At 47.9% G+C, this 69,730-nt stretch overlaps 3 protein-coding genes and 1 long non-coding RNA gene across 9 annotated transcripts; 2 read left to right on the top strand and 2 right to left on the bottom strand.

The window, feature by feature from the left end:
• Positions 1-13,109: 13,109 nt before the first annotated feature.
• RPL15 (ribosomal protein L15) lies at positions 13,110-16,883 on the bottom strand. Its single transcript, XM_031940351.1, has 4 exons — positions 16,643-16,883; positions 16,158-16,346; positions 15,690-15,826; positions 13,110-13,468 (listed from the first exon to the last, which is right to left on the bottom strand). Exons 2-4 carry the CDS (start codon positions 16,327-16,329, stop codon positions 13,163-13,165), a joined length of 615 nt encoding a protein of 204 aa, XP_031796211.1. The 5' UTR covers positions 16,330-16,346; positions 16,643-16,883; the 3' UTR covers positions 13,110-13,162.
• Positions 15,864-26,382, top strand: NKIRAS1 (NFKB inhibitor interacting Ras like 1). 6 transcript variants are annotated; one of them, XM_031940347.1, is made up of 4 exons: positions 15,864-16,016; positions 21,594-21,702; positions 23,432-23,673; positions 25,729-26,382. In XM_031940347.1, the coding sequence occupies exons 1-4, from the start codon at positions 15,939-15,941 to the stop codon at positions 25,969-25,971; spliced, it is 672 nt and encodes a 223-aa protein (XP_031796207.1). In that variant the 5' UTR covers positions 15,864-15,938; the 3' UTR covers positions 25,972-26,382. The 6 variants fall into 6 exon arrangements, with proteins under 6 accessions (XP_031796207.1, XP_031796206.1, XP_003772573.4 ...); XM_031940346.1 differs by having other exon boundaries at positions 15,950-16,125; XM_003772525.4 differs by lacking the exon at positions 15,864-16,016 and adding an exon at positions 16,640-17,066.
• A 1,751-nt stretch (positions 26,383-28,133) lies between these two features.
• Positions 28,134-66,501, bottom strand: LOC100919271 (ubiquitin-conjugating enzyme E2 E1). The gene is made up of 7 exons (XM_031940352.1): positions 66,420-66,501; positions 65,697-65,886; positions 64,737-64,744; positions 59,213-59,252; positions 37,433-37,565; positions 32,108-32,255; positions 28,134-28,981 (listed from the first exon to the last, which is right to left on the bottom strand). The coding sequence occupies exons 2-7, from the start codon at positions 65,849-65,851 to the stop codon at positions 28,884-28,886; spliced, it is 582 nt and encodes a 193-aa protein (XP_031796212.1). The 5' UTR covers positions 65,852-65,886; positions 66,420-66,501; the 3' UTR covers positions 28,134-28,883.
• Positions 61,917-65,572, top strand: LOC116419580. The gene is made up of 3 exons (XR_004229827.1): positions 61,917-62,560; positions 63,122-63,267; positions 65,450-65,572. It is a non-coding gene; the product is annotated as an uncharacterized LOC116419580 (long non-coding RNA).
• Positions 66,502-69,730: the final 3,229 nt, after the last annotated feature.

Below are 69,730 nucleotides of genomic sequence, written 5' to 3'. Positions count from 1 at the left end.
TAATAGTAGTAAGGTAAGACTTTAGACATTCTTAAGACAAGAAACCAAAGGAGAGGAAGAAGGGAATTTAATATAAAAATTTCCAGAAAGCATAAGATATCTTACTAGACCTGGGTGACCTTTATAATTTGAAGCCATAAAGAATGTTGGGGTTTTTTAAATTCTATCCGTCACTCTCAAAATCTTTTTATATGAAGCCTATATCAGAAATTTCAGTCTTGATTTAAGGTTATTTTTTGACTTTTTAAACTTATGCTTAAGCATAATAAAACTTAGGTTTTGACCTCTATAATTTCTGTGTTATGATAGGTTTATTCTGTAGTAGAAACCTGCCTATCACATTAACTTAAGAGAGGAGATATTTTCCCATAGCAGTGAACTGGGCTAAGAGAAGCTTAACTTCCTGTAATCAGAATATGCCAGTCAATCTTACTGTACCCTGCCCTGGTCAGATCAAATCTCCAGTAGCATATTCAGTATGGGATGTCAAGATTAAGGAAGAACATTGATAAATTGAAGAATGTTAAGGAAGAGCAACCAGGATAGAAAAAGGCTTCAAATTTGTGTTGAATTAGGATTAATTAAAAATCATAATGGTATTTATTTAGTTCTTTAAGGTTTGCAAAGCTCAGTCTGTATATATATATATATATATGTATGTAATATTTGTATATGTATATTATAATGTATATTATATATGTATATAATATATGTATATATATATATATATATATATATACATATACATATATTATCTCAATAACCCTGAGAAGGAGGTGATATTATTATCCCTATTTTAAAGATGATGAAACTGAGGCTACCTAAAGTCACATAGTTACTAAGTATGTGAGGGCAGATTCGACCTCAAATCCACCTGGTTCCAAGTACTTCACTCTTATACACTGTGTCATTTATATGTCATTCCAGAATTGGGGAATGTTCGGTCTAAAGAAGAAAATAATTAGGAGGGACCTGCTGACTGTCTTTAAGGATTTGAAAGGCTCTCCTGTGTAAAGGGATTTAGATTGTTTGGCCTGGCTTTAAAGGACAGAACTAGGCAATAATGGGACCTCCAAGAGAATAATGTTGGTATATTGTCAGTAAACATTTTTTAACCTTAAGAGTAGTCCCAAACGGAAATGGGTTGTAAAGGTCTTCAAGCAGGAACTGAATGAGTAATTGTGAGTTGGTTGAGCTGTAGAAACACTCTTTCATATATAGGCTAGACTAGACAGATGATAAGGTCTCTTGGAACTGTATAATTATTGGACTCTAAACACTCCATATGAGACTATGGGCATGATAGACACAGATCGGACGTTTCAACATGCTGGCCAACAACTGCACTAACCCCGCAGCAGATTCTCTAACTATTGAGACACCAGGCTGAGCAGCTGTTCATATAAATAGCTTCCATTTTCAGTTTATTTTTCCTCTATAAAAAACATGCTGTGATGGTCTTTGGAGTAATATTTATTAGTAGCCCAGGGAATTTCAATTTAAATATCCAATCTCTTTTAAAATGTATTGATGTGACAAATGATAAGAATCTAATTCTGGTACCCCAACTCAATAGTATCCAAATGATTCCCCATCTTTGTTTGACTTCCTAAATTCTCTATTTCTATTGAGGATATGACAGTTATGACAATTACTGTAACTTAAAAACTTAATATCATCTGGGACTCTTCCCTCTCTGGTAATTGATCTATCTTAATGATTCTCCCTCCACCCTCTGGATCCCAACCCCTTCATTCCACTAACACTGCCACTCCCATAGTTCTGGCCCTTATCTTTTCTTGCTTATACTATTTTAAAAGTTGAATTTAGTTTCCTCTGATTCCAGTCATGACTTTCTTCAATCTATTTTTCACATTTCTGCCTTAAGAATCTTTCTTTTTGTTTTAAAATTTATTATTTATTTATTTCATTAAATATTTTATAATTACATGTAAAAATTAATAATCATTTTTTTTTTAAAATTTAAGTTCCACTGATCTTTTAACCATTCTGGAGAGCAATTTGGAACTAGGCCCAAAGGAAATATCTTTGATCCAAAAGTGTCCCTATTGGGTCTGTATCCCAAAGAGATCATAAAATAAAGAAAAATGGACCCACATGTACAAAACTGTTTGTAGCAGCCCTTTTTGTATGGATGGATACCCATCAATTGGAGAATGGCTGAATAAGTTATGGCATATGAATGCTATGGAATATTATTGTTCTATAAGAAACAATCAGCAGGATCATTCCAGAAAGAGAGACTTACATGAATTGATGTTAAATGAAGTGAGTAGAACCAAGAGAACATTATACCCAGTGGCAACAAAATAATGTGAAAATTATAAGTTCCAAATTCTTTCCCTTCCTTTTCCCCTACATTCTTGAGAAGGCAAGCAATTTGATTTTAATTATAGATCTCAAATACTGTAAAATATATTTCCACATTAGGCATGTCGCAAAAGAAAACACAAACAAAATAAAACAGTAAAGGAAAAGAAAAAATTTAAAGAATGCTTCAATCTGTATTCAGAGTTCATCAGTACCCTCTTAAAACATAGATTGCATTTTTTCATCGAGTCCTTTGAAATTGTTTTGAATCTGGCAATTGTTAATGCTGTAAAGTTACCCATGTATATATATATCCTGTAAATTAAAGGCTATTAAATAAAAAAAAAAAAAAAAAAAAAAAAAAGAAATTGTTTTGAATCGTCATCTTTATAATATTGCTATTATTGTGCACAAAGTTCTTCTGCTTCTGCTTACTTTACTTTTCTGTCAGTTCATAAAATGTTTCCCAGGTTTTTCTGAAACCATGCTGCTCTCATATCTTATAGAACAATAACATTCCATCATCGTATACTACAACTTGTTCGGCCATTGCCCAAATGATGGACGTTCTCTTGATTTCTCATTCCTTGCTACCACAAAAAAAAAAAAAAAAAAGCTGCTATAAATAATATTGTACATGTGGGTCCTTTTTCTTTTTTCCTTTGATCTCTTTTGGATACAGATCTAGTAGAATATTGCTGGGTCAAAGGATATGCACAGTTTTATAGCCCTTTATAATTCCAAATTGTTTTCCAGAATGGTTGAACTAGTTCACAGCTCTAACAAGAGTACATTAGTGTTCCAATTTTTCCATATTCCTTTAGCATGCCATTTTCTTTTCCTGTCATTTTAACCAATGATATATATAATATAATATCTAGAAGTTGTTTCTCTAGTTAGAAGTGATTTAGATTATTTTTTCATATGACACTATTTCTTCTAGTTCATATCCTTTCACCATTGATAAACTGGGGAATAGGTCTTATTTATATAATAAGAATGAGATTTTTATTGCAGAAACTGGCTGCAAAATGTTCTCCACTCCAAGTTTCCTGTTTTCTTTTTAATTTTGGTAACATTAGTTTTGTTTGTGCCAAAGCTTTTTAATTTCATGAAATCAAAATTATATATTTTGCTTCCTGAGATCCTCTCTATCTTGTTTAACCATAAACATTTAGATTATTATAATCAATCACTGTTGTGTATTGTATACCAAATATATTTCATTGTTCCACTACTCTATTTCTTAGCTAGTATCAGATTATTTTGATGATTGCCACTTTCTAGTACAATTTCAAATCCAGAACTGCTAGTCTGCCTTAACATCTTTTTTTTACTGTTCATTCTCTTGATGTTACTATTGATCTTTTATTTTTTCAAATGAATTTTGTTAATATTTTTTCTAGTTCTATAAAATAATTTTTTGATAGTTTGGTATGACACTATGTAAATTAATTTAGATCGAATTGTCATTTTTATTATATTGTCTCAGTTTACCAATGAACAATTAATATTTCTCCAGTTGTTTACATGTATCTTTATTTGGATGAAAGGCATTGTTCATATAAGCCCTGAGTTTGTCTTGACAGGTAAAATCCCAAATATTTTATATTGTCTGAAGTTATTTTAAATTTCTCTTTCTGTCTCCTGCTGAGTTTTGTTAGTAGTATATAGAAATGCTGATGATTCATATGGATTAATTTTATATTCTGCAAGTTTGTTAAAATTGTTAATTATTTGCAACTAAAATTTTATTTATTCAGGATTTTCTAAGCATATTATTATATCATCTGAGAATAATGATAGTTTTGTTTCATCGTTGCCCATTTTTATTCCTTCGACTTATTTTTCTTGTCTTATTGTTATTACTAGCATTTCTAGTACAATACAAATGATAGTGGTGATAATGGACATCCTTTCTTCACTCCTGAACTTGTTAGAAAGGCTTTAAGTTTATCTCCATTACAGATAATGCTTGTTCTTGGTTTTATATAGATCTTATAAGTTTAAGAAAGTCCCCATTGATTCCTATGTTTTCCAATGTTTTTAATAAGAATAACTATTATATTTTGTCAAAGATTTTTTCTGTATCTATTGATATAATTATAAGACCTTTCTTATTATTATTATGATAAATTATGTTGAGAGTTTTCCTAATATTGAACTAGCCCTACATGTCTAGTATAAATCCCATCATAGTATATGATCTTTGTGATTTATTGCAGTAATCTCCTTGTATTTTATTTAAAATTTTTGCATTTATGATATTCATCGAGGAATTTGGACTATAGATTTCTTTAGTCCAATCTTGCTCTCCCTGGTTTAGATGTCAAAACCACATTTGTATCATAAAAACAATTGGATAGGATTTCTTCTTTACTTAGTTTTCAAATAGTTATTATAATATTGGGATTAATTATTTTTTAAATGTTTTGGTAGAATTCACTTGTGAATTCATCTGATTCTGGGGATTTTTTTATTTTTTATTTTTTGCTGAGGCAATTTGGGTTAAGTGACTTACTTGCCCAGGGTCACACAGCTAGGAAGTGTTAACTGTCTGAGGTCAAATTTGAACTCAGGTCCTCCTGACTTCAGGTTGTGCTCTTTTCATTGGGCTACCTAGCTGCCCTCTGGGAATTTTTTTAAGGGAGCTCAATTGCTTGTTCAATATTTTTTTTTTCTAAAATAGGATTATTTAAATATTCTATTTCCTCTTCTGTTAATTTGGGCAGTTTATTCATCAATTTCACTGAGATCAATTTTACTGACATGTAATTGGGCAGAGTAACTCCTAAAATTACTTTACTTTTCACTTCATTGATGGTATAGTCACCTTTTAAAAAAAAAATCTTATACTAGTAACTTAGTTCTTCTTTCTTTTGATCAAAGTAACCAGCAGTTCATCTATTTTATTGCTTTAAAAAAAATAAAACCAGTTTCTAATTTTATTTACCATTTCAATATTTGGGTTTTTTTCCTTTCACCTTTATTAATATCTCCTTTAATTTTCAAGATTTCCATTTTAGTGTTTAATTGGGGATTTTAAATTTTGTTCTTTTGAAAGGGTTTTTTTTTTTTAAGCTGCATGCCCAATTCATTGATTTGCTCATTCTCTTTTATCCTAAATACTGCTTTAGCTGAATTCTACAAATTTTGTAATGTTGTCTCAATGTTGTCATTTTATTTATTGAATTTATTAGTGGTTTCCATGATTTATTCTTTGAACTACTCATTCTTTACTAGATTATTTAATTTCAATAAGCTTTTAATCTGTATTTCCATAGCCCTTTCTTAAATGTAATTTTTAACTGTTTTTGTAAAGGTACCATATACCTTGAGAAAAGAAATATTCCTTTCTATTTCCATTCGATTTTTTTCCCAGAGATTTCTCATATCTAACTTTTCTCAGATTCTTTTCATGTATTTGACTTCTTTCTTATTTATGCTGTAGTATAAAGTTAATGTTCCCTCACTAGTATAGTTTTACTGTCTATTTCCTCCTTAATTTATTTAGCTTTTTATTTAAGAATTGGATGCTATACCATTTGGCAAATATATTTTAAATATTGATATTCATTACCCAGGGTTTCTTTTAGCAGGATGTAATTTCCCTGCTTATCTCTCTCTTTTAATTTTTTTTGCTTTTGCTTTTGCTTTTGCTTTTGCTTTGTCTGAGATCATGATTGCTACCTCTCTTTTTTTTAAATTCAGTCGAAGCAAAATAGATTCTGCCCCAGCCCCTTAACTCTGTGTATCTCTCTGTTTCAAGTATGTTTCCTGTAAACAACATATTGCTGGATTGTGCTTTCTAATCCACTCTGCTATGTATTTCTATTTTATCGGGGAGTTCAACCTATTCATGTTCATAGTTATGATTACAAAATGTATAGTTCTTTTCATTCTATTCCCTTCTTTTTTATCCATTTCTCTTTTTTATTCTGTTCCCTCTTCTAAAGTTTGTTTTGCTTTTGACCATTCCTTTTATTCTACCTTACTTTTTATTACTTCCTCTTTTCCCCCTTTCTCTTATCCCCTTTCCTTCCTACTTTTCTGTTGGTTAAGATAGATTTCTAGTAGCAGTTTACACACACACACACACACACACACACACTCTCTCTCTCTCTCTCTCTCTCTCTCTCTCTCTCTCTCTCTCTCTCTTTCTCTCTCCCTTTTTAAATGAGTTTCAACATGTATTGCTCTATCTGCCATCTGGGGGAAGGGTAGGGGAAAGGATGGGAAAAATTGTAACAAAAGGTTTGGCAATTGTCAATGCTAAAAAAAATTACCCATGCATATATATTGTAAATAAAGTTATATAAATTTTAAAAAATTAAATGAGTTTCAAGCATTATCTCCCTCCCCCCATTTTTCTCTCCTTTGCTAAAGGTCTTCTTGCATCTCTTTATTATAAGAGAATTTTCCCCATTTTTCCTTTCCCTTCTCCCAGGGTATTCTTCTTTCTCACCTATCCATCTCTTTATATCATTGCAACATAATCCACTCACTACTGCACCCTCTTTCTATGTAAACTCCTTGCAACTGTTCTAACAATAAAGCAACGTATCATCTTTCTGTATAGAAAGGTACACAATTTAACCTTATTAAATCCCTTATGATTTCTCTTTCATGTTTACCTTTTTATGTTGCTTTTGAGTCTTTTATTTGAAAATCAGATTTTCTATTCAGCTCTGGCCTTTTCATCAGGAATGCATGAAAGCTCTCTGTTTAATCAAATATTTCAATTTTTCATTAAAGGATTAGTTTTACTGGGTATATTATTCTTGATTGCAGAATATCATATTCTGAGCACGCCACTCCTTTAACTTGGTAGCTGTTAGATTTTGTATAATCCTGGCTATGATTCTACAATATTTGACTGGTTGCTTTCTCACTGCTTGAAGTATTTCTCTTTTATCTGGGAGCTCTGAAATTTGTCTATTATATTTCTTGCAGTTTTCCTTTTGAGATTTCTTTTAAGTGGTGAATGGATCCTTTCAATTTCTATTTTACCTTCTGTTTCTAGTATGTTGGGTCAGTTTTCCTTGATAATTTCTTGAAATATGATGGCTAGGCTCTTTCTTTGATCATGGGTTTCAAGTTATCCAATAATTTTTTAATATCTCTCCTTGATTTATTTTCTAGGCCAATTGTTTTTGCAATATATTATTTCACATTTAAGACTTTTTTTTCTTCATTTTGTTTTATAGTTTCTTGATGTTACATGAAGTTGTTAGCTTCCATTAACCCGATTCTAATTTTTAAGAAATTATTTTCTTCAGTAAGCTTTTATAATTTTTTTGCCATTTATTTAAATTCTGCTTTTTAAAGAGATATTTTCATTAGTGAATTAGCCAATTCCATTTTTTTAGGTCTTATTTTTTTTCTAGGATTTTGAGTTGCTTTTATTTTTTGTTTTTTTGATGTATCTTGTACGTTGTTATTTTTTTTGTACGTTTTTTGATGTATTTTGTACGTATCTCTTTTTCCAAACTGTTAATTTTCTTTTCATAATTTTCTGTCTTTATTTTCATTCTTTTAACTAATTTTTTCTTTACCAGCATTGATTTTAAAAATCATTTTTGGGGCAGCCAAATGGTGCAGTGAATAGAATACTGGCCCAGAAGTCAGAAGCATCTGAGTTCAAATTGGGCCTCAGCCACAACACTTCCTAGCTGTGTAATCCTGGGCAAATCACTTAATCCCAATTACCTCTTAAAAAAAAAAGAAGAAGAAGAAGGAAAAACAAAAATCAAAAATCATTCTTTAAGATCTTCCAGGAAAGAGGTTTGGCAATTGTTAACGCTGTAAAGTTACTCATGCATATAACCTGTAAATAAAAGGCTATTAAATAAATAAATAAATAAAAAGAAGGAAAAAAAAAAAAGGATCTTCCAGGAATTCTCTTTGGACTTGTGTCCAATTCACATTTTTCTCTGAAGCTTTGCTTGTAGATTTTTAGAATTCATTGTCTTCTGAATTTTGGCCTTGGTCTTCCTGGTTACCATAGTATTTTTTTTAATGGTCATTTTCCTTTTTTATTTGCTCATTTCTGCACCTTTTTTCTTAATTTGGAACTTTATGTTAATGTTGGGCTCTGTTCCCAGGGTTTTTCACACAGCTCTTTTTAGAGCTAGTTCTCGGGGGTTTGGAAGTTTTCACTCCTTTCAAGATGGTATGAGCTAGGGAGAGGTGGTCTTAATCTGATCCTTACTAAGGAAGGGCCTCTGATTTATTAAAATTGTATTCAATACTGCTCCTTGGGGCCACTCTTCCCTTGGAACCAGAAATAATACTATTCCAGGGTTTCTGATCTGAGGAAGTAATACAGACCCTCAGGGCTTCCATTGTCTCTTGATGGAAAGTATTCCTCTCTGTCCTTAAACTATGATCCAGAAGTGGACATAGGGAATGGAGCTATCAAACATCGTCTGGTCCTACGTCCGTGGCTAGCATTGGGTCACCTGTAATTTCTGACAAGTTGTCTGATTTCTTTAAGAGCACCTGAAGAAGCTCCTACTTCTGTCATCTCCATCCATTCCCACCACTGTATTTCATCTGTGTCGGCTCCAGGTCAGTTTCCTCCTTTGTGTCATAGATTTCTCTGATTTTCTGTTGTCTTGAACTGGAACAAGGTCTCACTCTGATCTTTTGTTGGCTCTGACACTCCAGAATTTGACTTGAGATATTATTTTAAAGTTGTTTGAAGGGAAATTTTGGTAAAGTTCAACTTTCTTTACTCTGTCATCTCAGCTGCACTTCTGAGAATCCCTTAAGAATATTTTTTTTATGCACAAAACTGAGCATGGGATAAATATAAGGTTCCCCAAAGTCTCAGGGCAATTAATACTTACTAAGTTATTAAAGCTTAATAGTCCATTAGGATTTGGATACATCCTGTACTAATGAAATGTAAGCCCCTTGAGAGCAGAAACTTTGTTTTTGGACAAAGGTACCCCCAGCAACCAGTGCCTGGCACATAGATGGCAGAGGCTTACTTAATAAATGTTAAATGACTGAATGTATGTCATTTTCCTGCTCCAAAGACCTTCAGGGTTTGTGTTGCCTAGAAAATAAATGCAGATTCCTTAGCCTAGTCATAAAGGACTTCCAGAATTGCATTTTGCTTTAGCTTTACCATCTGATTTGACATTCATCCCCTTTCTAGTCTGTTCCAAATCAGAGGTGTGGCCCAAGGTATTACTGGGTTCATTCAAAGATGGATTAAAATGTAATTGGGAAATATTTTATAAAATAAATGAAAATACAATAAAACACAACATTACATTTTAAGGCCATTAATATGTAGCCAGCAGAGAACCTCATGTATAGCTTTATGGTCCCCTTTTTCTTTTTCTGCTGAGGCAATTGGGGTTAAGTGACTTGCCTAGGGTCTCACAGCAAGGAAGTGTTGTGTCTGAGACCAGATTTGAACTCTGGTCCTCCTGACTTCAGGGCTGGTGCTCTATCCACTGCCCCACCTAACTGCCCCTGTGGTTCCCTATTTCAATTTGAATATGATACCACTATTAGACCAGAAGTTATCAAACTTTTTAGTTTCAGGACCCCTTCGAGAACCTCCTCTCCCAAAGTTCTTTTTTTATAAATTAAAATATCTTAGTGTTGTTGTGAAAATAATTTCTATTCAGAGTCTTGGGGACCACGTGTGAGAACCATTGTCCTTGACACAATGAATTACTATAAATTCAATATGGTTTGATCAAGGTGTTCCTCCATGCTGTGAACTTTCTTAATTCTGTAAAAAGAGATCCCACCTTCCTTCACAATGCAGCTCAGGTGTAATGAGAAAAATAGCTGACACATATATATAGCACTTTAAAATTTGCAAATCACTGTCTACATCAGCTTATTTGATCTTTATTCATTAGCTTGTGAAATAGCTACTATTGAAGGTATTTTCATTCACACTTTAAATGTTTTCCTTTGCTATAGAGACAGCCAATGAAAGCTGGAGCCAGAATTTCTTCCTATTTCAATCCCCAGATTTTTTGTTGTACTGCAAGGGCTCTTCACCAAATACTTTTCCTGACTGAATTTCAGCTTTAAGTATCTTGAGTTTTCCTAGGACAATTTGTCTCATTTTAGCCCTTCTTACTTTGTACTATGTATCTAAACAAGTAGAAAGCTGCTGAATATAGAGCATCAAAAGTTTGGAGTTAGGAGGATCGTGGTTCAAATTCAAGCGGAGACCCTTACCAGCCTTATATATAGTATGTTCCTTATACTTAGTAATAGCATCTCCTTCACATGGCTGTTGTCAGAATGAGACAAATATACATAGTCTCTACTTGTGCACTGGTGATATCTCCACTTAAAAAGCATAGGCTTTTGCTATTTATCTTTGTATTCCCAGAACCTAGCTATTCTGCCCACTTAAGTACCTAATGTTTGTTGCATTGAGTTGAAGGTCCACTTGTTTAATTGCTTTTTCATTTGTCTCTTTTACTGAATCATTTAATAAGATATAATACCCCATTAAGAAAAAGACAGTTGGGGTGGTAGTGGAAGATGCCTATCAAATTTAATTGGTAAATTTAGATCAAATTCACTAAAAAACCAACCCACTGCATAATGGAATTAGAGTTTGAGGCTGAGAATATTCTTTCACAAAAACTGACTTGTAAAAGAGATCCTGGGCTGTACATCCCAAGAAAACTGACCATTTGGCTTATTTTTGTTAGGGTCAGTTGATTACTGATAAATCCTTATATTTGCAGTCAAGGGATATTTATGGACAGTGAAAGCAACATTATGAATACATTAAGAACAGGGCTGGCTGCACTGAATCCAGAAATCTGCCATCTCTGCAATCCTCAAGGCAGCAGCCAAACACAGCTAATCAATACCCAAGCAGCAAAGGTTGCCAACCCAATGGCCTGTAATTCTGTGAAGGTCGTTGCTGTGATTAACAAGCCCAGGGACTGCAACATGAAGAGGAGCCCCACAAAACTCTTTGAAAAGCCAATTGCTATACAGATTTAATGTTTGTATATATAGCCCAAAGCCTTGGTGGAAATAGGGAGGGGGAGAGTTCATGACCAGTCATACATGATTCCAATCTCCCTTTCTCATCCCAGCCAGAAGGACCAACCTGATGGCCAATTGACATTTGCCTCAGCTAGTTTTTAACAGGTCAAGAGCTTGAAACTGAAACCTTTCTAATTTGGAAGAACCTTGTGTTTTGGTGCATTAGCTTTGGAGGACACAGGGTCATATCCATGACAAGATGACATAGTGGAATAGGATTTTCATAAAGCTCTCAAAAGAATGCCCTTAAAAGGAACTATCCAAACATTAGGTTAAAATATCCAAAATATCTCAACAGATGTTAATTTAAGTTGTATATAGTTTTACTTTTCATTTAGTACAGGGCCACACTTGTTAGCTTTGAAAGTATTAGTGAAAACCTATAGCTTTAGGTTTGTTTTTTAAAGTTGAGCCATTTTATTATTCATATTATTTAGTCATATATTATTAACTAAAGTTTAGTTGACCAAAAAGACAAATGCCAAATATTGAATAGGTTGGGAGAAAATGGGTACATGACTAAGCTATTGATTGTACTACAAATGTCTTAGCCATTTAAGAAAATAATGGGACTATTGCTGTTACTAAATTGTGCCTCTTTTGACCTAGGAATACTATTAGGACATATCCCAATGACATCAGAGACTCATGTACAAAAATGTTAAAGATTTTTGGTGGTCACAAATAACTGGAAAACTGGAGTACCTACAAACTGGGCAATAGTGGACAAATTATAAGCACAATATAATATTGTGCCACAAGATGAAAAGGATGGTTTAAAAGAAACCTAGGAAGGGTTTTATGACCCTATACACTTCACATTTATAAACAACTTTGAAAATACTGTTCATCTCAAGACGGAGGATTTAAGATTTTTGGTCATGCACATCATAGGGATATTCTTTTCCATCTCCAGAAAATAAAGCTTTGAAAAACAATTGAGATTCCAGAAGCACACTTGAACTAAATCCTTATTCTCCTTGCAGGTTCCTTTTCCCTCAAAGTATAATGAAAATATTGATAAAGTGTTTCAAAAACTTAGGTAATACCCAAGAAAGAAGTTATTCTATAGAAGCCCATAGTTAAGTCATTCTAGGGAAGGGTTTGCAACACCCCTATAGAACATGTGACCATTTACCTATTAAACTTTTAAATAACTGCAGTTATTTAAAAGTTAGCTACCCTCACCCTGGGCAAGTCACTTGACCCCAATTGCCTCAGGGAAAAAAAAAATCAATTACTACAAACTACAATTTAGACAAACTGGCCCCAGGTATTCTGGAATTACATCTAATCTCTTGGACCCTGTCATTTCAGCATAGCCTTCTCTCAGCCCAGGTAGAATTCCTACCAAGGCTCTACACCTTCCGAGGACTTGAATCCAGCCAGACCCTTTACTCCAAGCTCTCTTCCTATAGTTGCAAAAAATGTAACTTCCAGTACCAATTCTGATATCTATTCTACTGGGGAAAAAATTATTCAATGAAAATCAGAAGAGAAACTTATTCCCTCCAATAATAAATTTCTGATGTTTTGACTTTATTTAAAAGCATAAATTAGCATGGCAGTATGGTTGCCACATCAAGAAGTTTTCACATGCACCTATCAGTTAAATCTATGAAAAATAAAAATTTGAGTGTTAATAGTACCCAAGTTTTTCACTATTGTATTTTGTTAACCCTTATTATCTGGCAATTCCTAAAACCTGTACTTTAGAAACTGCAGACAACAAATTTCTTGAATTTTGTTTATTAAACATTTAAGTTTACAAATTAGTGCACACCAATTAGCGGTATCGGTGTAGCTGGAGAGTGTTGCGCCTTCTCCAAGCAGCACGACGAGATCCTCCAATGGTATGATGGAATTTGTGACCCTTTCCAAGACCCCTGCTCTTCCTGCCAGCTGAGGTAAGCCCACGCATCTCTCTGTGTTTGTGCACTGGCTTGGTGATCCATTGAGTATCGGGATTTCGTCTGATAGCTTTGTGGAATGGGTCAATAAGAATAACTTCAAAGAATTTGTAGGTTGAGTCTTCACCCACCCAGTAGGAGTTCAAGACTCTCAGGGCTCCACAGTGGCGGCCAGCACGCTCCTAAAAAAGAAGTATTGGTTAAATTCCAATTCCTGCATTTTCTCCTGGAGATGTTTACAAATATAACCCACAGTATTACAATAGTATATTCTAATGCCTGTAAAAAAAAAAAAAAAAATTGCCACCAGCAGGCAGACAGGCCACAACAGACTTCATGCAATACTGGCATGTTAGGTTCACATAAGCAGTCAAAATATAAGTTCCTTGAAAAGAGGCCCCAATTGTTGTTCTAGCATAGTGCTTGGTAGCAATAACTGCTTAGCCAAAATGTACTAAAGTAACCAGAATAATACTCAGGGAGGTGGTGCATTTGTTAAATATCACATCTTTCACATGTGTACTTCTTATATAAAACGAAAAAAATCTACTCTGATTAGACCCAGTGCACACCTAGGGCATGGTCATGCTTTCTCCTCAGTTTAAGATTCTTGACTCCCAGTCTAACTAAGCTTAAAAATGCTTGTTGCTTGTTGAATTCCGGGTCACTGGAATCATCTCCGGTGTTCTTTTCACTTCCAATTTTGTGAAAAAGTGAATATTCATAGTGAAAATGACACTAAGCCTTAAGGAAGAAGCAGCCTATCATCCAATGTGCTTTCCTATATATGTCACATCTTTTTTGAGCCTCCCAAACAATCCTGAGAATTAGGTGCTACTATGATTCCCAAACTGAGGTATGGAAAATGCCCAGGGGTCACACACAGGCTGCTCAGAGTGCTATCCCAGACCTGTCTCTAAGTCCCCAAATGGTTAGAAATCCTAGCTTCAGGTCATAAAATGCTTCTAGGATTGTGTAGAGTACCAATGAAACTTATCTAAAGCCTAAGTCTGATCTACTGATGAGCTTAATTTACTGATGAATTGGTTTCAACTTGCCTCCTATTACTAGGCTTGAGATACTGGTCACTTAAATCTAACTTTGTCATCAGCCTTCCCACTCCTGTCGTCTGGGGGGAAAATTAAATCAAAACCACCCCAGCTTGGGGAAAGGGTGTGTTATTGGATGATTCTGGCTTTTCTTCCAAAATCAAACATTTTCAAGTTAAGTTCCTTGAGGGTAGGGCTGGGCACAAAGCTTGGTTCAATTGAGTTAGCATGCAACCAGATCCATGGAAAAAACTAGTGTCCGGTGATGGTGATGTTATACTAACAGGGGAACAAAAAAAACCAATGGTCTTCTAGCTTTACAATCCCTAAATAAAACAAAACTGTAGATTTATATCTACAGCAAAAGCCTGTTATTACAGTCAATTCCTGCCAATCTAAAACAAAACAATTTGGAGGGGTTACAATCTAACTCTCAGCAGTCAACAAACTATAATCAATAAATATTTGCTAAATGAAGGAACTGTGCTAAAAGTTGGAGACATGAAAAAGTCAGTCCCTGCCCTCAAGGAGTTTACCATCTGAGGGGATGGTCATAATTAAGTTCTTTGGGTCATTACAGCTTTCCCCAAGTACCATCAAAATGCTTTCTTGAGAGATTTCTGGATTAGTTTTGTTTTTGCAAGGTTCTAGTCAATTCTCAAATAAAGAACATATATTTAATGAGTCCATCACTTCTGGACTGAAGAATTAAAAGTGTCAACTTTTCAGTTCCACCAGCCCCTGTTGTGCATTAGTAATCTTTCCATAGCAACATTTATGAAGTTAATCAGACTGACATCAAATTTATTTTCATATGAGTAACAGTTCTTCGTCTTTTTTCAACAGTCAATAAAGACTATTAAGCATCTTCTATTTGCTTGCCAAATGCTAAGCATTACGGGTGCAAAGGCAAAAAACCCAAGTTCTTGCTCTCAAGCTCAGTCTCCTGAGGTCAAGCTACACACAAGATAAAACTTTATAATCAGTAGAGGACACTGGGCACTTTTAAATCAGGGTTTCTCGACCTTTTTTTGGGGACATATTACCCCTTGGTGTAAAACTCACCCTGGGGAAGGCCAAGGATCTCTTCTCAGGAAGAGATTTTTGTTCCCTACATCTCTAACAGACAAAAATGCCAAGTCAGAGGTTACTGAAAACAAATTGAATCGTCCCCTTCATCCAATTCAATGGCTCCAGTCAAAGGACTGTGAGTAGCCTCTCTTTCGAAAGACGTTTTAATGAGTGTTGAAAATGTCTTACGAGAACCTCACAGGACCCCGGGACTCTGCCTCAGCTGAACAGGATTTCCGCACCACACCACTTTCAGTTTAACAAGAAAAAAGCCCAATCTTACTTCTGCCACAGACTGCAGGCTCCTGGCAAACTTCAGCTGGTTGACACCGTGATGCACGGGTTTCCCGTAGGTCGCGCCCTTGGGAACCGGACGCTTTCGCCCTCCGCGGCGAACTCGGATCCGGTAGATGACATAGCCTAGAAGGAACAAGTTGCTCGGTCCGCGAGCCTCCCGACCCCCCCCAATCTCCGGCGCATCTTGGGAGCTCGGCGCCGGCCGCGGCCGCGGCCCCGCGCCCGCGCCTCTATTATGACATCGCGTCAGTTCTGGTGCTTCCAGCCTCAAGCGCGCCCGGCTAAGACTACCAAGGAAATGAAATGTAGCCAAGTAAGTCCGGGGCCCCCCTCCCCCATGCATGGACTCCCTGGGCTCCAAGCTCAAAAGCTCCATGCTCCCGGCCCACGCGCTCTCGACGTTCGTGCAAAGGCAAGGCCAGGTGAGGCGCGCCCCCGGCTCCCCGGTCCTCACCCTGCTTGGCCTTGTAGCCCAGCCGCCGCGCCTTGTCGGGTCTCGTGGGCCGCGGGGCGCGGTGCAGAGCGGACAGTTGGCGGTACTGCCAGCAGCGCACGCGCAGCAGGAACCGCATCACGTCCGACTGCTTCTTCCTCCAGAGCTCCTGGATGTATTTGTAGGCCCCCATGCTGGCTCCCGCTTAGCCTGGAAGAGAGCGCACTCGCTTAAGGAACGCGCCCGGCCACCGGCTCGGGCCCACGCCGGGCCTCGGCGCTCGTTCGGGGGCCGCCCCCCCCAGAGTCGGCTGCCCGGCGGCGTCAGCTCCCCCGCGCCGGCCCAGCCTCCCTCCTATCCCCGCTCCCGCTGCCCCGGGCCCCAGCCAAGGCCGCATCGCACGGCACACACGCCGAGGCCCCTGGGCGCATGGGACCCGGGCTCGGATGGCCAAAGCAAAAGGTGGATTACGGGCGGATGGCTCGAACGAGACAGGGGTTCCCTACCTGCCTGATGGCTGCCACCAACCGGAAAGAAAGAGTCCGCTTTCCCACAATCCTTTATGGGCCCTTCCTCTCCCCACAGAATCCTCTTTCCGGCTCAGGCACTCGGCTACAGCACAGCCTCATGGGAATTGTAGTCCTTCCGCCCGGTATCGTGGCGGCCTCGGAGGGGGCGGGACGGAGGGCGCGGCCTCTCCAAAGGGGAGGAGCAAGGGATGGCACTGCCTGCTATAGACGCGCTGCTCATGCTCTCTTGTTTCCCCTCGGGCCGGAGAACGCTCGGGGCCTCTCCCGCTGGATCGCGGGGAGCCTAAGCTACGGATCCCGCCGGGGCGGGAGAGGGGCAGGAGAGCACGCATTGCGCTGGCGAGAGGGCGCGAGGGCGCGTGCGCGGCTCCCCCTGACAGCTGGGCCCCTCTCTCGGCAGGTAACCGGGGGAGCCGCGGGGCGCCGAGCTTGCTTCCCTCGGCTTGTAAACGGGGAGGGAAGAGGACGCTTTTCCGTTGCTGGGGAAGGCATCTGGCAGCGCTTTTTCTGCCTCGCCCCCTTAGTCAGGTGTCCCCCACCCTCACCTCGGAAGGACCGGGGCGGGGGGAGGGGAAGGGGAGCCTGCGAAGGACCTGACTGAATCTTGAGCCTGCCGAGCCACCGTCCCTTGGACCCTCTTCTCCCACCCGCCTCACCCCCCCCCCCCCCCCCCCCCGTGGTGCGCGAGAGAAGTCTGCCTGGCCCCTCCCCCCGAGGGCTTTTCTCTCCCACCCCGGCACCTGGCGGGGAGCTTGGGGCCAGGCATTCTCCGTTGCCTAGGAAACGCACTCGTCCTCAGAAGTGGACGCGGGAGGCCGGGGAGTGCAAGCCGGGCGGGCCTGCGTTCGAGCCCGGCTCGGGACTCTGACCCCCTGCGCTCTCTGGTCTCCTTTCTCCCTCCGACCCCAGGTAGCTCACATGGCAGCGCCGGGCTCGGTCGGTCGTGGATCCGCAGGCGGCCCCGTTGGCTTTTCCCCTCGGGGGTGGGGCGGGGACGAGTCGCTGCCCCGAGGCTCCTCCCGGAGCCGGCCTGTAGGAGGAAGGGGAGGAGAGCCCGGCTTTGGAGTCGGAGGTGGTGGGTTCGGATCCCGCTGCCGCTGGCGTGAGGGGAACCGAGGCCCGCGAAGGCGGTCGCAGAGCCAGATGTTCCCGCCTCTGGGCCCCTAACTGGCTAACGCATTGCCCAGCGTCTCAAGTTTGCGGGCCGGGTGCGGCAGCTGCGGACGGCTGTCCCCCTCCCCCAGGGCTCTGAAGCTTCTTGAAAGGCCCACGAAACAAAGCTTTTGTTTTTGCTCTAGTCCGGCCTCCGACTGTCTGAGGGACATTTCTGAAATTTCTAAATGGTGATGGTAGCTACCGAAGGCGTTGGGCGGGGGGCCGGGAAGAGAGCGCACAGATCCCTGCAAGCTGCGTATTGACCCGGAAAACTGCAAAGGAACATTCTGTCACATTTCTGAAAGTTGTCTTTGCAGTGCTTAAGCGTTCCCTGGAATTTGCTTGCTTTGCTTTTTTTTTTTTTAAACTTTTCTCATTTACAATTCTTACGGGATAGTATTTCAAGACATATGTCTTAACTTTATGATATAAAATTTTAAAATGTTTGAACAAAATTAAGATAAAATTAAAAGGGAAACAGGTCACTGAGGAAGAAAGTGTGCAGCTAATTTCTCTAAAGAATGATGGGAATGTTTGGGAATTGGAGTCTTTCCCTCATTGGTCAGATAATATCAAAGGAAGAAATCTGAGCTGTCAAAATACCACAAATCAGTATTTTTAAAAATGCAAATTAAAACAAGTCTGCGGTTTTACCTTATCCCCATTGTATTGGCCAAGATGACAAGAAAGGAAAAAGACATGCTAGAGGGATGTAGCTCAAGAGGAAAACTGATGCTGTTATTAGAACTTGGAATTGGTACAGCCAGTCTTGGAAGCAATTTGTCATTCCGCTTCAGTCAAACTTAGACGTACTTTGACCTAACCACAGTCCACTATACCTGTTGTCCAAAATCTTGCAGGAAAGAGAAGAGGACCCACAGGAACACAAATTACTCGCAGCCTTTTTGTAGTGGCCAAGAACTGGGGACTGGGACCTGGGGAGAGTCGGGGGTGAAACTCACTGCAGATCTGTCTCCATTCTGGGGAGACGTTAAGTGATGGCACTCCTGATGAGTCTTGGAGTCTTCAAAGCCAGCTCCAGCTTCTTGGCTAAAGTGCCTCTTCTCTGTTGTCATGAAACAATTATGTCATGGCCTTTCCTTTTGAGCATCTTTTGAGTAACTTAATTTCTTTTCAAATGCCATTGAAAACAATTGAAATACATTTGGACAGAAATTGGCTTTTTATAGGCTTTGCAGTTTTCACACTTTGTAAACTCTCATTTCTTAACCTCTGTCAGCTTTCCTGGATCTGCTGTTGTCTGGGAACCCAGAGAACCAAACTAATTGGAATTGTGTCTAAAACAAGAATCGATAAAACCTGGGCACCTCTGCTATGGAGTAAAAGTACATGTGGCCTATGATTGTTTGAACTGCTGTTTGGCATTTTCTTCTTTTTCCGATTCAAGCCCTGTTTTAGATATTAGGATTGCCCAATTGGATAAGTGTTTTTCAAACAAATGAGTGAGTTCAGAAAAATTTAAACTTGTGTCCTCTATGTCACATTTAATATTTTGAAAGCTTTCTTTTTACAGAGAGAACCAAGGAAGAAATTCATTTAACAATGAGCTAAACTTCACTTTAAATTATTTCATTGACAAAATTTTAACTTTAAAAAATATCTTACGGACTCAAAAGTTTTTTAAATGAATGTTAAAAATTGTCTTTACATGTAACTGGGAAAAAATAAAGTACTATTTTTAAAAAAAGAGGAAAATCAAATTGCCAGTATCAAAAATTTTAAAAAGGTTGATTTCACCAATAAAATGGAATCATTGATTAATAAAATAAAAAACCTCAAGAAACCTATCTTTTGTGGAAAGTAAGATTCATTAGCTGTTTCCCCTTCCTTCAACCTCCTCTTTTTATCTTATATGGCTCACTTTAGCTAGGGGAGATGAGGGTGGGATTAGTAGATGTGATTTATTTGATTAGTATTTCGTTTTTTTAAGGGAATTCATTTTTTATTGTCAATTGATTAAATTTTATCGGTGATGTACTTTGGGCCTTTTCTGCTTTCCTTTTTTTAGTAATGCCAAGCTTATTAAAGCTTTTTAAAACTGGGAATGTTTAAAATCATGGACCTGTGTATAAAATGAAAGTTTAAAAAAGTGTTTTCTCCAAATTGGCTATTTTCTTTTTAAGAGCTGAATTGTTAAATGACTCAGTTTTTGTATCAGGGAGAAACAGCCTTCTGTGAATATTTTACATTGGTCATTTCCCAGCTTCTAAGAGACTCTAGTATGTAGCAATCGGGTTGTTTGGATTTTTTTCCTTAATTCTAAGAATTCGAAGAAAGAAGGGTTAGTCCTTATATATGCTCATGGGGATGAAATTTAGTCAAAAGATATACACACTAGAAGGAGAGAAGAAATAACAGGAAATTTAAATGGTAAAATCTCTTAATAAGGGCTGGTGAAATGAGGCTGGTGACTTTTCGGAGACCACTCTTAAATTCAGTTCCCTAGTATGTCTTGTATCGCCTCACTGATGTCATACTCTAATAGAAGGAAGGACAACAATAAGGACTTTACTTCTGGTTGGCAACATTCTTCCTTTCCCTCTGAGTTTCTAAATAGTAATGCCTATTAAATTCAAGCAGCACAATGAAAAACCTTTATTAAAAAATAACGATTTGTGACATTTTAGCTTGCATCTTTTTTTTTTTTTTTTTTTTGTCTGTTACTTGCATTCATTAATCTACACTTTCTTACCATTTCCCCATATTGCCACCTCACTGATAAGCTAGATGATTGGGAAATACAGAAAAACTAATCAGCTCGACCGAACATCAGTCAGCTCCTAACCTTTCTTAGCACTGAGCTTTAGCCTATATGGAAAAACATCAAAAAAATTAGATGGAAAGCAACCCTAATGTTCTAACAGCTGGCGCTGGCAAAAAAAAAAAGGCATGTTAGTACTTTTGTATGTAAATGATAGGCACTTTAGGGAGCTTTGCTCCTTGTAATATTTATCTGTGCTCTTCCAGTGTTTTCGTTAGCAGGCCAGGAGTCAGTGAAGCCTCTGCTGTGTCAGGCACTGTGCTAAGTGCTGGGGATACAGGGGAAGGCAAAAGTCTCACGGGGAAGACAGCCACAAAACAGCTGGAGAGAATGTATGTGGGATAGCTTGGAGAAAATCAGCAGAGGGAAGGCACCAGCTTTTAATCGAAGGGCATCAGGAAAGGCTTCTTGCAGAAGGTGGGATTTTAGTCACGCTAAGGGGTAGGTAGGGGCTTTGTTGTTGCCTTCTACATATCTCTAAGGAAGAGAATTTTGAGTGGGCAGTGTCGAAAAGAAATGTGGAGATTGCTACATTTCCCCCCAACCTTATAAACAAAAGAACTTGTAGAGAAGGAAACCTCCAAGCCCCCCCCTTCCCCTTTCTAAGAGTTTTACCATCACCCTCCCCAGCCACTTCCTTTGAAGTTTAGCCCTGGCAGTTTTTAAGACCCATGTTTACGTGGCCCAGCTGAAGGTTAACTAGTACTAGTTATTAAGTCTTTGGTGCCAAACTGCTCTACAAATTTTTAGCTATGATTTTTATTCCCTTTGGAAAATTTTTCCAAGGATTTATGGTGAGTAAATAAGCTCTATTTTCTATCTTTAATAATGTTCAAAGTATAGAGGAATGGTTGCCACACTTAATCTGAAAAATTCCTGTTACAGTCAGATTATGCTAAATTTAGCTTCAATAAGATAACATTTTAACTATTAATTCTCTCTAAAGTTACCATAATGTTTTTTAATTAAAGCAAATGCATTTTTGTGCAGAATTTGTCAGACAAGATGGGAAAAGGCTGTAAGGTCGTGGTTTGTGGAGGAGTATCTGTGGGGAAAACTGCGATTTTGGAGCAGCTTCTTTATGGGAATCACATTATTGGTAAGGCTGGTTTCCTTTTAGCAGTTTTTTTTTTTTTTTTTTTTTTTTTTACATGACCTGGGAACTACTTGAAATAGTTGGGAATCCTTCATAAAACATGCTATTTGGGATAAAAAATAGAAGTTGTGCCACAAAGGCTTGAAATCTTTGAGAGAAAAGTAAGATATAACACTAGTAAACAGTTTATACAGATGACAGATATTGTCTAGAGCCCAGTGTCTAGTAATGTGACCTCCACATCACTAAATTATAATTCATTATCAGTAAATGTTTGATTTGTGTATCTATTTCGTATGCCAGGTTCACATAAAAATTTCTCAGGCAAAAAAAGGTTTCTTGATGGAAAGTTTAAGGAACCCTGGTTGAGAGCACATAATTTGGGAAAAGGAAGTACATTGGGATCAGTGAGGAAGGCTCATTAGTTAAGAGGATTTAAGTCTGAGATCAGAGATGTATCCCAGAAAGAGAAAAAAAAACACTTGTAAGCCGCCTTATATGCCACAAATCAAAGATACAGTGATTAAGGGCATTTGCATTGTTCTGGGGGAGATAAGTATATATATAAATGTAAAACATAAAAATGTATACAAAGTGATCTGGGGGGAAGGCACTAGGATTTGAGAGGGAGCAGTGATGACTATGCAGATGGTGGAACTTGAGAGGGGCTCTGAGGTGAATGGAAAGAGGAAATAGAGATGAGAGATTATGGGGGTGGATGTGGGGGGGGGGGGGCCAGGAGGAGGGAGGTTGGGACCAGCTCCAGTGCAGGGCTCCAAGAGATTGGCCATTGACTGGCCTGCAAGCAGTTAAGCAGAAGAGATTCCAGGTTATGGACCCAGACCCTGGACAGATGGAAATGGGGACCTTTGTGAGAAGAGCAAGTTCAGAGTGGGGGGACAGGTGATAAATTTGGCTTGCTTGGAGAAGGGGGCAGGCGATGAGTTTGGCTTGCTTGGAGAAGGGGGCAGGCGATGAGTTTGGCTTGGGACATGCTTTAATGAGGGACCCATCTGCAGAGCAAACCCTGCCTGCTGTGATGAGGCTGCCCAGCAAGAGTGTGGACGGGGGCCTGGCACTGACCTTGGAAAATGCCAGCCGAGGACTGAAGAAGGGGTCAGATGGGGGGACATGGTCTTGGAGAGGAGCAGCAGCAACAAGGGGAGTCACTGGGTGTTTGGGGGTCCTTGTTAGTGCAGGGCAGCGGAGGGGGACCAATGGGAGGCAGGTGGTAGCCAACAGGAGAGCAGGATTCAGGAAAGGGGATCTGTCCTTCCATCCCCTTCCGCTTTCTGTGGCTACAACTTCATTCCTTGGAACTTCAAAGACTTGGTTTGATTTGTTCAGTTCTTTGTATGATTAGCACATGTGTGCATGTGTGTGGGGGGGCTCTGACTGCTTCTCTCAGGGCTGGCATGGAAGCATTTCCAGAGGGCTTGTGCGCTCTTCAGCATCAGAAGGACTTGTGAGATCATGGGCGCGGGCCCAGACTGCAGTCTTCCATAGCACAGGGGCGGGTCCCAGGAATCTCTGAGGTCTTTGTGTCCTTGCAACCCTCTGCTTTTCAGGCGAACTTGAGGCTGTTGTCCTGGGGTTGGTCTGAGCCGGCAGCCGGTAGGATTTGTACTCTCAGCTTTGAGTCCCCTCCAGCCTATGGCTGGGAGAAGGACGTTGCACCAACAATGACAAAAGAGCAGAGAGCTGACCGTGTGCGTTTTCCATCCAACAACAGGTAAGGAAGACAGTGAGACGGTGGAAGATGTGTACGTGGCCTCGGTGGAAACTGATCGCGGGGTGAAGGAGCAGCTGCGCCTCTACGACACGCGGGGTCTGCAGGAAGGCGACGAGCTGCCCAAGCACTACTTCTCTTTTGCTGATGGGTTTGTGCTGGTCTATGCTATGAATGACCTTGAATCCTTTCGGAGGGTGGAGATTCTTAAGAAGGACATAGATAAGTTCAGAGACAAAAAAGAGGTAAGCTGCCCCATTTGAAATGTTGAAGGTTTTCCATCCAAATCTTAGACTGGATTTGTAAAACAAAATTGGACTTTAAAAGATATTTGTGATCTTGTCGCAAAAATAAAAATATTTTTCCCGTTTGATCATAAAAGCTGGTACAGGCTGCTTGGCTTCGGCACTTGCCGGCTAGCCGGATTTTCTGCCTTCATTTTTGAGATCAGAACTTTTATTTTCTCTTTTGTTCCACATAAACACGAATGAAATGATAAGCTACTTTTAACTCTTTTTAAGGTGTCAGCTCTCTATTCCATGCTTAGGAAGTTTATTGTTTTCATTAGAATAAATATCACTCATCTCAGAGGCCAGCTTGGCCAAAGCTTCTTGAACTGTGGGTCAAGACTCCGTGGGGCTGTGTAACTGAATGCGGAATTTAAAGTTTGGCAACAGTAAAAGGTGTCAAATACTCTGCCGAGCTTTAATTCTTTGTGTAAAAATAAGCACATCCATCTCATTAGCATGCAAAAATATCTGCTTTCAACCTTAACAAATGGTTAAAATTATATATCCACAGAGTTTAAAATAAATTTATGATTTATCATCAGTAAATGTTTGATTTGCATACCTGTTTTATAGTTCTATAAAAGTTTCTTGGGCAAAAAAGGGTTGCTGGTTGGACAAAACTTAAAAAGTCCTGATCTGGGCCAATCCCTCGGTGAAGGAATCCCTACCATAACTTACTCAGCACTTGTATTGTCCTTGTCCAGCTAAGAAGACACGGACATTGCCTAACTAGAAGCCCGACGCAGCATCATTGCAAAGCTGTGTGTGGCAGGGTTTGGGAATGGAGGAGAGAAGAGAGTTGTGGAACCGTCGTCCTCCATTCCCCAGAAAAATACATCCTGAGAAACAAGCAATATAGGGGATGAGCATTTAATGTGAAATGAAATCACCCACTCTAGAAAAAGAGCTAGAGTTACATTCTTCTGGCTCCATCTTTTCTGGAATTATGTGGATCCTTTGGCCGTTTTTGCTTTTTCTGAACCATGCTCTATTAAAATAACCAAGACTTCTCAACCTTTTGTCTTGCTTTGCTTTCTGGCATCCAAATAGCTTTAAATTCTTCAGAAAATCATACTTATTAGATCCCATGCTTAGCATTTTCTTCACTGCTGCCAGCATTGCGGAACCTAAATATATGAAGCCATAAATCCCTTTAATCAAATGATGCTTAGAGGAGAAGTTTGAAGTTGCGGCCTAAAGTGAGTGATGTTTGGGAAATTACAGCGAATGCAATTTTAAGGTGCACATAACAATGGCATATTGTATTAAAAAAAAATTTTTTTTAGTTTTACAATAATATTTGAATACATAAAAATTTGAATATTTAAAAAAAAAACTTTTCTTGTGGTCACCAGTTCTATTCACTTTTCTCTGTATAGCTCCCTATATACCAGGGAAGGAAGGAGGTGCCTTTTGGGGAGTGGGTTAAAGCAAAGGTTTGGGATATATCTCAGTGGCCTATTGAGCTGGCAAATTTTATTCCTTTTGTTTTGAATTCATCATTTTAATTCTCCAAATATTAGCCATAATAAAATTTGTTCTATTTCAGTTCAGATCTTAATATTTGGATTCCATCCCATCAATAGTTCACTCTGACCATGGATTTAAATCACTCTTAATTCTGATCTTCCATTAGTGCTTGTTTGTTAATCCTGTGTGGAAAAGAAAGCATGATAGATAGCATAATGATTTGGGGGCTATGAAGTTTCTTTTGCCCTTTTCCCCAAATATCTTTCCTCCCTTTTGTGTGGAGGTGCATGTTCTTGTCAGGAAGTAGGTACAACACAAATCCACCCCAAACAATTGCACCTGCAAAAAGATGAGGTGACAGCCTTGCCAAGAGTAGATTTTTGACCGTAGGAAGGCAGAAGGAGCCCGGGAGTCCATGTTTGTGTGTTCCCAGGTGCTTGATAAATGCCTATTGTTGCTTGCCTGACTAGACTCCAGTTTTGTGCTGATCATTTGTCATGGCACAAATTTTAAGTGTCTTTAACTTTTTCTTCCTTTCAGGTAGTAATTGTTGTCTTGGGAAACAAATCTGATTTATCCGAGCAAAGGAAAGTGGAAGCTGACATGGCCCAGCAATGGGCAAAGAGCGAGAGAATGAGGCTGTGGGAGGTGACCGTGACCGATCGGAAAACGTTGATTGAACCATTCATACTCTTAGCCAGTAAGCTCACTCAGCCTCAGAGCAAATCAACTTTCCCCCTGCCCGGAAGGAAGAACAAATCGAATGCCACTTCTGAGAATTAGATGTTGTCACAGTAAAATGGCATCTGAGAAAACAACTGGTCTCATTCTAGACTTTTGTGAAGAGTGAATGGATTAAAAATAATAAGCTATTGCCTAGAATGGCCACCTTTACCCTTAGGAAACAGGTCCAACCAGGTCTCTAAAAGCACTTTAGATCCTTAAAGTTAGTTATAGTTTATAAAGTGGGTCTGGAGGGGAGGAGAGGGTGGGAGGAAGAGGGACTGCCTGCCGTTCTCATATAAAATCATATTATGTTGTAAATATAATTCACATTCATTTCAAAGCAGTGTTTTTAAAAATGATAGTGCACTTGTGTTAAAAGACTGTGAAAATAAAATGTGGATGGCACAAATGCAGCCATGTAGACTTTGGATTTTCCCCTTTCACTTAAATAAAGGTGCCTTAAGGTGACCGATATACCTGTCCCCTTATTCTCACTGAAAACACTTCATAATACTGCAGTAAAACAATGAACCCAAGGGCTAAAAGTGGATCATTAGAGAAAGTGCCTTAATCCTCTGATTCAAAAAACTGAACCTTTCAGGTTTTTCTAATCTTAAGTAGTGGTGTAATAGGATCTGTGGCTCTACCCCATGTAGCTTTATGACCTCCTTAACGTTTTGTTTGAAGACATCTCTATAATCACAATCACAGTCAGTCTTGATCTTATCGATCATTGGCAGCAGTGGGTAATGACAAAACATTCCTTTTGGCTGCTTTGCTATTAGGGAAAGCTTGGATAAGATGTTTGAGCAGTTGCCAGCTTGAGCATAAGGGACAGTGTTCTGATATTATTTTACCTGTGGGCTCTCCACCCACCCACCCAATAGCTTTACAGGGGCTTCTGACTTGTACCAATCTAACTAGTGATGTTCCTGATCTAGGTCTTCCTTATGGCTTTATCATGAGAGGAAGCAACAGTAAGTATCTCTCCCAGCTTACATTGCTGATAAACATTCTTATTCCATTCTACTTGTATTGGTAACTAGTGATTTATATTTTTAAAAGTCTGACCACAGATATTCTAGTCTAGGTTTTGAGGGCTATCATTACATGGTATTAAAATGGGACTACCTTCTTGCTCTATGTTCATCCATGAACTGCCTCTCAGTCATCCTGTTCAGGAGAATGGGTGATGAGAGTGACTTCTCAAGAAATTAATAATGGGGATTTGTAGGGTGTAAAGGGCTGAAACTCTTGAGTTCATGCATTGAGGTGGGACAACTGAGCACTTAAGGCTAACTACCTATTGGACAATACTCTATTAGCTTATGCTTGGAAAATAGCCCACCCCATTATTCTATGCTGGCTCGTTCTATTGGTATATACACAGAATTGGAGGAGGGATTAGAGTAAGGGTCCTCAAACTTTTTAACTAGGGGGCCAGTTCACTGTCCCTCAGACTGTTGGAGGGCTGGACTATAGTAAAAACAAAAACTTTTGTTTTGTGGGCCTTTAAATAAACTTCATAGCCCTGGGGTTATTTGTTCTCAGCTGCCGAATCTGGCCCGCGGGCCATTATTTTAAGGACCCCCTGGATTAGAGGGTGGAGTAAAACAAGCCAGAGTGACTTCTGGCCAGGAGAAGAGGAGATTCCTGTGTCCATTCCTCTCATTTCAACCAAGAATAAAGACCCAAGGACTTTTGCTTATCCTGACTCCAGCTGATTCTAAAGTATCTAGTTAGTGAAGGCTAACTAGGCCTGCAGAGTAGGAAAATCTACTGTGAGTGAAGTAGTTTTCATTGAGTAAAATGTAATCAATATTTTCAATTCTTTCACCAAACTATATATTTTGTGACATACCAAATATAAAATATGGGGAGGGGAGGGGGGGACCAACAACAAAGATTCCTTTAGGATTTGAAGGCTAAACGACAATTCACTTAAGCATTCCAGTGGCAAAGTTAATTTTGTAAGCCAATCAATCAGTCTCACAGAACTCTGAATCTCCAAGCAGCAGAATATGTAAGAGTTACATCTGCAGTGGAGAAAAGCTGACCTAGGGTGATCACTTTTATTAATGAAGCCTCTATTGCAAATCCTGTCCTGCTATCAATTTAACTGACAAAGGCAACATTACTTTTTTGAGCATTTCAGCTTGTGATGTGAAAGGCTGACGGGACCTTAAAACCTCCACCAAGAGTAAAGAAAGGGCTGTAGCCTCGTTTTTAATAGCTTTTTATTAGCACAGTAACAAAGGCAGACTGAAGTAGCCCACAACATATAACCAATCCACTGAATGACTCCTATTCCACGCCTTACAGTTAAACAGCTTAAGGTATTTCACTACAGGTTTCTGTAAGTCCTGATTAAAACCTCTAATCTTTTCACACTAAAGTAGATTGGCATATAAAATAAAATACATTAACTACTCATTTCCTATATGGGTGCCATAGATCCACTTGTCCATATATATCATGAGATGACAGTCTCTAAAAAGTAATTGTTAAATATCAATGTTCCCTCTCATGGGGGAGAAAAACCAACATCTTTTTACAAAAAAAAAAAAAAAAAAAAAAAAGAAGAAAAGAAGAAAAAAAGGGTAATTGTGGAAGGACTTTACATAAATGCCATATGTACCTGTACAAAATTAAGCTGTTTTTTCATCTTTTACATATTGCAAGCAACAGAACCCAAAATGTCTATATGTACGTTCTTTTTTGTACTATATCTGAGCTAATATTGCAGAACTAATGACAGTCTCAAAAGATGCTATTACCAATTCTAACTGTCTACTGTAGCAAGATACCTTAAGTTACAACAACAAAATCTTAGGAAATAAAAGACTGAATAAAATCTGTTATAGAAATACCCTACTCTTTATCAGCTCCCACCCTCCCCCCACCCCTTCAAAATCATAAGCAGCTCTTTCCATCACAGACAAATAATGTAAATTTGGTGAAAACCCAATTTATGTCGCATATCTCTTGGTCCACTGCCTGGCCATTCTGTCGTGTTCTGCTCTGTTGGTCATGTACTGAGTGGCGATGCTTCCCACTAAGGGATCAGCTAAAAAGAAACAACAGGAAATTATTACTTATTAAGACTAGAAAAAGAACATCAAAAAATGTTTTTTTTGGGGAATTGTTATACCATGGGCAGAAAGTTCACATCTAGTGAATGAGGATGAAACAATCAGCGAACAATGTATCTTGAAGATCTCATTTTATACACTTTACTACCCTGTTTTCTATAGGACTTGAAGACATAATGATTGATAGTTAATAAACATTGGTTAAGTCTCTATCGCATGCCAGACACTGTGCCATGCACTGGGGATGTGAGGAAAAGCAAAAGTCCTTCTCCTGAGGGCTCACAGTCCGGGACAGAACATACAATAGTTCTATACAAACAAGCTACAGATGGGTTAAATGGACTATGTAGCCCGGAAGGCGGGCTGGCAAAGGCTTCTGGTCCAAGGAGGGGATTTGATGCAACTTTCATCAGCAAAGAAGTCAGCAAATGGAAGAAAAACCTTCAGTCATTATCCATCCCTCCTCCCCCCCACAAAAGTCTTGGATGCTCCTATCACGGGGATATCATTTTGGTTCTACGTGTGATGCCTTTGGACAGATCTGGAATATTTGTTATGTAAGTGGATAAAGTAATATCTGTTAGTTGGTATCTCCAGGAACTAAAAAAAAGTTTTCCAAATAACTGAAATGTATTCTGGGGCAACTAGATTGTGGAGTAGCACATGGAGCTTAAGACCCGAGTTTAAATGTGACCTCAGATACTTAACTAGCTGGGTGACTTTGGGCAAGTCACTTAACTTCTGTCTGCCTCAGTTTCCTCATCTTTAAAATGGGGATAATAATAGCATGGGTGGTTAAGAGAAGCAAAATGAGATAATTGTAAGATGCATATTCTAGGGGACTAATAATCGCTTGTTCCCTTCTACACCTCAACCTTTCTCTAGTGGCATAAAGTTTCATTTTAATGATTGCTGATGGAAATTTTTGTATTTTGAATGTACAAATGCTTCCTTACTTTTCTTAACACAGTGCTCTAGAGAGGTCTGTGATCCTTGCTCTTGGGGAGACTGAGGCTGGTGGATCAATCGAGCAACCCCCCCAATTCAGCCATTCTATTTCCAGCCTGGGCAAACCAGGGAGAACTCAGTCTCAAAGCAAGAAAAAAAACTAAACACTTGAAACACGAAAATAAAAAACAAAACTGACTCACTAAAAACATTAATTACAATATAATGTCATCTTAGACTAACAATTATATTAAATATCTCCAAGGTATCGTGATTCTACATTATTGTTTCCACTTTTAAAAATGTATCTTTTTCCTCTCTGCTATGAGTGTTCCTGTGTCTCGCATCCTCTTCTCATATTTTGACGTTTTAGGGGAAAACTAGATAATTTATAAACAATTTTGTTAAATCTGGTTGAATCAGAAGGCATGCAGATCAAAACTCTCAAGCCCTGCCTGATGCCCGGCCAAGGGGCAAAGATTAAAAAAAAACGGGGACTAGTGGACAATGTGGAAAATCTATGGGAAGACAAGCAACACAAATGCATGGCTGGTGGAGCTGTGCATTCTCTTCACCACTTAGGAGCCTCATTTTGAATTAGGACAAGAGAGTGACTAGCATGTCTCAAACCCTGGGACCTGGAGATCCAGGGACTTAGAACCGTCCCAGGGCCCTCCTCTCCAGCCCAACTTGTGGAGACCTCAATCCACATGCTCCAACAGGACGTCCTCCCTGGCCTCCTATGAGACTCAGGTCAGATTTCCTCTTCCTTACCCCTCGTCTCCCCACTGGGCACAGACACTCTCAGGTGTGTAAGTGTGCACCCTGATTTGAGCAATGAGGGGCGATGGGTCTGTCTTCCTCCTCCTCCCTGGTGCTCGGCACAGTGCCTGACATGGAACAAGCCCCCAAGAGGCTTGTGTCTGTCTGGCAAACGCCCCCCAAGGAGGGCCAACACAACCAAGGGTCCCTTCGTCACAACAATGTCCACGAGAGCCCTTTTGGGGTGGCATAGAGTTGGCACAGAGTAGGTATCTGCTCCGTAGCCCGATGGAGAAGTGCCGTGGGATGGCCCCGGGGCAGAAGCCGGAGACAGCTCCTGAACCACGGGAGGCGGCTCCAGGCAAACACTGAGCACACTAACAGGGGAAGCACAGAATGAAGCAAGTCCTCTCTAATCACGACCATTCTCCACAGGTGTCACGTGCTCATGTCTGCAGGTGCCCCCTCCCCTCCCAAGAATGGCTCACTGGCACAAACAAGGGCCTGGAGGGCAGAGATGAGCCCCTAAGGACGCCTGCGTCTGCTCAGGGAGCTGTTCTCTTCCATCTCCCTCTATGATTGCCCTTCCCTACTGAGGCTGCCTGGACTGGAACCCTCATTAAACGAAGGATCGCTATGGCACTCCAAGTTTACATAAAGCTGAAGCAATATGCTCTGCACACAGTAGGCACTTTGTAAAGGCTAATAAAATGAATGGCATCTAATTCTCAGGTGAACTTCCGATCCAAGAGTGCCGCCACGATACTTTCAGCTTAATTTCCCAACTTCCATTTAGTTCCTGCTGAAAAGATCACTTTGTTTGCTGCTTGAAATGCAGCAGAAAGCAGTGTTCCTGCAGCTCGGTGTCTCTTTGGCAAAGAAATACCTTGCTCACCGGCAGCCGATACCACAGCACACACAGCAGCCTTAGGTGGGAAGTGGGGAAACTAAGCCACCAGTACAGAGCTAAAGGCACTGCTCTATGGAGACAGACTGAAATAGCCAATGTTTGTGCAGTTATGTCTTCTGTATGAGTGGCTTGAGAAATGGGCCAGAAGGGAGGACACGAATGAGCGATCCCCAACTAATGAGCAGAGAAAGGCCCCCGAGCCCCCAGCGCCTGGCCATGGCAATTAGCTCAACAGTACTGCTCTAGGACTTCCTAATTCACACAGTGTAGTAAAGTTCTAGAGGCTTCTCCTGATTTTCTGGGTTCACAACTTCTTGGGTAAAAGTTATATTAAAAAAAAAATAGTTGGTAAAGTAAAATATGCAATCTGTTTTTTTTTTTTTTTTTTAAGAGAACTCTTGGCTAATCTGCCTAAAAATTGTTTTTGCGGGTTTGAGGTTGGGGCTGTTGCAGAGGGTCAGTCGAGGCAGGTCCATCTTACCAGGGTTGCAGTCAGTGAGCAGGGAGCAGATGGAAAGGAGCACTTTCGATATGGTGAGGGCCGGGCTCCAGTTGTCCTTCAGAATATCCAAACAGATCACCCCTTGACTATTGATGTTACAGTGATAAATTCTTGTCCGGAACGTAACCTAGGAGAGAAGTCATCCTGTGACAACGGCCGAGGTGAGACACCTGCACCTTCCCCTCCAAGCCTGCCCCAGTGGGGTCCCAACACTACAAACTCTCCCACGCTCAGGCCCCTCAGCCAGCTCCCAGAGCACCTATCCTCCTTCCCCAGTACATTTTATACGAGTCTTTTGTTTCCTCACAAATAACACCGGCTCCCAACTCCTCCCACTAACTGCTCCCAAAGGTCACACACTCAGCGTTCTCCAGTGCTTTTCATGTCCAATCACAAGACTGGTCCTTACTAGTTCCAGCCACCCAGCTGTTGGCTGCTGTGCTCTCTCCTCCCCAATCCCCAACAATGCTCCTGCCTCCATTTCCCCTTCTTCCATCACCAGGTCACGTCTCTCATCTCTTCAGGCTGCCCCCTGCGCCCTGGGGCATGTCCTTAGCCAAGTTCAAAGCCCTCCTTCCAACCTATCAGCAGCCCCCCTCCCCAGCCTTTCCTTATTATAACTCCCTTTCTTGCAGTCTATGTATCCATCAAACCAGATTCTCTCTCCTCTTCCTTCTTTTTTTGCTGAATTCCCCACTAGTCTTGAAAGCTGGACTCAGATGACCCCTTCCCTAATCCCCTAAGTCAATAAAGACCTCCTCTTTCCAGCATCACGTCCAGAGCACTGTATTTTGTCCCTCTCTAATGCAATTATTACTAAGTGACCGCTAGCCAACTTGCCCTCTTACTAGACTGTAAACTCTCTGAGAAGCAGGGACTCTAATCTAAAATATCTTTTTAAAAAGATATTTTTTAAATGTTCTGTTACCCACAGGACTTGGTTCAGTGATTCCTGTGTATGTAGTAGAAACTTAACATTGTTTTTGCTCAGTGGATCTGACTTTCTCATCTGTGAAATAAGAAATTGGGCTGGGCGATGTGCCAGGCCCTTTCTCGGCCACAAATCTCCCACACGTATTCCTGATACGAGGCCTGTAAGGGCCAGATAATCTCCCCCAAGCCCGGCCCAGTGGCAGCCGGGAGGGACGCTGAGAAAGCTCCTGGCTAAGATCAGCCTGCTGTTGATTTACGAGGCTAGTCGGCATAAATTTGAAGATGGGCCAATGTCAAGGCCCTGCTAGGTGAAGGCCAGCCAAAAGCAGAGTATGTTTGAGCACATCCCGTCTCCCCTCCGACACCTTGGTGGCCATAAAGGCCAGAACACTGTTTTCGGGCTCCTTTTGAGGACGGCTGGTTCTCTGCTGACCTCTTGTGTTGGCTGGTAATATGACATCACTTCCAAGTTGATCTAAAACTCACTCATTCCAAATGGGTCACTGCAGATTTAGGACGCAAAATGAGGGGATACTCTGTAAAATGCTCAATAAAGAGACAACCTGGTAACCAAAGGACACTTGAGTACGTGCAGGGAAATTTGTTAGCCGGCCTCCTACTTCCAGTCTTTCTGTAGGGCCCCTTTCAGGTGTAACATTCCATATCCAAGTCTATTCTAACACCTTCTTGTCCGAGAACCAGAACTACCCAGACCGCCATCAGTTCTGTGTGGTGCAAGGAACTAATTCATTAAGCAAACGGAGCCTGGCTCCTCCAACTCCTCCCACAAACTGCTGCCACAATTCAGGAGCTCCCTTCCAATTCTCCAGAGTTCTTCATCTCCAATCCCAACCAAAGGAATCAAAACCACTTTATTGTAGTAGTTCTATTGAAAGAAAATAGATTTCACTTGAAATAGAAATGTTTTCTCTTTAAGATTCCGGATCCCCAAATAATCATTTTCCACGAAAAGCTAATGAAACTCGTCAGGCTGCTATAATACACAAATTAATGTTTCTTTACAGATTTAATGAGAATGTACAAAGAATGCTAAGTTCTTAAAGTCTAGGCAGCCATGGGCACAGACTATGCCAGGATGGGCAAAAAGTTATGGAAAGGAGAGGAAGGACGTGGGCAGGAGGTCAGAAGTCTTCCTGTAGGAGCAGGCAGCCAGACACAGGGGCCGGAGCCCCAGAGAACCACAGAAGACTAAGGGCCAGGAAGAGACTGCACAGAGAAGGTTGAGACAGAGTCTGGGTGGGGGTGGGGGTGGGGGGGTGCCCAGTGGCCCTCAGAAGGACTGGGCGAATGGGCCAGGCCAGGTTCTGGCTCAACTGCCTGGAAGATCCACCAGTAAGAGGGGGGGGAAGGGGAAGCCCCCTTTCTGCCAACTCCTCGAAGAGAAAGCACCCCTTTTTATTCCCGGCTCCGTAAGAGCCATTCTGTTTAATGGTAGAACCCAGCTTCCAGGTGATGCTATGGAATGGGCACTATGTGCCAGCCTTCGACACCCTCCCTGTGGGAGCCCCGGGCCTCTCTGGGCCGGTTTCTTCCTCCTTAAGAATCCCTCCTAAGGTATTAGATGGAAGGAGCTCAGCTACTGAGGACAATGGGAAAGCCCAGGGTGGGATCTCCACAGAAGCCGGAGGGAGCATGGCAAGTGCCTCTGAGACCTGAGAGGAGATGGAAAGGTCTCCTTTTCTGTGTTTGAAAACTTGGACTGCATATTTGACGTCATCTAATTCATCATACATATTCAGAGATCTTAAAAAATCTTTCATTATGTTAGAGAATCCCCCCAGGTGTCTGTGCTGTTTATTTTGGATGGTTAATTGTAAAACAAAACCATTACGTTTTGGAAAGCTCGTGTGTGACAGGAAGAAAAAAAGACCATACTATTTTAAATTTAAGAGATGAATGCAGTCACAATGAGCAGTCCGGTAGGTTTGGCAGAGAGGGCACAGCTACAAGCCCTCTGCGTGCACGGACAAACCTGGATGCTGCTGACTTGGATTTGGTCTCCTGAGGGCAGAGGCCCATGCTGCTGGGTTCCAACTCCCAACTCTGCAGGCTAGTGAGACCTCCTGTCCATTTAATGTGAAAAAACTCTTCTCCAGTATTCTGAGAGGCAAATGTGGGATGGGATGAGGCACTGAACCTGGAAGCCTAAATGTGGTCCTGTCCCTGATGTTACTACCCTCAGGCTTCACTTAACTTCCTTAAACATCCTCTCAGTTTCACCGGATCCCTCGTCTGTTAAAATCTGTATTCTTTTTTTATTGAGGCAATCGGGGTTAAGTGACTTGCTCAGGGTTACACAGCTGGGAAGTGTTAAGTATCTGAGGCCAAATTTGAACTCAGGTCCTCCCGCTGCCCCTAAAATCTGTATTCTAATACTTCCAAGTTGCCTAGGTGGGCTAAAATACCTGTGGCTACCGAGGCTAGCCACACGTTCTGAGTAGCCAGCAATGTACTATAGCTCTTCTGTATGAGAGAACCGCTTGTTCCTCTTCACAGGCACAAACCCCAAGAAACTTTTTGGTAAATTATCTCTTTTCTTAAGAGAAATACAGCACTTATAGATCCAGGATGGAAAGATAAAATAATGTTGAATCTACAAACAATTCATATCTGGTATCAGAGTAATTTGTAATTTATCCTGTTTAGAGTAATACTAACATTAGTTTGCACTCCCTGAGCACCCGGAAGTAGCACAGATGTGTGTGAGGAGGCAGGAAAAAGCTGTTGTGAGAATTTTACTTGAAAAGGCACAAGTGACACGAATGCATCTGGGTCTCGCACGATAGATTTCAGTGGGCTCTACTAATTAAAAACACCCGGCCCCAGCATAGCACGGAAAAGAGGGAAGTCTGGAAGATGAGCCTGCTCAGCGAATCTGGGCTTCTAGAGTCCAGGAGGGCCGCAGAGCTAGGGAGCTCCGGTCCCACAGGAGCTGCCCAAGGAGGGCTTCTACTGCCATAATCGATGGGGGAAGAGCCAGGGGCCGAGGAGAAAAGACATGGCCTGGGACTGCACTGGTCAAATGACCAGAACAAAAGCCACGGGCATCTGAAGCCTGAATTCTGCACCGGGATCTCATGCTCACAGCTCTGGGAGACAGAGCATGCTGCAGATTCTGCTGAAGGCCGAGCTCCTGGGCCACATGACTGACTGCCGGTCAAATGCGCGGAGGAGGGACTGACAACGAGACGACATCTCTGAGTCGGCCGACGGACATTTCCAAAGGCTTTCTGTGACATCCGGAGCTGCCCTGGGCCACCGTGGCGGCCCTAGGAGATCCCAAGTAGCCAGTGCACTAAGCTCTGTACTTCTAAAAGTACAGAGCCTGCCTGCTGTGTCCTCCCGCTCCACTGCTCCCCCGCCCCAGCTGCCTGGGCTTTCGGACCCCGTATTCTAGCCACCCAGGGCTATGCTACTTGGGGCTCCGGGCTCCTTCCCCAAACGCCAGGGAACCAGGTTAGTGCTAGGGGCATCAGCCGTCCCTCCAAAACAAAAGCCTTGGCCCTTAGACTTTCACAGAGTGGTGAGCTCTGCTAAAGCTCAGTATTGGTTGGGGGGGGGGGGGAGGAGAAATACATAATTTTCATGTCCATTATCCCATTATCCAGTCTGGACATTGATTCCACCAAGGCTGTCAGACTGATGAATCCCAGGGAAATGAAACAACTTAAAGCATTATGGGGATGGAAAATATAAAGAGACACACTGACTAACTTCTTGGCTCTTTAGGTATATTAAGAAATCAAAAATTATGCTAAGTTTTTGACATCTAAATTCAACTAATAAACTCAAAAGTAGCTGAGAAAGATGATTATCTAGCTGTGCTTTCTAAAACTAAATCCCAAGGTCATTCCCGTTATCTGAACAGGATATTAAAAATAACCCCAATTTCCCACTAAAAATTTACACAAATTATACGGCCTGGAACAACGTACTCTAAATCACTGTGGATAATTGCACTGGACAAGAGGTGAGAGATCCTGATTCAGAAAAAGGGTCAGGAAAAAGTGCTCCAATGTTCCAAAGGGAGAGGCAGAGAGGTCAGTGTGGACACTGCTATCTGCCGCCAAGAAAAGAAGGCCAGCGGCCCAAACCCTAGCAGCTGCTAGGTCTGCTCTGGGCAAAGAGACGCGAGATCCAGAGACCAAACCCAAGTGTGAAGGTGGGCGCTCACTCTGGACCACTCTGCCCACAACCTAATCAGAAAGACCCTCAGCTAACACCAGAAGCACAAGGACCCCACACCTGAGGCTTGCTCCCTCTCTCAATGGGCTCTAAGATTCACACAAATTAAGTCCATCAAAACCTTTTGTGGCTTGATGTTCTTGGGAAAATGGAAAACATTCTTACCTTTGGAGGCTTGAAGGGATATTCTGGTGTAAAGGTTATGTCAAGGAAGAAGACACCCCCCTCATAGACTGATCCTGGAGGACCCAGAATGGTTGATCTCCATTCGTAGATATTGTCGCCTTTGGGACCAGCACTGTGGGGGAAAACACACCAATGGTCAAAGTTATCACAAGGCCAGAACACCAGAAAGACCTAGGAACTATAGGAGATATGGACGAGCATTTCTGCAACGGGGCTTTCTGATGGGCACAAAGAAACATCAGCTTCTGGATGTGGTCACGAGGAAATCGCTTTGCTTGACTGACTTCTCGTTACAAGTCATTTCCACACCCACACCCTCCCCCCCCCCCCAAATCTGGGAATGGAGGGAAAGAATGGGTCAGCCAGGAAATAGAAGCCAAGGATCATTTGAATTTTTTTTTTTTTAAATGCAAAGGGGGGAATAGAAGAAAATTCAGAAGAAAGCCCAATCATATCATGAGGCATTTCCACACGTTTCTCCTCTGTGATTTTAAGTTAGTAAAGCTTAAAACTGGAGCTTCGGTTTCATTTGTAATTCTCTTTACAATTAAAAAAAATCAATTACAATGGACAATCTTGGCTTATCAAATACATGTATCTCTATGATAACAAAGAGGAAAAAAGATCCTTTTTTTCGGTACCCCAAACTCTACTTCCAATGAACATACAGATTTTTTTCCTTTAAAGTACAAAAATAAACCTCCACATGGAAAAGTCATTAAGTAGTGGATCATGTCAATTCAGAAAAAAATCAATACCATTTCAACAAATCTTTCACCCCTTTAAAGTATATGCTAGGTGAGGAGTGACAGAAAGATGAACAACCTCATGCATCTACTCAAGAGGCCCACAAGCTCACAGAAAATCAGGCACACTCCAGGGAAATGGGGGAGCAGAGCTGGGCCAGGGGCCCAAGTGACAGAGCACATGGTGGGAAGTAAGGGGTAAGAATCTGCCTGGAAAGAGCTAGTGGAGGCCGAAGGTTTTCTGTGTTCCTGGAGGTGAGAGGGAGCCCCTGACCTTCATTGAGAGTGACATGTCGGGCCTGCCCTTGGGGAAAGCAGAGGCCAGACCGAGGAGAGACTGAGGCAGCCACTGCCATGGTCCAGTCAGGAGGCAAAATCCAGAGAGGATGCCAGATGGTATGACAGGCTTGGGCTGAGGTTTCAAGCTGGAGTGACCAAGAGAATGGGGAGCTCTCTCTGGGAGCCGGGGAGCAGGGGGCAACCCCCCTCCGGGAGCCAAGAAGCGAGGTGGGGGGTTTCAGAGCCATCTGAGCCGGCCCTCTGCTCTGGATGGGCAGAGTTTGCTGAGCTGTCCCTGGAGGCAGCTGGGGAGGAGCCAGGCCTGCCCCAGGGAGCTCAGCGGAGCCTCAAGCTTTCGTTTCCCATTCCCTCCCACTTCTTAGGTGCTGGGCTTTGCATTCGAGTTCCACTAGTGATGTCCGTGTTGCTCATTGACTTTTTAAGATTTCCCACAAACTGGTTCCCAGCAGCTCAGATCTGCTGAGGTCACCATCTGACCGCGGAGAGCTTCCATAGGAGCCTGGCACTCCATCTCCAGTTTTCTTGCTGTTCGTAGGGCCATCTTCTTGCAGTTTCTACACAGGGATTTTTTTCAGCTGCATCTCCCTATGAGTCTGTTCAGTTAAATCCATGTAACTGGGTAACCATGCACTGTGACGTGCTAACAGCAAACGCACCCGGGACATATCTTATGGAGTCCTCTTTGGGCATCCTGCGGGATACCTGGTGGACCTCACAGGACTGGCTGGCACATGGACCAGTTAAGGAGATCAATGTTAATCTGTGCATTAAACAGTAATAAAGCATAAACTCCTATTTTGGAAATAGTGTTGACATCTTGTGCATCCCAATGGATAATTTTGCATACCCCTGTTTTGGAAATCACTGGTCTAGAAGGCTGATAATGAGAACAGAAAAGGAGGAGGGTAAGAGAAAAATTGCAGCAACAGGATCGATAAGAGACTGGCAACTGCTAGATGGAGAGAGTGACCATGTTTGGAGAACAGGCTGATGGCAGGCTGGTAGGGCCATTGAGGGAAAGAAGGACATGGAGGCAGACTGAGACAGACTGAGTTGGAGGGGCCCATGTCTCCTGTCCATCAGGCAGTTGGAAAGGTGGGATCTGTACTTACAAGAGGTAATAAGTGAATCCATGAAAGTGGGCGAGAGCCCCGGAGAACGGAGGACTAGCCATTGTTAGAAATCAGGGAGAAGAGCATAAAGAAGCTCTCCCCCAAAAGAGTATCTATCCCTAAGGAGGGGAGGATGATGACTGACAAAAAGAGCATCATATTTGACAACCAAGAGGTCATTAGCTGATTGTTGGAGGGGATGTGGGAAAACTGGGACATTGATGCATTGTTGGTGGAGTTGTGAACGAATCCAACCATTTTGGAGAGTAGTTTGGAACTATGCTCAAAAAGTTATCAAACTGTGCATACCCTTTGATCCAGCAGTGTTTCTACTGGGATTATATCCCAAAGAGATCATAAGAAGGGAAAGGGACCTGTATGTGCACGAATGTTTGTGGCAGCCCTGTTTGTAGTGGCTAAAAACTGGAAACTGAATGGATGTCCATCAGTTGGAGAATGGTTGAATAAACTGTGGTATATGAATATTATGGAATATTACTGTTCTGTAAGAAATGACCAACAGGATGATTTCAGAAAGGCCTGGAGAGACTTACACGAACTGATGCGGAGTGAAATGAGCAGGACCAGGAGATCATTCTATACTTCAACAACAATACTATATGATGACCAGTTCTGATGGACCAGGCCATCCTCAGCAACGAGATCAACCAAATCATTTCCAATGGAGCAGTAATGAACTGAACCAGCTACGCCCAGAGAAAGAACTCTGGGAGATGACTAAAAACCATTACATTGAATTCCCAATCCCTATATTTATGCCCACCTGCATTTTTGATTTCCTTCACAAGCTAATTGTACAATATTTCAGAGTCTGATTCTTTTTGTACAGCAAAATAACATTTTGGTCATGTATACTTATTGTGTATCTAATTTATATTTTAATATATTTAACATCTACTGGTCATCCTGCCATCTAGGGGAGGGGGTGGGGGGGTAAGAGGTGAAAAATTGGAACAAGAGGTTTGGCAATTGTTAATGCTGTAAAGTTACCCATGCATATATCCTGTAAATAAAAGGCTATTAAAAAAAATAAAATAAAATAAAATTAGGAGATTAAAAAAAAAAAAAAAGAGGTCATTAGTGCATGGTTTTACTAAGCAGGAGTAAGGAAACCAGCGTGCAGGGAAAACCGCCTGGTATGGAAGCAATGACTTCCTAAAACAAATTAAAGACTCTTACATGTGTCTACAGGGGAAATGATGGATGGGGGAAAATCTCAGAGAAAATCAGCCCCGGTCCCGGCTGTCCAGCAGTCAGGCTACTGACAAGCAGCAGCCATTGTGCCCGTGTCTTGTAAAGTACCTTGATGACCCCTGCCAGCCTTCCTCTCGGGTCAGCACCCACAGAAAATTCCAGACTCCCCCAGGTCCCAGTTTCTTATGCCTCAAGACTGAGTGTGTGCCTTCAGCTGGGGTTCCACAACTCAAACCCATTTTGGCCAAAATGAGTCTTGTTTAAGACGTGCTCATTCTCAGTTACAAGCACGATTCTCTGAACTGTAAGAAGACGACAGAAGGCATCTTATCAAGGTCATAAACTATGGAGTTACCAATAATTGAAATTTAAAAACTTAGATTGCAGAAATCTAATGTCCTTTTGATTTCAGAGGTGCTAATGGATGTAATTCTAGATCGAAGCAGTACAATGAGGAAGCCATGACTCCTGAAAACTCTAAGAGCAGTGACATAGTGGACCTAATTCCTGCCCTTTCATTTCAAGAGACGACTGGAAACAGCTGCACAATCTCCATTTTCACCCAGTGTTAAGGATTACTTACAAAGAAATCCCCTAAACAAGGAGAAAACGGGAGGTCATTGTAAAATAGGGTTAGACTAAATGTCCTTCCTTTTAGTGGAGAGAGATCTATCATGCGAGACAAATATCTCAAGAATATTCAACACATCTCAAAGGGGAAAGCACCGCCCTATTGCTTACAAAACAGGCTATCACACACCAACCAGAGCTCAGCTGTCGAGGTGGGTGCTCCCACAGGAGACGCTAAGGTCAGACATGTGGGGGCCATCGCTACCTCTGAGGAACTTAAAACGAAGGCCCATCTACGCGCCAGCATCCTGGAGGTGCGGGGACATCGTTGTGCATCTGAAGAATTAGACGGAGCACGCTGCTGGACGACCCCAAGGCGGCCCCCACTGCGGAGGCAAGTCCTCGGGAGTATTCGGAAACAAAACCGTGGCGCCCTGAAGAGCTCCTCTCCAAACTGAACGGGCACCGCGGTCTCAGGCCATGGCCTCGGGGGGGCCAGAAGGAAGTCCCCCTGCGTCTGTACCAGAGGCCCCTCCCCAAGGCGGGCATAGACCTGGCACCAGGAAAGGCATCTAGAGGTCATCCAGGGCAAAGGGCTCATTCTACAGCTGGGGATGACGTCACGTGCCAAAGGTCAGCCCGGTGAGATCGGAAAGCAGGGCTTCGGACAGCAGAGCTCGCGTCCCACCACAAGCCGTCCGGACACCGCATCAAATGGGCACAAAACAGGCTCGGAGCCGCTGCCTCCTTGGTCCCCCACGGGGGCCGAGGCTAAAATACGACTTTGCTTCCTCACTCTGAGGGACCAAGCACTCTGAACGCATCATGAAATTCCGGGGTAATGGCCAGTCCTTCTGTTAGCTGATAATCTGAAAGGGAAACCGCAGCACCTGAGCGCGCCGGGGCATCGCCTGGATTATTCAGCAGAAAGATCCCGCCTACTTGGTGCTCCTGCCATTTCTTTCTCATAATTAATTAACTAGACTATAATTAGATCAACTAGGGAAGTCCTATGGCAGAGAGCCTCTCTGTCGCAGTCCAGAGGTGTGCTAAGGAGGAGGAGCTCCCAGCTCCTGAGGAGTCTGGAGGAATTATGCTGGCTCCGGCCCAGGCCCCCCGCCACAGGCCCAGGCCCCTGACCACCAGACTGCGGCCCAGTCCCTCTAAGGGTATTGCCGTTTTGCCTCCTTCTGGTGACCCCCCCCTCCCTCCAAGGGCCCCTCTGGGAATCCTAAGAGAGAAAGAAAATCCAGGGTCTGGATTGGCATGAGCTGAGCCCCGGCCACAATGGCCACCCCCAGAGTGAAAGAGAAAGGGGAGAGAGGAGTGGAATTTGGAACTTGAAACTGAGTAAAAACATTTTTAAATGTACTGAAGAGAACCTTTGTTTTTGTTTGTTGGGGGGCGTGTGACTTAGGATCATCCCCACACCAGTCCATAAAAGCCCAATGGAACGAAGGCTTTTATGAAGTAGCTCAGCATCTGTCCCTGCCTGCGATGACCCTAGAGGGCTGGGCTGTGTTATTGTTTGTGGCTCACCTCCCCCGCCAACCCTCCGCCTTACGTCTGCCCTTCCTAAGCATCGGTGGGACAGAACCCAGACTGCCCAGGGTGTCAGAACCGGGGAGGAGGAAGAGGAGCAGGCTCTGCATCTCTTAGGCCCGACGCTTCTCTGCCCTCTTCCAGGCACATAAAGGGGGAATGTCCCAAAAGCTGGGAAGACACCCTTAACAACACACTCAGGGAGGTCCCAGTGCAGTTCATGGCTTCTAGCATAGCTGGTGCAAGCACTTGCCTCATCCATCCATCGTTTAGGAGGCACTTACTCTGCGCCAGGGCCCGGCGATGGGAGAACAAGGAACACGGCGGCCGCTTCATTCTGGCTTATCCTCCGATGGAGGAGCCCACTTCATATTAATGTGGACAAATACACCCCCAAGAAGGGGAGGGAGAGGCCTGGGAACTCCTCAGGAGGCCCACAAGGATGGGGATGGGGGACGGGGTGACAGTTGGGGGGTCCAGACTTCCCACCTTCCCACCAGAGGGATGCCCACAAAGTTCTCAGCAGCCAGAACAAGTATGGACAGCACAGACCTGGGCCAGAAAGGACGGGAGGAGCGTGCGTCTGGTGTGGCTGGAGTCAGGAAGACTGCCCTCAGACCCTCAGGAGCACTGACTGGGAGCACCACTCCACCTCCGACTCCGTCTCCTCAGCTGCAAAGTGGGGATGACAGCAGCGCCCCCTCCCAGAGCTGGGAGGACCATAGGAAATGCCAATGCCGCTGCTCTGACGTGATCCCTCGATCATCCCCACCAAGTCGCTGACCCTCTCTGGGCCAGGACCACCCCCTTGCAGTTAGAGGACTCCTAGGCGGGTGGCCACCAGGCTGAGCAGGGGCTTATGAGGGGCTGGAGCCTCTGCCCCGGGGAACAGGTAACCACTCGGGCTCACTCAGAGCCACTGGCAATAGCCGACCAGCCAGGAGAGGAGCAGGGGCTTCCGAGACAGTTTTCCAGGGAGCTCACCTTCATTATCTCTCTCCCTCTCTACCGTCCCTGCTAGCTCCCAAAGCCCCTTCCCCTATCCAGGAAACTTCCTTGCAAGGTTCCCCAGGGCCTCGGAGCGGTCACCTGTGTGTGAAAGCCCTCCTTCCCCCCAGATTCAGAAGTGGTCCTCACGGGGACCCCAAGCCCGGGGGCAAGCCTGGGGTACAGCTGCCCTCTCTTCCAGCCAAGGGCTCCTGGTGAAGGACCTCAAGACAAGAAGCCCATGGACACTGGCATGAAGAGACTCGCTGCCCAGTTGGGGCAGACCCAAGGCAAGAAAGGTCCTCCAACCGGCCACCGGGCTCTCTGCATCCTCGTGCAGGGAGTGCTGGAGGTAGGGCCGTTGTCGGCCTGCCTCAGGAGCCATCAGGCCATCCCAGGGTCCCAGGAAGGCCCGGCGGCTCTGCAGGGGCCTGCGGGTACGTGGAGGAGGGGGCACCAGCAGCCCTGCGCTCCCTCTGCTTGTCCCTCAGTAATGAATGGTCCGGGGGCATGCAGGACCCCCAGCCAGAGCATAGAGACGACAGGCCCTTCAGGACAGGTTTCCTGCAGGGGTTGGGTGGCTGAGGAAGGGTCTGCGGGGGGTCAAGGGCCTAAGGAGCCCAGAATCAGAGGGGAGTCTGGACTGGAGGGCTTCGTGTTCCCTGTAGTAACAAGGGAGGAGAACACAGGAGAATGAACCAAATAATGGGGACAAACAGCACGCACATGGCCACCCTGTGGGTCCAGTCTTTCCGTGCAGTTTCTGCCGTCCCGCAGTTTTCAGTGGGGTCACCACCGTGCTGGGTCACTCTCTGCTGGGGCCCTCCAAGCCCCCCACCCCTCCTGAGGTGGGAGAGCCACATCAGCCAAACTTCACCCCAGTGGGCCGGCAGGAGGAAGAGCAGCTGCCGCCCTTCTGATCCTGGATGGCAGCTGGCCAGGGGACAGACCAACCCAAAGAGCACCAGTCAACACTTCCTGCCACTAAGTGACCCTCACCGCCTGGGAGCAGGACGCTGGGAGCATCTCCATCTGGCAGCTGAGGAAACTGAGGCAGGGGGCCGGCTCTCCCGGGTCCCAGCCCCTCGCCACACCGGGGCTCTCTGCCACCTCTAGGCCCAGGCCTTGCCCCAAGGCCCCCAGCCCTCTTCCCAGAGGGGCCCACCAGTTCCACCCGCTGTCAGGGCCTTCACCTTCCGGATTACACTTCCTCTGCCCTGAACGGACCCTCAACAGTTACTGAGCCGCCTTCTCCCCTTCAGGGGAAGCCCAGGAAGGCAGGAAGCTGCTGTCCTGTGTCCCCCGCAGGCCTGGGCCTGCACACCACGCTGGCTAGCTTAAGGACCCCATAATTTGGTTGCATTTCCTCCCCAAACCTGTAGGATTCTTCCTGCAATGGGAGCCCTCCCAAGGTGTCTTGCCCAAACCTCCCATCCACCCCCCCACCCCCCGCCAGGGGCCTTTGGGACAAGTCCTTCCCCACAATATTTAAGTTCGGTCCTTCTCATGCTTCTCCCTGTCATCTGCAAAGATAAACACCTGTAAAGGGCAGGTTCTAACTCTTCCCCTTACAGGGGAGGCTGAAGGGGGGCTCTGGGCAAAGCTTCCCAAGGCTGACTAACTCCAAGGCGTCGGCCCTCAGGTCCCCACGGGCTCCCATTCTTCCTGCCATCTTGGAGGCCTCAGGCCCCGGCGCTTTGGCAGCAGGGAGGGAGGCCCATCCTGTACAAAGGCCTGGCGGTGACGGGGCCGGAACAGCAGACAGAGCCTTTGCCTGTGGCCAGCCGCTGCCCCAAAGGGGAGTTCTCAGGGGCCTCCCCCACAGACATCCCCCACCGGGCACCGCGAGGAGCCGAGTCCTCAGCTCCCAAAAAGTGCCCGGGACCCCAGGGGGTCTGGCCTCCTGCCCCAACTTCCCACAACACCTCAATGGGGCACTTTACCTGGGGACACCCTAAAGGCCCAAAGGCTACCGGGGGCTTCTTTCCCCAGCTGTCTGTGCACACGGGCAGTCAGGAGCAACCTCACCAAGATTCATTTAGATGTAAATGTTCCCATAGCGGGGCTTGACCCATGTTAAACTTAATCATATAAACTCACGCAAACCCTCTAAGTCAACAAAACTAAGTTTCAAAAATCAGTGCCGAGTCTGTTATGTAGACATAACAAAGGACGCGGACAAAAAGTGTTTAAAATTCAAATTACCGAGGGAAGCCGACATAGAAATAGTAGAAACCTCCAAGCCTCAAAATGGATTTGGAAATGAAATTGGCCTGCTGCTATTCATTTGTTTCAGACTAAAGAGGCCATTTAGAACAAACCGAAGTTTTTTACTGATTTCTTTACTGAATCTAACACTCTTCTAAGCTTATTGGTGAAACAGTGGCCTGAAGACTCAAACGCACACAAAACCCCAGCCATCGAGACACAGGGTGGAAGTCTACTTAATGACTCGCTGCGTCCTTTACCAAATTACTTATTATCTAATTACTGACCAATGACTTTTACTGATACTGATTCAGAGGCATCACTCATAACAATACGGAGAAAACGGGTAACGTGAGAGGATGAGGAAATTCCCAGAAAGAATAAACTCAGGACGGCCAAAGTATGGCTGAGTATTCTTCAGCCGGGGAGCTCCTTCCACTCACACAGACAGGAACCTAGCTCGGCAGGCCAGGCTCCGACAACCTGACGGCCAGAGGCAGCCTCAGGCCCCCCCGGCCTGTCTGGGAGCCAGACAAGCACTCTTGGGTCCCCCTGAGACGTCTCTTCCCCTCCCCAGCATCCTTTGGAGTCCCGCCTCTGCTCCCCTAGGGGTCCTCTCCCTGCTCCTCCCAGCCTTCTTAGAAACAATGGTACCAACAAGACCTCCCAGAGTGTGCACAAGGATGCGCAGGAATCTGAGCACAAGTTTTCAAGGAAAAAAAAATCCTGGTCTGAAAATGAATTTATACTTGTTATTTTTCCCCCTGCAGCCTCTTATTAGGAGAATAATCCTACATAGTCTTGTTTTCAGGCAATGTTAAGCCAGGGGGAAAACCACAGGTTTCTAGATGTGCTCTTTGCACGTCCACTCTCACAGGCAAACTATGAAAAGGGCCGATGTTGGAAATGAGGTCACAACATTCTGTCGGGGTGGAAGGAAAGCACACCCAGAAAACCAATGATTCTGACCAAAAAACGACCCCAGCAAAGATCCCTGGGACTCTCAACTGTGTTAATGGACAACCCCCCCCACAAGTTCAGGGATCTCCTCCATACTTATGGTTAAAGAACACCACAAAAGTTTAATAGAAATCAATTCCCTTTATAAGAGCTAACATGGGGCTTAACGCGACCAAGTAAGACAAAGCAGTCCCAAAAGATCAGACAAATTAACAGCAATCCTGCTGCAAGAGGAGGGGCTGGCAGAACCCCTGCCCCGTGAGCACCCACTGGGGGTGGCAGAGCCCCTACCCCATGAGTGCTCACTGGGGCTGGCAGAGCAGCCTCTCAGGGCCCCTCATGGGCAGTATGGTCAATCTCACTTGGGGAGAGGGAGGGAGGTTCCCACCTGAGGAAATCCCGGGTCTGGACCCCAGACCAATACCTCTCAAATACCAAGGGGATGTTTCTACCAGAGCAAGGAGACAAAAAGCCCAAGGAAAGAGACTGGGAAAAAGAACAGGGTAAGAGAATGGGGGGTCGTGGGGGACCACGGGATAAAGCCCACGCCTGCCAACCAACAGCCCCACCAAAGAACTCCTGGCGGGCCTGTAGAAACAGAAGGGCACTTTGGCAGAAAGGGATCTGCATGCGAATCTTCCCCCATGCTAGGATGGTCTGGCAAGATGGAGGAGACGGAGTGAAATGCTCAGTTATTTCAATGCTACAGAAAGCTACATTTGGGGCACCCCACCGAGGGAGGCTGGCGATGAGGACTGCTCCCCACACAAAAATGAGAAAACATCCCTGAAAGACAATCAGGGAGCGGGGCTGTGGGGGAGCCCCCAGGGGCTGCAGGGCCCTGACCAGAGAGACAACTGACTCAGACACTTCTAGTTGAGGAATCCTGCGCCAGTCACTTCCTCCTGCCTCAGTTTCCTCATCTGTACAATGAGTTGGAGAAGATAAGGGCAGGCTACCCCAGTATCTTGGCCAAGAAAATTCCTGATGGGGTCACAGAGAGTGAGACCCGAGTGCAATGGCCGAAGGGCCAAGCCATGAAAGCGCCAAGACCAGCATGCAGCACTCGTGCTCCCTGAAGCCCCGTGGCCTCCCTCAGAAATGGGGACGCTGGGCTGATGGGGTGGCAGTGGCTGCCGGGGCCCCCTCAGAGCAGCCTGTGTCCGAGAGCCAGGTGTGAGGGGCCCGAGAGAAGGGAGGCATCCAGGCAGCTGCAAGGGTGGCAGCCCTCTCCACACAGGGACGCCGGGAGAGGGACGTTGGGAGAGGGACGTTCTGATCTGGGGATGTCGAGCCTGAGGAGTGTTGGGGATGAACCAAACAGATGTCTCGGAGAGATGGGGAACAGCAGCCCCTAGGAGCCCTAGGCAGGGAGAGGGTGGCCCCGAGGGAGCAGAGGCCGGGGAGGACAGGCCACGGCCCCTGAGACAAGGGCGGCTCCTCAGCAGCATCTGAGAGTCGAGAGGACTGGCCAAAGACATGAGGGCCAACTTTGGGCAAGGCCCAGGCTCCCGATGACATGACGGTCCCAAAGGCAAAGGCCACATTGCCTTCCCTTTCATATGATCAATAATGCGCCTTCTCCTCCATTGGTACAAATAATTAAGGGCTGACTACAGTGCGGCTCCCCATTCATGAGTTTTCAAAACAGCCCACCCAGAATAGCTATCATCAGCCAGCAAAAAATTCCTAATATTAAGCGTTGACTTTGAAAATTACTAAGATTATACAGCAGCTGTGGGTGATCTCGGGCAATTCTAGGACGTTTATGTGAAAACACCTCGTCTTACAGCAAGTTTGGAGGTCACAGCTCTGCACTCAGACCTCTCCTTGGACAGATCCCCACAATTTCAGACAAGCTCGGAGGGGCCTGGTGACCTCTGCCTGCTGCTTCCTGCCCAAGAGCTGACGCTTACACAAAGGGATTGGAGAGAATGACCATGAAGCTGTTTCAACATTCATCAGGTCTCGAGGAGCGTGAGAAGGACTTCTGTGATAGAGCACTCACAGAATGGCAGAGGGAAGCCAAAAAGCTGGGGAGGAAAAGGCCTACTTGCCAGGGGCTGCACCCCGCTCTCATGGCTCCAAGGAGCCAAACTTGCTCCGGATCACCTCCACATTCACATGCGCAGTAACACGACAGGTTCTCAGTGACGGTGGCAGTGAGTCAGTGTGACAAAGTTCTGCCTGCGGGGAGCCTGCCCACATCCAATCCTGCCCTCCATCCACCTGAGGGGCAAAGACCTGGCTTTTCCTTCCATGCCAGCGAGCTGACCCGATTTCCCCTGGAAAGCACATTTACGATCAACCCAGATGCTCCAATTTTGCGTGTCTGAGATGCACTTCACATCCCTGAGTGGCTCAGGTCTGTTCCAGGATGTTCAGCACCGAGGCTTCCAGGCTCCGGGTCCATCCCAGGCCAATGGTCCGGGGGAAATCCTCGTCTCTGGGGGCAGGCTCGGCCCTGACGCTCCTTCCCTGGACACTCGCCAAGTCCCAGAAATGGCCCCCTTGACAGGAACACCCCGGGCAACGGGTGCCGAAGCCCCTATTTTCCACACATTAAAGGCCAGCCTCGTCAACAGCAAGATGATTCAGGCAGTTCTGATGGACTTGTGACGGAGAGAGCCTCTGTACCCAGGGAGGACCATGGGGGCCAAGGGTGGGCCACGTCACAGCATTCTCACTCTGTGCTGTTGTTCGCTTGCCTTTTGTTTTCTTTCTCATTTTTCCCCTTTCCGGTCTGATTTTTCTTGTGTCACAAGGTACATGTATGAATGTGCACACATGCATTGGATCTAACATGTATTTTAATATAGTTTGCATTACTTGCCCTCTAGAAGAGGGAGTGGGGGAAGGAGGGGAAATCTGGAACAGAAGATTTGCAAGGTAAAAACTGAAACCTATCTTTGCATGTATTTTGAAAATAAGCAGTTATTAACAATCACAAGAAAAATTAACTAAAACTCAAAGGCCATGCAAGCAATTAGAACCTGGGACCACTGGCTGTCCACCTGCTAGGGAACTGCTCTACCTGTCAGAAACCAGGAACACCAGTCAACTCCCATGGAGGCCCGAAGTCAGGATCCCGCTCAGAGACGGATGGCGACGGGGGAGCAAAGCTCAGGTGGCTCAGCCAGAGCGCTCATGGGGGCCTCCCGGGCCAGGCCCTCGCCGGCCAAACCAGACAGAAAAGGCAAGCAAATACAGAGTGGCAGAAGCGGAGCAGCGACACGGCCCACCTGGCACCATTCGTGCTTTCTGGGGTCCTTCCGTCTGACTTGGGGATATGAAACGCCAGTTCTCGGGCCACCAGACCCTACAAGGACCAGAGAAACTGGGGAAGGGAATAGGAGGACATTTCCTCTAAGGGGGTCACCGTGCTGCCCAGGAGCAGCACAGAGGGGCTCGACGTCCCCCAACAAGTCAAGTTTAGGCACAAAAAGCAAGAACGAGGCTCCTGTGCCCGGCACTGAGTGTCTGAGCGAAGCCAGAGAACTTCCCCTGGAGGAAGGCGCCCCCATCAGCCACTTCAGGGTTCCCCGCCTTGGGGCCTCTGTCTCCTTTAAGTGAAGCCCCCTGAGCTGCCAAGAGGCAGGGGCCCAGTCCTGTGCCGCTGCCCCTGGAGTCAGGGCCTGAGTCTCCCTCGACCCCACTTCTGGTCCCCCTGGGCTTTCTCGCAGGTGCTCTGGAGAAGTGCCTCCCCCTTCTCCTCCCCTGGCTCGGGGTGCTGATCTCCAGCCCCCACAGTTGCTTCTTCCCCAGTTCTGAGCATGCGGCTGAGCACACACCTCTCGTCCTGAGTTTTACTGCTAGAGAGGACTCTTCCTGTGTGCCGGAACAGCCGATGGGCCTGTGGAAAACGGAGCCAGCCGGGGAGGCCTCCCCCGGGCCAGCCTCTGCCCTTCGCTCTCCTCTCTGCCTTCCCAAGTGCTGGGCTCAGAGGGTCGCCTCCCGGATGAAAGCCCTTCAGTAATCCCTGCGGCCCCCAGAGGGCTCCACTGTACCTTCGTAACTCGAGCACTCTGCTTTGTGCTTGTGCAGACATCGCTCTTGAGATCGGCTCCAGGGGCCTCCCAGGCCCGCCCCGGGGTCCCCGGCCTCCAGGACAAACGCCAAGCCCTCTGAGGGGCATCTCAAGCCCAGTTGGGTGCCGGGCTGGCTTCTGAGACTCTCCTTGAATCTGTGTCCGTGGCCCCCATCCGGTGTCCCCCATCGGAGGCTGGACCTGGCAGTGGGGGGGCCCTGAGGCTGCTGGAGGGCACCGGCCTTTTCTCTCCAGACTGGTTTTCTTGGCTAATTGTGTCATTGTGGAAATGAAGCTCCTAGTTCTCTGAACTGCAGAATGTCCACAAAGCAGATACGTTCTGGGCCCTGGGTTGGACCAGGGCGAATTCCTCCTTTTGTAAGCAGTTCTGTGCTTGTCACGTGCGATGTAGCACCCACTACGTGCCAGTCACCAAGCTAAGCCCTGGGCACACACACGGGCAGCCACAGGGCTCGGAGGGCACAACCTGGAGCCTGGAACCAAGAGGAGCTCGGTCCCAACAGGACCTCAGGCGGGCCCCAGCGGCCAGACCCCCGGGGGCCTTCCTCCATGCCACTTTGGCTCACACTGGGCCCACACCCAACGGCTCTTCTCCTATTGGTAAAAGATGTTTATCAGATGCTTCTGATGGGGGATAAACACAAAAGATGACTTCCTGTCTTCTTACACAAATTCCAATTCTTTTCTCTGCAAATTTCCTGCTGGCAAACTGAAGGAGGATTTGTCCCTTGCTTCTCAGGCTACGTTCCCTGTCAATGGGGTATCTGTAAAACCAATCCTCATTTCACTGGAGCCACTCCGGAGACTTTGGGCCTGGGGTGAGGGAGAGGCAGGAAGAAGCACCTGTGGCAGAATTCGCCCAGGTCTTCCTAACCAGAGGAGCCTCCTACCCCAGGCCTCCAGTATGGAGGATTTCTGAGGTCCTTCCCAGCTTTCAGGTGACAATCCTAAGATTCTGCCTTTGCGGCAGAATCCCCCATGCACTATTTATTAAATACAATAGACTCCCTTAGACCTTCTGGGTGGGAGGAAGGGAATGGGACTAACCAATTTGCCGACTTTCCCAAGGTCATGTGAGGGTCTGGGGTCACATTGGAACTCGGGCCCCCCTGCTTCCAGGGCCAGTCACTCTTTTCAATCCAGGAGAGGCGAGAGCAGTCACACACCAGATAAATCCCCAGCGACCCTAAAGCAGCCAGGATGTCACAGGATGCTCCTCAGCAAAGGAGGAGAGCCCGGACCCAAGGAGCTCCTGCCAGAACTGGGCCCCAGAGGATGGGCAGGGGGGCCAGAGAAACCTAGTCTGTTACTGGGCTTCCTACCATGAACAAGGGAACGCTGGACCTGAGCTCAGGCTCCAGACTTCAATGCTCTCTGGTGCTATGTCGTCTTCCAACTTTCACTCCTCCATGCCTGAGGATCTCCTCCTCCCAAACCCTGCTCCTGGTTCCCGTTTGTGCCTGCGTATTTACGCCGTTTCCCAGAGTTGAATTCTCACACTCGCATGTGCCAAAAGCTGCCTCCCTCTAGCACATGGAGCATCCAAAATCCTTTGCAGAATGTTGCTGTGGGTGACTTAAGTTCTCCTTTAACAGTTCTCCAAGTTAGACATTCCCTATGCCAAATTTAACAAAGCACACATGTTTATCTCCTAAAAACGTGCAGCACAGACCTGGTAGGAGCTAGGCTCGAGGGCTCCAAAAGCCTTCCCTGCTGGAAGCACAGCCCACAGAACTGGACCCCAATGCCCACCCGGATCTCAGCCCCGGACAACGCCTGGACAAGAGCAGCCCTGCCACCTGAGGGGCCGACTGTCCTGATCCAGGGCGTGCTGTGTTTGAGGAAGGGGCTGCTGTCCTGGCCCCAAGGGAGCTCTGGCGGGGGCTCAGTGGGTGCTTCCCACACCCTCCTCCGGGCCTGGTCAGCCCATGCCTGGCTCTGGGTGTGGCAGGATGCCACGGAGGAGTGGGCGAGGGTGGGCTGTCCCGGGAGTGCTCTGGCCGAGCTTCCTTCCCATTCCCAATGCAGTCAGTCTGCCAGGAAGGCTGCTGCCCGTTCTCGCCCAGAAACCGCGATTGCTCCTGCCCAGGCACTTGTTACCTTCTTGGTCCCGTGGGCCTGGAGCTCGTTGGGGCTGTGCCCCGTCTGCCAGCTGGGCCTGCGGGGGAGCAGGGAAGCCCCTGGAGGGATCAGGGGCAAGGCAGTCCCAGGAAGGCAAGCTCTGGGGCCAGGCTGGTGACGCTGGCGGCAAGCCCTGAGGTTGGGGCCCCTGGGTGGCAGAGGGCCAGCAGGCCGGGTCTGGGGGAGGCTGCGCCCCCATTTGCTCCCCATTTAGAGTTAGGAGGCCGGCCCTTGGACTTCCAAGGGCCCGAGAAGCACGAGATGCAACGCTGACCTTTGCCGGTGGGGGGGCTGCCCTTCTTGGACCATCCTGAGCTGTGCAGGCGGGCCTGACTCCCCAGCTCAAGGCTGGTGCCCAGGCCGGAACCTTCGCCCCCCACGACAGAAGCCTCCAAAAGCAGCGCTCCTTCGTGCAGTCCCCCTCAGATGGCTTCCAAGCCAGGGCTCGATGCAGGCCCCAGAAGCCCACACCGACACCAGCTACTCAGGCCTGGTCCCACTCTGGAGGCTGTGAAGAGACGGCCCATGACATGACTCTTCAGGAGACCCTGCTTCAGCTGACTGGTGATGGGGCATGCCCACAGGCTCAGCCAGGCCGGCAGCGTCAGGCTCAGGAGCCACCGGGCCCCGGGAAGAGCTGGGGACCCTCCGATGCCCTGGCTGGCCTACGGCCAAGGACCCCTTCTCCCGTGCCGCCCTTCTCCCGGTCTCTCAGAGGAAGTTCCAGGTCCCCACAGCCCTCCAAGGCTCTCTCTCTCCCTGAAGGCTTGCCCCACCGAACTGAATGAAGAAGGGCGTCAGGACGTCCTTCCCCTCCCCTAGCTCCCTTAGGACAACAGTAGTAATGTCAAAAATGGGACCAGACACAGCACTCTCCACACGAAGCACAGTAGCTTATTTTCTAAAGGTTCCAAGTTCTTATTCTCAAAAAAAGAAGTTGAATTCAGGAAAGAGTCCAAGTATCTCCGAAGAATTCTCCCCCTTCCGAGAGTGGGGCCCATTCCCCAATGCGCTGCTGCTGATTCTGAAACAAACTCCTCCATCGGTAAGCAGAGGACTGCCTTTGGTGGGGGGTCCGGTGAGCTCCACCGTCTCTCCAGATATATGGTCTTCTCCTCAAAACCCGGCCTTTTCACCCGCTGGAGGGTGAACAGAGACTGCTTTCTAGGACAAGGAAAGCTCCAAGATATTTAACCCTCTAGAGTTTACTCTGTGCTTTTTCCAAGAGTCCTTTTCATCCAGCAAATATCGGCCCCACCACAGCTTTTCTAACAGCACATGGGATGGGCAAACATCCCCAGGAGTTCTCTGAAAAACCAAAGCTTGAAGGGGTTCCTTGCTCAGACAGGGCATCCGGGACCCTCCTGGAGGGAGGAGGGGTTCTCAGGGACCCCAGAGAACCTGCCTGGGTCAGGGCTGGGCGAGCCAAGTCCAGACCAGCGCAGGCTGGAACGCTGTTTGGGGTTGTGGGGGGCCCTTGGCGCTCCCCAGGAGCCACTGGAGTCTCTCCCCAAATGCTCACGGTCGCCCTCCCGAAACAAGCCGAGGATCCGCAGGCTCCCCCTCTCGCCCAAGGCATGGCTAACACGGCTCTCCCGCACGATCCCTCACACGTCAGCAGTTCCTTGGCACTTTCCTCGGTGCTCTCCTCGGCTCGTCTGAAGGCTCCTGCCCACCTCGGCTCTGCTACTGTACACTGTGCAGACTCAGTCAGCAGTTTGCCCAAAGCACAACAGGCAGCTTGGGACCGTCTTTTCTCTTTTAATTCCTATTCTGCAAGCAGGTCTCAATTGTTTGCCCTCTTGGGAGGCCTTCATGGACTGCAGGTCTGAAGAGTAAGGCTTCCTTCCTGGCCTAGAAACCCCGAGTGATCCGCTCCGAGCACGTAGTCCCTTTTGGGAGACCCGCAAGCGCTCAGGGCTCACCTGCCCACCCTGAACCGTCCTGCCTGATGCAGGGGAAGTTCAAATCCCATTCGGATCGCTTCTGCACAGGGGTGCAGGGGTTTGCTGGGGAATTTGGGGTGATGAGAAATCAGGAAACGCACCTGGGATTCCAAAGGAGTGGGACGGAGGTTGCCATGGAAAGCCACGTAGAGATTTTGTCCAGACCCCCTGCTGGGAAACCCTCGGCGCCGAGAGAACCTTGGCGAGACCTGCACCCAGAACCAGCTGATTTTTCACCTGATGAGGGGGTCCCTCCCATGGAGAGGACCTCGCTTGTTCTAGAAAGCTCTGTAGGGCTCAGCTTCCTACTGGGCTAGAACACTTCCATTTCTTTGTATTTTCTTTGCTTTGCTCCTTTTTTGGTTAAGGGAAAAGGGCCAGGAGAGAGGCCTTTGGTGAATCCCAGGCAAACTGCAGAGAGGCTCTGCTGTGTCTGGAGACACCTGGGCCTTGCACCTGAGCCTAGGACAGCCCTTTTCGGAGACTCCTGAGGACGAAGCCCAGAGGGAGAAGGTGGGGCCTATGGACAACAGGCTCCAAGGGGTCCCATCCGACCTGCTGAATAAACACCGATCCGGGGAGATGGGAGGATCACAACTCTGACAGCAAGCCCTCTGTCTGCTTCTCACACTGGGGACCCCGGCAGGCTCCCCTTGGCTGCTCGCCACCCAGCCACAGCAAAGGCCAAAGGGATCCCCCATTTACATGAGCCCAGCTCTGCTGAGCACTCAGGACCTTCTCCAGAGTCCTGCCCACTTTGTCACATCCCACAGACCCAGAGAAGAAGGGCGATAAACGGTGAACACCCCCAGAGGTTCCTCCTTCGGACGCCCCAGGTTCAGGCATGTTACCGTGCCTTTGCTGGCTGAGGAAGTGCAGGGCTTCAGTTGTAAGTCCCCAGGACAGATAAATCAGCAGAGGGGCGCATCCTGAAGCCCGGAGCAGAGCCGGCTCTGGGCTCATTCCCTGGTGACCCTGGACAAGTAAGTCAAGCTCTCGGGTCTCACTTTATTCAAATGCAAAATAAAAGACCTCTGTGATCTCTCCCAGCTCTAAATCTATTAGCACACTAAGGTTATTAAACCATGACAAGCACAATCCCCAACTAATTTGCTCCTTTTCTGTAACTGATGTGTAGTATTTCATATGGGAAATTAAAAAAAAAAATACCATTTGAGGAGTCTCTCTCTGGGACCCTTGGTGAAGAAACGCTAATTCCCTTCAATGACAGCCAAGGAACACAGCTCCCAGGTAAGGGAGAGATGCTTTCACGGGAGGTCCAGCAGACCTCCATGCCTTGTTTGTCTGTCGGACTCCCCGGCTGCTGCGTGGCAGACCGCCTCCGGGGGCTGACATGATCGCCTCTGCAGAGAGCGCTCTGGGAAGCGGGGAGACCCAGGGGAGGTCGACACCACCACAGGGGGCTAGGGTGGACGGCCTCTAAGGCTTCGTCCACATTTCCATCCAGGAAGCAAGGAACAGCTGGATTTTGAACCCAGGCCCCTTGATTCCCAGCCCACCAAACCAAGCTGCCTCCAGAGCACTTTCCCAGGCAGGAAATCTGAAGTCATAGGACCGGAGCAAGAAAAGACCTTCAGATCATTCATTCCAAGGAGCCTATTTAACTGATAAGTTAATTTAAACTAAGACAGGAGACAGCCCCACGTTAGGAGCGCAATGGCAGACCTGGGACCAGAACCCCCTCTCTTTTGGGTGCATCTTTCAGGGACTGAAGTTTTAAGATAGTTTTAAACTCGTGCCCGGGTAATTTCCCCCCTCACAGGAATGCCTGTGGCTTCGGTTTGGTTCTTTCTATGAGCCAAAGTTATGTAAAATTTAAGAAAAACACCAACTTCCCAAGGATAGGAAACCTTAGCCCTGACTGCCCCGGGCCTGGCCCCTAGGAGCCAGGACTGAGGGGCAGGGAAGCCCAGGGGGTCCGACAGTGCCCCCACGGAACCAAGGGAGACCTCTCTCTAGGCTGGGCACAGGCGTGGAGGCAGCTGACGCCCCCAGGCAGGCTGGCTCTGCCCCCCTCTGGCCGCACTCAGGCTTTGGGGAGCCACAAAGAGAGGCCCAAGCACACCGGAAGGATGGGGGGAGCAGGAGGGAGGAGTGGCGGCCTCGGGGCCCTCGACAGAGTCTTTGAGGCAGGGGGACACGGAGCTACAGTGACTGTCCTGCTTCGGCCGTGCAGGGTGCTGGGAGTGTCTCATCCCGGCAGGCTTTGGCACCCGGGGGATCACCAATCGGTGCTGTTCCCAACAGGAACAGAGCGATTCAGAAAATGTAAAGGATGAATTCGGGTTTCCCAACATCAAGACTAAAAGTAACAAGTAAGTTACAACATGCACAGGAGTTCGGCCGTTTCATTAGCCACGTCTTGGTTAATCCCCACCCAAGCTCGTGCAATACTAAGAATTGAATCCTTCCAGAAAAAACATGGAGATCCTTCAAACTTCTTTTCTCGAGCCACTGCCCTGGCGGCCGCGCGCTGGCACTTTGCAGATGGCCGCCCAGCCCCGGAAGGAGGCTCCTCACGCATGGCCGGTGGCTGCCCCAAGGCAGAGCCAGGTGCCCGAAAGGGCTCAGGAATAAAGTACCTTCGCTCACACTGCCAAAAGCAGAATGCTGCCGATAAAGCACACGGGTCAGCAGCTCAGTCCCAGACCCAGTCAGCACAGAGCATCCCCTACAGACGCATCCCTCCCGGGCCCCAGAGCCCGGGTCTGCCTGAAGGTGCCCCCGGAGGAGGACGACGACCAGCTCCACCAGCACCCAGACCACGCCTTCCTTTCTCCCAAAGAAAGGACCGAAACAACCCGTTTTCTGCAAAGACCATTTAACCTAAGGTGAGCAAAGATCAACCCGGCTCTCAGCAGAGACACTGTAAATAACCGCGCTGGGCAACATCCTGAAAAGCTGCCGCGCCCAGGTCCCCGCTGGCCCCAAGAGACAAGGCCGGGGCCCCCTCTCCAGGGTGTCGCTGACCCAAAAGGCCGGCCCCGTCCACAGCCCGAAAGGCAGCGGCCCACTCAGCCCGCAGGCGAGGTCAGGCCTGTGCTGGAGGGAGAAGCGCGAGGCGTCTCGCTCGGGATGGCTCCTCAGAACCAGGCCGGGGCCCTCCCTCCACGGCCCATCAGCGCCCCGAGCCGGCACCGGCACCGGCCGCCCTGGGACAAAATGCTGAGGGGACAGGCTCCTGATCGGTTCAGCAGAAGCAAATTTTAACCTCGGGAACCAGCCTAACCTCCCAGACCAGAGCCCCTGGCAACCAGAGGGCACTCGTAAAGGCACAATTAATAAATCATATCAAAGAAAAAGGGGGAGCTTGCGCTTTTTAAAGTAGATACATTGCTTTAATGGAGCCAACCGCCTCCCATCTTCCTCATTTGCCCAGAAGACTACGCAGGGGCCCTGAGCGCACCCCGGGCCTGGGCTGGCCAGATGCTGCCACGCGCTGCGCGGGGGGGAGGGGGGCTGGGGCGCTGCCTCCCGGCACCGCGTCACACCCTCGCCTTCCTCCGGCCCTGCCGGGGTCAGAGCCGCCGGTACGTTCCTGCTGGTCAGCAACGGCAAAAGCGCTGGTGCAGAGCCAGCCTGAGGGCCGGGGCCGGGCCTCCCGCGCCCGAGACACGGACAAGCTCAGGGGCGCAGCCCAGGCGCCGGAGCGACCCCTCGGCGGGCCTTTTAAAGCAATCTGAGACAGTCTTTTAGGAAAAACCAATGCTTCCTTAAAGGAATGGTTCAAGTCAATGTGGCGGGCGCCCTAGGGGTTCTTGCTCACCCCTCACAGACCCTTCCAACACAAAGCCCCGAATCAGCCTGCATACAGTAGGGCAGCCCTGGTCGCCAGAGGGGCCCTGGCACAGGCCGCCCCTCCGCCCCGAAAAGCCCAACCCAAAACCAGATAGAAACCGCCTGGGAAAGGGCCCCGGGGTTCGCCCGGGAGGAGGTGGGGCAGAGAAGAGAGGGAGAAGGGTTTAAAAAGGAAGGAAACTAACCTGCAGTTGGGAGGTGGGTCTAGTGTGATGTCCCGTTCTTCTGAACTGAAGAGAAGAGAGAAAAAAGAAAACAATGGTTAAGTTTTGGGCAAATTCCAAAACCACAAACAATAGGCGAAGATATGGGGGGGGGGTTTAGGCCAAAGGGCCCCCCCTCCCTGGGTTTTGGGCCTTTCGGCTTTTGGGGTTTTCTTTTGGGGTTTGGGGTAAGATTTTGGGGTTTTACCCGTTTTGGGTTTCCCTTAAGCAAGACCCATCCCCGCGGGTTTTTTGGACTTTGGCTTGTTTTGGTTTCCAATGAGAAGAATTTTGGGGCATTTTGCCTTTCCTTAAAGTTTTGAAGACCCTTAAAGCAAAAGGGGGGGTGGGGGTTTGAGGGGTTTAGGAAAAAAACTTTTCCCCCTTTCCTTTTCCAAAATTTTTCCCCCCTTGGGTTTTCCCGGGCAAGGGGGTTTGTTTTTTTAGCCCAAAAATTTTTTTTTCTTGGGGAAACCACCCCGGTGGGGAAAGGGGAGAAACCCTTCCCCCAAAAGGGGGTTTTGTTTTTCCCAATTTTTAAAATTTTTTTTGGGGGGGGGAGGAAGGGGGAAAGGCTTTGGGTTTTTCGTAATTTTTTGGTTTGGTGGGTTTTTTTTTTTTTTTAAATTTTCCCCCCAAATCCTTTTCCCCAAAGCCCCTAGGGTTGTTTTTATTTTTTTTTTAAGCCCTTTTTTTGGGGGTCGGGGTTATTTTGGGGGGGGAAACTATAAAAAGGGAAAGTTTTCTATTGGGGGTGGGGGCCTAAGGGGGGGAGGGAAAGGGGTTTGGGGGGGAAAAGGAAGGAGAGGGAATTTCGGAAAAGGGGGGAGTAGGGGAGGGAGAAAGGGGGAAGGGAAGACCGGGGGGGCCCCCCCCCCCCCGGGGGGGAGGGGCCCGTTTCTTTCGGGGCCCAGGGGGGGGTTTTTAGGGGGGTGGGGTGGTTTCGGTTTTTGGGGGTTTTCTTTTCCTCTGGGGGGCCGGGGGGGGGGGAAAAAGGGGTTTGGGGAATTTTTAAAACCCCCCGGGGGGGGGGGGGGGGGGAAAAAGGGGGGTTTAAAGGAAAAGGGGGTTTAAAAGAGAGGGGTTTAAATTTAAGGGAGGGGGAGGGGGGGGGAAAAGAAAGAGGGTGGAGGAGGAAGGGAAAGGGGGAGGGAAAGGGGAAATTTGAGAGGGGGAAGGGGGAGGAGGGGGGAGAGGAAAGGGGGGGGGTGGGGGGGAAAAAAGGGGGCGGTTTGGGGGGCCCGGGGTCAGGGGGCGGGCCCCGGAAGGGGGGGTGGGGGGGGGTTGGGGGGGGCGGGCGGGGGGAAAGGGGGGGAGGGGGGGGGGGGGGGGGGGGGGGGGGGGGGAGGGGGGGGGTGGGAAAAAAAACCCCCCAAAGGGGAAAAGGGGGAGGGAGGGGGGAGGGAAAAGGGGGTGGGGAGGGGGGGGGAGGAAAGGGGGGATGGGATGGAAGGGGGGGAAAGGGAGGAAAGGAAGGGGGGAGTGGGGGGAAGGGGGGAGGGGGGAAAAGGGGAAGAAAGGGAAGGGAGGGGGTCGAGAAAGGGGGGGAAAAAGAGGGGGGGGGGGGGGGGGGAAGGAAAAGGAAGGGGGAGGGGGGAAAAGGGGGGGGGAAAGGGGGGGGGGGAAGGGGGAAGGGGGGAAGGGGAAGGGGGAGGGGGGAAGGGGAAGGGGGGGGAAAGGGAAAGGGGGGGGGAAATTTTCGGGGGAAAGGGGGGCCCCCTTGAAAAAAAATTTTTGGGGGCCCCAAAGGCCCGGGGGGGAAAAAACAAAAAAAAAGGGCCGGGGAAAAGGGGGAAAACAGCCCAATGGCCGCCCGATCCCCCGCGAGCCCCTCCCCCCTCCCCCCGCCCGGCTCTGGGCGCGGCCCAGGCGCCCGAGTACAGCAGCAGGCCAGCCGACGGCAGCTAGGTGGCGCCAGAGGGGGCGGACCCCGCAGTCTGGGGCCCGGGTTCAAGCGTGACTGCAGACAGTGGCGGGGCGCGGCCCGTCTGCCTTCCCTCGGCGGGGAACGAGCGGGGGAAGGACATGGCGCTGCCCCGGCGCCCGAGTCGGGCCACACAACAACAAGGCCGCGCGGGCCGCGCCGCGCCACTCGGCAGCCAGTCCCGGCCGGGAGGAGGACCTGGCTTTGGCGCAGGCTCCATCATCTGGCCCCGCCCCCGGCCCCGCAGCGCCCCCGCCCCCGCGGCCAGCGCCATGTCTGCCGCCTCCCCCACCTCTGACAGCCGCCCCCGCCCCCCCCCACGCCAGTGTCACACGCAAGCCCGGGGCGGTCAGAACCGGCCCCCGGGGCCCAGGGCCCAGAGGCGCGGCAGCCTCGCCGGCCCGGCCCGCCAGGACACGTACAAAGACACGCAGCGCCGCTGCCCCCGCCACGCCCATGGCGCGCGGGGGCTGCGGACCGGGTCCGCCCGGCGGCGGGCCCGCCGTGGTCACCCACATACGGGTTACCCCGGACCGCAGCCGCCGCAGCGAGCGGGCCCGCCGCCCTGCGGAGGCTGGCGCTGACATGCGCGATACCCACACACGCCACTGCGGATACTGACACGCGCTGACATTGACGCGGCTGGGGAAGGGGGATGGGCCAAGCGGAGGGGAGGAGACCAGGGGGTCCCGGGGCTGGACGCCATGATGGCGGCGGCGGCTGGGCCTGAAAGAGGGGGAGGGGGACGGGTCCGGACTGACCTGCCGGCCATGGCTCGGGCGGGCCTCGGCTGGGGCGGGGGACCCCCGACGTGGAGGCGGAGGGGGGGGGACGTGGGCTGCCGTGGGCCCGGAGCCCCACAGCACGGGCAGGAGCGGCGGCAGCGCCGGCCTCATCCAGCGGCGGCGGCGGCGCAGCGCCGGCCCGACCCCGACCCCAACAGGGCCCCCGCGTGCACCGGGCTGCGTGCCCCTCCCCCTCCCGCTGTTCCCCCCTCGCCCCCCCCCCACCTCGTGCCCAATTCCCTCTCCTGAGCAAGAGAAGTTGGGCGGGGGTGGCTGCTTCGGAGACCGGCCCCTCCCCCCACCCGTAGGCCCTCAAGGACGCCCTTCCCCCCACCAGGAGGAGGGGTCTGCTTTCACAGATGCCCCCTCGTCTTCCCTCTTTGGCAGGGCGGGGGTCTTCCCGGGATTCAGGTCCTGCCGAGGTTCCTCCCTCCCCTCCCCCAGACCTCATGGTTTCCTCTCCTGGAAGGCCCTGCAAAGGGCTCCGGGTTGCAGCAAACCACCTCCCTTTGCAGATGAGAAAACCCCATCCGAGAGCTGGAAGGGTCCTCACGGGGCCGGCCCAGGAAACTGAGGCCCGGAGAGCTTAAAATACTGGTCCAAGGTCACCCAATGGCAGAGGTGAGGTTTGAACCGCCCAATCAGGCCTTTCTCCCCGCTCCCAACCCCCAACTTGTTTACCCCAAATCCCGGGTTTAGGCCTAAGGTTCCTAACTGGACAAAGCGCTCCAGGCCTTCCCCTCCGAATGAGCAGGGCCGGCCTCTTTGGGGCTTTCAAGTCTCCAAGCACACCACACATGCTCTCACTGGCCGTCCCCAGCACCCCGGGCAGAGGCCCCCTATGATCCTCCCCATTTTGGGAGAAGAGGAAACCAATGGACCTGGTTAGGTGACTGGGCCAGAGTCCCCGGACCAAGGGCAGTGGGAGCCCAGCCTTGTTTCGGAGGCCCTGCCCTCCCCCCCCAAGTTGCACCAGTCAGGCCACACAGCTAGTGAGCAGTCTCCCTCCCAACACAGGCCTTTCTTTTTGATTGCGATGCTACCGTCCTTTGTCCTCTGCTTAACTAGAATGTTACATAAGCAACTGGGAAGGATGGTTTTTATTTCCTGCAAAATTCTATCACTTTGGCCTCAAGCCCCTTCCACAAACTGCTTCCTATTTCATCCCTTCTCTTTAATTAGCCTACCACTTGAGATGAGGTATTCCAAGTCAAGTCATTCCGCTTTAACAGATGGGGAAACTGAGCCGAGGCAGATCAAGTGTCCCAACTCACAATGGCTCCAAACTGGCAAACCAGGATTTAAATCAGACCTCTCTCCGAAATAAGGTACGGGGAGCGCCCCACACCAATGAAAGTCAGCCCCTTTCTCAGCAACTCAGCCTCAACAAGTTACCCCAAAAAGAGGATTTCAGTGATTTGTCCAGAGTCACACAGCCAGCATGGCTTTCTGGTTCCTAGATACCAACTTCCTCATGGCAACCTGTCTCAGAAATAACACCTAGCAACCCTTCTCTTTTTAGAGAAATTTCTGGACCTGCCCCTACCTGGCTTTCCCTCCATCCTTCTTCCCTGGGATTTTTTATGAAAATATAGGTGAAAACTTGAGGATGCAATTTGGAAATGATTCGAACCCCCCAATTTCAATACACCAGCGATCATTTCTATCATGCTCACAAAATTAAATGATTCTCACAAAAAACCTTCTCAATCTCTGATCCTGCCTTTTCTTGAACTTCTATCATATCTCTGACTAACACTGGACTTAAGAGTTCTGAATGTTCCAAGGAAGAGAGTAAGGCACGGAGATTTTTGGATTCCCCTCTATTTACACTCACTGTAGTATTTTTTGCCTATATACAGAAATGTCTTTCTCCCTAGTTCAACACACTTGGAAATACTTATTAGCTTTTTCCTTGCCAGCCCAATTTTAGCTACTGTCACAGACTAGACAGTTGTTGCTTTTAAGAATAAAAAGCAGTTGACTGTTTATCCTCTGCATCTGAGAGATATATTCACATCACCTACCTCCTACTAGGCAAAATGTTTGCCAAACTCACTTTCACACCCGCCTATCTGACATCAAACTCATCCAGACCACTTGCAATCTGGGCTTTTAGGAAGAAACCACTGTCCGGCAGCATGAGGTTCTTATTACCCTTTGTTCCACTGATGAAGGCTCTCTTTGCTTCCTCTCTCCCATCCTGAAGGCTCCTCCTGCCTCTTTCAATACTACAGACAACACCTTTCTGAAATGTTTCTGGAGGTAGAAAAATCTGGGTTCCAGCCCAGCTTCTGATCCGTACTGGCTGTGTGACTGTGGATGAACTTACCCCTCAACACCCTGGAATGACCTTCTTCACCCAGTTAAAAGATGGTCTCTTGGCCCTTTGGCAGGAGCTCCAAATACCACAGAAATCGCAAATCCAGGACTCCCCATCACCCAGACTCCTTTCCCCTTCGAAAGTCACTTCATTTTTTATCATTCCCAAGAAAAGGAGCTTGTCTTACCTCAAAGAAACCAAAACACCCCCCTGGCCCTAACAGGAGCGAGCCTGCGTTGCTCACACCGGCCTCACCTGGTTTTTATGCTAGTGACAGGGACATTCACCCAAGTACAGCCCTCCCCGTCCCCGAAGGCCCCATAGCATCCCCTGAAGAACGAAGCACCAAGACTCCCCGAGAGGTTCGAGCCCTCCATGTCCCAGTCTCGCCCTCACTCCTGACCAGACCAGGCCAAAGACTTCAGGACCGCCTGGTGACAGGCCAAGTCGCTGAAGCACATGACGTGGGCACACTCTGGATTCTCCCAACCACCCTTTGGCAAGAAGGGCAGACCTCATTGTTCCCATTTTACTGAGTAGGAAACTGATCCAGAGGATCTTGACACAGGCTAGTCTGCCCATGGTTGGGGGTCACTAGAGCTTCCTAGACCCCCGATATTCCCGATTCCAGCTGGGGGAGAGCACCAGAATAATGAATTCTCACACAGATCACCCTCTTAGTAGGGAAATTAAAAATCAAACAGCCTACCTTATTTTTAATGGCCTCTGAAAACTCACCCTGGTCCCACCAATACCCTCTTCCTCCCCTCCTGGGGGTCACTCCAATGCCTAATACCTTCCTAAGAGATTAACTCCCTCCCCCCCCCCTTTATAAGTGAGTTTAATTTAAAGTATTTCCCAAAGCATTATCTGAGGAGAATGAAAAGATATTATTACGGGATGATGGGGAAAAGGAGTAGCCGCTGGCAGGGCCATGAAAGAGGGGGAAAAAACCTAAGAACTGAGAGGAAAAGGTTTAGACTCAAGGCAAACCATGAAAGGAAAGAAACATGGTTTTAAGGCTTCGGAGCAGGAAAAATAGGATTGCCAGGAAAAGAGGGGGAAAAGGCTTTCCCTGAAATTTGGACCAAAAAAAAACAGGGGGGGGAGGGGAAGGTACGCATTTAGATGGCTTTTTTCTCCTAATTCTCGACCTCTCATCAAAATACCCATTTTGATTTCCACAGAAAATCCGTTCTCGACTCTCCCGCCCCCTCTGTTCCCTTTCAGTTCTGTGCCCCTCGGATCAAAGCCAGGGATTTCGTCCCGCAGGACGTGGGCACAAAGCGATAGTCACAAATTCTAGCACGCAACAGGTGAAGAGGCAGACCCCCGAGTCTGGGGGAGCCGCGGCGCTTCCAGGGGCTCGGGCAGGGGGAGAGCGGCGCGCCGGGCCGGGGGGAGCGCCGCGGGGGCGGGGGCGGGGGCACCCACCTCTTGGCGCTGGTGGAGAGGAGCTTGGAGTTCTTGCTCATGCTGACTTTGCTCTCCTTCTTCTTGGGGGTGCTGCTGCTTTCTTTCTCAGTCTGTTGGTTGGAAGATGAGGATGAGGAGGAACTGGTGCTGGCTCTCGAATCGTCATCCGACATAGCGAACCCCCCCACCCCCACCCCACCAACAATCCCTGCGGGAGACAGAAAAGACAAACCATCCAGTGAGTATCCAAGGAGAGGGGGCGCCCCGGGAGGGGGGGAGGGTCTGCCCCCGCGCCTGGCCCCCGCCCACGCCCCCGGCCCCCACTCCCCCTCGCCCGGCCCGGAGGGGGCTTTAAATGCCTGGCCGGCGGGGGAGAGAGGGGGTCGCCCAAGACGGGGCCGGGGCTGGGGAGCGGAGTTTGGAGGGACGGGGACAGCCGGAGCCCCGAGAGGAAGCCGGGGAGGGGGGGGGCGGCAAGTGCCCGATGTGGGGGAGGGGGAGGGGGCCGCCGGGGCTGGCTCGGGACTAGCCTTGGAACCTCACAAACTGCGCCCCCGCCCCCACGCCCCCCCCCCCCGGGTCCGGCGGAGCCGGGGCGTAAGGCAGGGGGGCTGAGGGGGCAGGGGAGCAGCAACAATGAGCCCGCGGCTCGGGAGGCTGAGCCCGGCCCGGCGCCGGAGCGGGAGCGGGACCACAATGGGCCGGGCCGCGGCGCGGGGGGGCGGGGGGCCGGTGCCGTACCTCGCTGGCTCTTTGTGTCCGACTGCTCGGGCCGGGGCCGGGGCCGCCGCCGCTCCTGCCTCCGCTGCTGCTGCTGCCGCCGCCGCCGCCGCCGCCGCTGCTAGTGCCGCCCCTGCGCCGCCGCCGCCGCTCCGCTCCGCCCGCCGCTCCGCCCGCCGCGCTCCGCCCGCCGCCGCTGCTCGGCCGCCCGGCTGCGGCGCCGCCGCCTGGGCCTGGGCCACTCGTGTCTCTCCGGCTCGCTGGGAGAGAAGCGGAAGTGCTGCAACAGCAACTATTAAACAGGCAATGGCTTCCCTCGGCCACACTCGCGCACCTCGGCCTCGCGCGCGCGCGGCCCGCACGGCCCTCCCCCGGCCCGCCCGACGGGGGCGGCCGCGGCGCACGTGGGAGCGCCCCCGGGCCGGCCCGGCCCTCCCTCACGCCCAACGGCGGGCCCGCCCCCTCCGCGGCCGGGCTGCCCGAGGCGGGCCCCGGGGGGCGTGCTCCCCCCCCTCCCCCACGTGCAAACGGGCGGGGGGGGGGGGCAGCCTGACCGCCGCCCCCACGGGCCTCGGCTCCCCGGGAGCCCGGGCCGGGGGCTCAGCTCCGGGGGCGCTGGCGGGAGCGCCTCGGCTCCCCGAGACCCCGGGCCGGGGGGCGCTGGCGGGAGTCCGGGCCGGGGGCTCAGCTCCGGGGGCGCTGGCGGGAGCCCCTCGGCTCCCCGAGACCCCGGGCCGGGGGGCACTGGCGGGAGCGGCCCCCGGCGCCATTTAAACCCACAGGGGTCGCGGCCCCGCCGCCGGAGTCAGGCCACAACGGACGCCGGGCATTCCCACCCAGACCAGGTCCCCTCACCGGCTGGCAGCGCGTCTTTGGGGGCCCCGGCCCGTGGCCAGCCGCCGCCTTTTCTCGGGCCTCTGTAAATCAAGGCCTTGGAGTTGCCATCATTTCCCATGGCAACCGGTCATCGGCGGGACGGGCGACTCGGGGCAGGCTCAGCGCCGGGCCAGGACGGCGTCAGCCTCTGAGCCGCCTCCTCCCGAAACCCCAGCCCCATCTTTCAGTCACGGCCTCCCTCTTGCCGAGCCTGGACGGGAGTCCTGGAGTCCTGGGGCCGCCCGGGACCCCCAGGAGGTCCAGCGCCCGGAGCCCGGGGAGGGCCCCCAGAGACCCGGGTGCCCCGGAAAAGGGCCCTGATACAGCACCGGGGAAGGTCTCCTCAACGATAATGCTGACTGGCCCAAGGGTCGGTGAGACAAGATGGAGCGCTTTGTCATCTGCAAGAACAAGACGCGTTAGGAACGGTGGTGGAGGCTTGGACTGGGGGACCAGGGACAATGGCCTCAAAGCCAGCTAGGCTAGAGTGACCGGGTTAAAATGGAATTGGCAACCCGAGTTCAAATCGGGCCTCAGACACTTCCTAACTGTGCGACTCTGGGCAAGTCACTTAACCCCAGTGGCCTCAGAAAAAAATGTTATTGGCAAATAGTAACTTATTTTTTATAGCTTTTCATTTTTCCAACTACATGCAAAGGTAGCTTTCAATAGTCACTCTTGCAAATCCTTGTGTTCCAAGTTTTTCTCCTTCCCTCTCCCCACCCCTTCCCCTAGACAGCAAGCAGCCCAATGTAGATGGAGCATGCTTCTTCTAAACATATTTCCATATTCATCATGCTGCAGAAGAAAAAGCAGATCAGAAGGTGAAAGAAAAAAAAGCAATAAAAAGTGAAAATAATATGATTTGATCCACGTTCAGTCTCTATAGCTCTCTCTGGATGTGGATGGCACTTTCCATCTCAAGCCTATTGGAATTGCTTGAATCACCTTATTGTTGAAAAGAGCCAAGTCTATCACAGTTGATCACATCCTCTTGTCCTTGCTGTGTACAGTGTTCTATTGGTTCTGCTCCTTTCTCTCAGCATCAATTCATAAAAGTCTCCCCAGGCCTCTCTGAAACCTTCCTGCTGATCGTTTCATACAGAACAATAATATCCCATAGCATTCATATCCCATAAATTATTCAGCCATTCCCCAACTGATGGACACCCACTCAGTTTCCAGTTTCTCGCCACTATAAAAAGGGCTGCCACAAACATTTTTACACATGTGGGTCCCTTTTCCCTCCTTTAAGATCTCTTTGGGATACAGGCCCAGTAGAAACACTGCTGGATCAAAGGGGATGCAGAGTTTGATAGCCCTTTGGGCCGAGTTAATTGGAAAATATTGAATAAAATACAAATACAGTAAAACAATATTAACACAGTTTTTCTAAGTCAATAAGATACCCATAGGGATCCTTACATGTGGCTTAGGGACCCCAGTTTCTAAGTGAATTTGGATACAACCCTGCTCTCCGCAGCTCTCTAAGACTTCAGAGTTGTCAGAGAAGGTGCTGACCTGCTTTGGTAGAGAGAGTTTTCCTCATGCGGGAATCCTTCTATGAAGGAAATCACTGGTCCACCTGATCATTTGTGTGGGAAAGCTTGCCATAACAGTAAAGCACACTCCATTATCAGAAAGTCTTTCTACACTTTGAAGTCTCTTCCTCTGGGATCCAGAGGTTTTCTCTGAAAAGGCCATCTCTGCCTTTTGCCTCTTTTCCACCTACAATTCACTTCCCATCTCCTTATAGTCTAACTGAGCTATTGAATTGCAATGGCCTTTTCAAGATCATCCATGAATTCCTTGTTGCTAAACTCAGCAAATGGCTTTTCTTCATCCTCATCATTTTTGACTTCTCAAAAATCATTTGTCGAGTTTCCTCCTTCTGAAAACATCCTTCCCTGGGTTCTGTGGTTTCCTTCTACCTTTGTACAGGTACTCCTTTGCAACATCATTTGGGCTCTCCCACCATCCACCTGGCTGTGTCCCCAGGGCTATGTCCTGAGCCCTTCCTCTTTCTTCCTCACTCCCATCCAAATTCAGCCCTCTTTCCTCTCCTGAGTTACAATCCAGCATCTCCTATGCATGCTATCTCCCCCAGGTTATGCCATAGGCATTTCATACTCTACATAGTCAAAAGAAAGCTTCTCCCCCCTCCCTCAATCCCTCTTCTCCCCCTGTAGTCCCTGTTTCTGTTGTGGGCACAGTCCTCCTTTTCCTCATCGAGTTTCTCTACCAATCCCCATCCTTTCCATATCCAATGAGTATTCCCATCTTGTTAGGTGTATTGCCTGTTACCCATCCCTTTCTTCTTATTCCCATCCCCAGCCCCCTCTTTTTTAGACTACTGCCATAGTTTCATAGTCTCTTAGCATCCATCCTTCCCCTCTCTATTTCTTCATACAGCCACAGAACTATTTCCCTAAAACACAGATCGAATTGTATCCCCT

This window comes from Sarcophilus harrisii, chromosome 5 (assembly GCF_902635505.1).
Source record: "Sarcophilus harrisii chromosome 5, mSarHar1.11, whole genome shotgun sequence".
Classification (NCBI taxonomy): Eukaryota; Metazoa; Chordata; class Mammalia; order Dasyuromorphia; family Dasyuridae; genus Sarcophilus; species Sarcophilus harrisii.
This window is presented reverse-complemented; position numbering and strand designations above follow the sequence as displayed.

What these genes read in the sequence shown, in the direction of transcription:
- NKIRAS1 (XM_003772525.4), top strand. Translation starts at nt 16,650, where the DNA reads ATGGCTGCCACCAACCGGAAAGAAAGAGTCCGCTTTCCCACAATCCTT. An exon ending in CTGGGCCCCTCTCTCGGCAG is followed by an intron (nt 17,067 to 21,593) that starts GTAACCGGGGGA and finishes ATTTTTGTGCAG; the next exon opens with AATTTGTCAGACAAGATGGG. An exon ending in TTATGGGAATCACATTATTG is followed by an intron (nt 21,703 to 23,431) that starts GTAAGGCTGGTT and finishes ATCCAACAACAG; the next exon opens with GTAAGGAAGACAGTGAGACG.
- LOC100919271 (XM_031940352.1), bottom strand. Translation starts at nt 65,851, where the DNA reads ATGTCGGATGACGATTCGAGAGCCAGCACCAGTTCCTCCTCATCCTCA. An exon ending in GACCCACCTCCCAACTGCAG is followed by an intron (nt 37,566 to 59,212) that starts GTTAGTTTCCTT and finishes TTTCCCCCACAG; the next exon opens with TGCTGGTCCCAAAGGCGACA. An exon ending in GCTCACTGACTGCAACCCTG is followed by an intron (nt 28,982 to 32,107) that starts GTAAGATGGACC and finishes GTTTCTTTTTAG; the next exon opens with CTGATCCCTTAGTGGGAAGC.
- RPL15 (XM_031940351.1), bottom strand. Translation starts at nt 16,329, where the DNA reads ATGGGGGCCTACAAATACATCCAGGAGCTCTGGAGGAAGAAGCAGTCG. An exon ending in GGGCTACAAGGCCAAGCAGG is followed by an intron (nt 15,827 to 16,157) that starts GTGAGGACCGGG and finishes TGTTCCTTCTAG; the next exon opens with GCTATGTCATCTACCGGATC. An exon ending in GCCTGCAGTCTGTGGCAGAA is followed by an intron (nt 13,469 to 15,689) that starts GTAAGATTGGGC and finishes CTTCTTTTTTAG; the next exon opens with GAGCGTGCTGGCCGCCACTG.